This window comes from Pelobates fuscus, chromosome 13 (assembly GCF_036172605.1).
Source record: "Pelobates fuscus isolate aPelFus1 chromosome 13, aPelFus1.pri, whole genome shotgun sequence".
NCBI classification, from domain to species: domain Eukaryota; kingdom Metazoa; phylum Chordata; class Amphibia; order Anura; family Pelobatidae; genus Pelobates; species Pelobates fuscus.
The window spans coordinates 79,309,338-79,381,426 of record NC_086329.1 but is presented as its reverse complement, the minus strand read 5'-3'; the positions used below and the strand labels follow the sequence as shown (position 1 = coordinate 79,381,426).

Sequence of the window (72,089 nt, the reverse complement as noted above, 5' to 3'; positions counted from 1 at the left end):
CAGTAGGAGTGGGGGCACGTCTGTTACTCTTCCAAGAAGCATGGGAACAATCCACCACAGACAGATGGGTGTTGGATATCATAAGAAGAGGATATCGTTTAGAATTCTTCAGACCCCCTCCAGCTTACTCCTTTCAAGCAACCAAATGGCCAGGAGAAGCAGAAAAAAGACAAGTCTTGAAGGATTTTGTCTCTACACTCCAGGAAGAAAGGGTCATCAATCAGGTTCCTCGGAGCCTACAGGGTCAAGGTTTTTACTCTCATCTGTTCCTCACCAGAAAGGCTTCAGGTGGTTGGAGACCTATCCCAGACTTAAGCAGACTAAATCAGTTCCTACTCATCTGAAAGTTCAAAATGGAGTCAATTCAATCCATCATAAAGGTTGTTTTTGCACGCCAATGGATGATTTCTAAAGACTTGGAAGACGCTTATTTCCACATCTCTATTGCAGCAGAACATCAGAAGTTCCTTCGTTTTGCGGTGGAAAAAAGGGCATTTTCAATTCTGGGCCCTACCATTCGGTCTCAGCAATGCTCCAAGAACATTCTCCAAAGTCTTGGTTGCAGAGCTCAGGAAAAAGGACATAGCCATTTACCATTACCTCGACGACAAAGATACCCTTCAGAACCATGGGCACATCTGTATGCGTTTCCTACACCTCCATGGATGGAAGATAAATGAGAAGAGTCAAATACATCCAGCTCAGAAGATGAAATATTTGGGTGCCATATTCAACACACTAGCAGGCACAGTGCAACTGTCGTAAACCAAAAACAAAGAGGATTCGGGATATGGCTGTATGAATCTACAGGAGAAATATAAAACATAACAGTGTGATATTGTTATAAAACACAATATTTTTGCGCAGCAATCTTTTGCACTCACAAGATGTATACATTGCTATTGTTTTAACTGTAGTCCCTGAAGTTACAGAACGAAACGCATAGGACGAATTCTTTTTTATTACCCATATCCCATGCGAAAATAGTGACTACACTTTTTATTGAATAATAATAAAAAAAAGATTTTTTTACCGAACCCTGACCTGTGGATGTTGTTTGGTGGAATAAGGATCCTGAGGTGTTAAGAAATACCAGCTAGCCCCCCCATTACATCGGGAGAGGCACCCTAAGAGCGCATATACCATCTACATCTTGTGAGTGCAAAAGATTGCTGCGCAAAAATATTGTGTTTTATAACAATATCACACTATGTTATGTGTTATATTTCTCCTGTAGATTTATACAGCCATATCCCGAATCCTCTTTGTTTTTGGTCTACCATATATGATATAGGTCGCTTATTTGGGTAGCGACCTAGGGAGACTGTAACACTTCTTTATAAGCTAAGTATTATTGCTTTTAATATCTAATTTTCTGTATATTGTTTGAGATATACCTGTTGGCTATTGTTTGTAACCCATTTCTTTTGAGAAACACACATATCTGTTATTCTGATAATATGGCTACTAATATGAATTTCTTATCTGATTTACAATCCAATCGTAGAAGAAAATTTGAGGCTATGTTTCAGGAGTGGGATAAACCACAACCGTTTAAGGAATTGGATGAATTGTTTAGGGAAAAAGAAAAATTGCTCTCTGCTGAAACCAAAAAATGGTGGGAGGTAGCATATTTAGAAAATTATTTGAAGGAAGGCCTTATAATTGATAAAACACCTGCATTTGGGATGGAGGATGATTTTTTTTTTTTTAGAGGAATGGGATGCTATTCTCTCTAACTGTTCTTTACAGCTGATTCAATTAATTATTAGACACTCAAAGAAAATACAGAATTAATTGGAGACTGAATTAATTACTTTAGACACCAATCCCACTACTGATGTGAGTAGTAGGGAGTACAAAGAGAGAGAGGAATCTTTACAAAATAATATTAAAAATTTGGTTGAAAAAATTGCTGAAACCAAAAACAGGAAATACAGTAGGGATAAGGAAGATAAATTACTCAACACCTTTGCAACAAAAAATAGATTATCCCGTAGAAAAAGGCGCCCCTCTATTTATAGGAGAGACATACCTGGATCTCCAGGGGGGAGGGCTGAGATTAAGTCCTGTTCTAGAGATGCACGAAGAGGTCGACAATATCCTGTTAATAAACCTTATAAAATGTTCAATAGGGAAAATCCCCCTAGATCTCCAGATCCATGGGAGGCACGCAATAACTCTGGTGGGACTATACATAGAATACCCAATAATGGAAGATCCCCAAGGAGACACAGGGGTCCATTGCCTCTGAGAGGTGAAATAATGAGATCTGAGGTACAAATGGTTAGGAATAAAAACAACAGTTCATCACCTCTGAAAGGGGAAGTTAATAGACCCCATACACAAACATCTAGGGGCAGAGCTAATCCAGATGACCATGTATCCCAATACAATGATCCCACTGTAAATTTTCAAGGGAGACCGAGAGGTCCCAAAGCTATAACCAATTATTTTCGTCCCAGGGTGGAGACCTGGGAGCATCCCAACCAGTTTGTAACTCTATGCCAGGATTCCCCAGTGAAGAGAATCCAGACAGAGGATTAAAAACAATTTCATTGAATGTGGGTCGATTAAATGAGAAAGAACTGAGCAGGGGGATTTATAATTTAACTCCAACCTCACTTTCAGATGAGGAGATCAATTTGTTATCAAGGGGTTTGAAATTTGCTCCGAACAGAAAGGCCAATGACTTTGAATTATACATCGATCTTAAAAAATGTATCCGTTCTTTAACGATTAAAAGACATTTTTTATTACACCCACCTGAGACTAAAATTGTTGGTGAAGAAACAAATGTTGATTATAGATTTCACCCTAAGTCACATTTCTTTCCAACATATAGTAAAGGTCCTTTTTTAGAAACCTTTGAACACATGGTAGATCAACAATTCCGTAATAGTTAATAGTATTAATGACTACCACAAATCTCCAAGAAGCAGCCCATATCCTGGGGGACAGAGAGACTTATAGTTTTATATTTCTCCTGTAGATTTATACAGCCATATCCCGAATCCTCTTTGTTTTTTGTCTACCATATATGATATAGGTCGCTTATTTGGGTAGCGACCTAGGGAGACTGTAACACTTCTTTATAAGCTAAGTATTATTGCTTTTTATATCTAATTTTTTGTATATTGTTTGAGATATACCTGTTGGCTATTGTTTGTAACCCATTTCTTTTGACTAACTAATTTAACCCGACTAACCAATTTAACACAGAACTTCGAATAATCTTGGATAGAGCTAGAGAAAAAGGTACCATCTCACAAAAAATTATGATTTTCTATATCAGAAAAATCTGATTATCCCAATTTTTTATTTTCTTCCAAAAACGCACAAACGTCTCCCTAATCCTCCTGGGCGACCCATAATTAGTGGCATCAATTCACTGACGGCCAATCTGTCGGCTTATGTCGATTTTTGACTACAGAAATATGCCCAAGGGGCACCTTCATATGTGAAAGATACCAAATCTTTTCTCCAAGAAATGGAGAACATCGAATGGGACCCAGAATACAGTTGGGCCCCACTTGATGTGACCTCTCTGTAATCGGTGATTAGTCACAGATTGGGTCTGGAGGCAGTTAATTACTTCATGGAGCAAGATTTGGAACTACCAATGGATATGAGAGATTTTATATTTTCCTCTGTTAAGTTTATTTTGTATCACAATTATTTTTTCTTTAACGGTGATTATTTTTTACAAATCACAGGGAACGCCATGGGGACCAAGTTCGCCCCCAGCTATGCCAATACATACATGAGGAGATGGGAGGAGTTATTTGTGTGATCTGAACATGGCTGGAGGGCGAACTTGGTCCTATGGCGGCGTTACATTGAAGACGTTATCATTTGGAAGGGGTCTTCTGTTTTGTTTCAGGAATATGTCAATTTTTTGAATGACAACGAGTACAACTTGATATTTACCCCATCCTGGAACAAGGAGGAGATCAATTTTCTTGATCTCACTCTATCCCCTGATTTGGGACAGGTTAGAAGTAAATGCTTTTTTAAACCCACTGATGGCAATGGGTTTGTCCACCGTAGAAGTGGTCATCACGAACCATGGCTTAGGGGGATAGCAAAAAGCCAATTTACCAGTCTCAGACGGAATTGTTCAGACAAACAGGATTTTTTTACCCAATCACTACATGTCAAAAAGAAACTTACAGATAGAGGATATAATGGAAAGAGATTAGAAAAAGAGATCTGTCGAATTGGTGATATAGAGAGGAAGACTTTCTTGGAAAATAGACCATGTGCCCCAGGATCTGGGGATAAATTTCGTTCATCATTTATAACCCATTATAATATTGATCACAATAAAATTAAGAGGAGCCTTCAGAGTTCTTGGCCTATTCTGCTTCAGGACCCCATTTTGGGAGCACATCTATCAGATTACCCCACAGTAATTTACAAAAGAAATAAAAATCTAAAGGATATGTTGGCACCTAGTTATGCCATCAAACCACCATCAGTTTCCACCCCTGCTCGTTCAGGCTCCTTTCGAGGCTGTGGTACTTGCAAAGCTTGTGCCACAGTGTCTATTAAAGGTACACATTCATGTTCTAGTTCAATTACGGGGGAGACCTTTATGCTTAAAGACAACATTGGTTGCCACACGGACTTTGTGGTGTATTTATTACAATGTCCGTGTGGCATGCAATATGTGGGACGAACTAAAAGGATTCTAAAGGTCCGCCTATTGGAACATCTTAACATCAGAAAGAGATTGTTAACACACTCAGTTCCAGCCCATTGTATATCATGCCCTTCTTTCTCATTCAAAAATTTCAGATGTTGGGGAATCGAACGAGTTCCCCTTTTTTGGCGTGGGGGTGACAGTCCAAAGATTGGCCCAAAGGGAGACTTTTTGGATACATAAATTACAAACCCTTACACTTAAAGGTCTAAATATAGACATTGATTTAATTTGTTTCTTAGATTAATATGGCTTTAATAAGATTCAGAATTGATAACAAAAGATATGTGTGTCTGCCTTCATTTTGGGGCTTTTTCTACAGTTGAGATCTAAATTCCCATTTGAAAAGAGGATTTGTGCATACATTAAATATCAAATAGTTATTTTTTACTTTTAATGTCGTGATTTTTTTTTTTTGATGATTAAAATCACAATAATAGGTTATTCTAATATGAATGACAGTTTTGTTCCAATGAAATATAGGGAATATATATTTTTTAGTAGATTCATCAAATAGAGATTGTATGCTAAATAATTACTAATTACACTTTTTGAGATATAATTCACTATTTCTTTAATAACCATAACAATGGATTGCCTTAGGGTACTTAATCATTTTGTCCTACGGTTCTAAATAAAAAGTACAAATAGAATATAATACACTGAATAATGATTATAAATAATTTGTTAGAGTTTAAACATGGTATTCATTTCCATTAAGTTTCTATAAAGTTATAAATGAAAAAAAAATCGCTTTGTAACAATATATATAACGAATATGATCACTGGATAATATGAAATCTTCTTCTTTGATTTAGAATGTATTGAGATATTATGACCACTTGGCTATATGTGGGGATCAATACTAACCCTATATGATTGGATTAGTGATGATAACATAAGCTCATTATGCATGACTAACACTCTTTACTTCAGTAGAATGTGGGCTCCAATTAGCCCCCTGTTTTTTTCTATACGATATCTGAATAAGCCGATTATGTCCAGTTGCCATGGTGAAGTTTTTGGTGGAACACATATGAAACGCGGACGTTCCCGCGACGTCACTTCCGGTTCCGGTAGAAATGACCATTTCCGGTATCGGACGAAAAAGGGCGCGAAATACAAATGGCAGCAAATTGAAAAACGGAAGACAGCTGATATAGGGAGATTATTCCTCCAATCAAGAACACAGAAGATCTACACACCCACTGGATCCACCAATGGACTTTAGTGACTTTTAAGGACACAGGGAGGGGGGGATTTTTTAGGATATGTTTATCTTTGTATTGTATATTGATACATTGCTATTGTTTTAACTGTAGTCACTGAAGAAGTTCTTACAGAACGCGTAGGATGAATTCTTTTTTATTAACATATCCTATGCTAAAATAGTGACTACACTTTTTATTGAATAATAGTAAAAAAAATATTTTTTTACAGAACCCTGACCTGTGGATGTTGTTTGGTGGAATAAGGATCCTGAGGTGTTAAGAAATACCAGCTAGCCCCCCATTACATCGGGAGAGGCACCCTAAGAGCGCATATACCATCTACATCTTGTGAGTGCAAAAGATTGCTGCGCAAAAATATTGTGTTTTATAACAATATCACACTATGTTATGTGTTATATTTCTCCTGTAGATTTATACAGCCATATCACGAATCCTCTTTGTTTTTGGTCTACCATAAATGATATAGGTCGCTTATTTGGGTAGCGACCTAGGGAGGCTGTAACACTTCTTTATAAGCTAAGTATTATTGCTTTTTATATCTAATTTCTGTATATTGTTTGAGATATACCTGTTGGCTACAGTGCAACTGTCTCCAGAAAGAGGTACAAAGTTGATAAAAAAAAAGTCAAAGACATATTGGCATCCAATGGGACCTCAGCAGAGAAATGCATGAGTCTGTTAGGCTCAATGTCCTCCACCATTGGGCTTACAAGATGGGCCCAATGGAGGATGAGGAAATTCCAGAAGAACTTCATCCTCCAGTTCAGAACAGGAAATCCATGACAGCCTATCAAGATTCCTCCTCAGGTCCATCAATCACTGATGTGGTTGTTACAGAAGAAATTCCTGTTCAGAGGATTTCCCTTGGGGAACATCAAATGGACTGTTGTTACCACGGATGCAAGCCGATGGGGAGCTCACCTGCAAGATCAATTTATTCAAGGGAAATTGACTTTTCCAGCAACAGAGACTCCCTCCAACCTATTAGAACTGATGGCAGTACTAAGAGCTCTAAAAAATGTCCTCCCCCTCATACGCTTCAAGTGGGTCAAGATCAGATCGGACAATGCCACAGTAGTCGCCTACATAAATCATCAAGGAGGAACAAGGAGTCGGAAAATGATGTAGATTATGAAGCCTCTGATGTCCTTTTCGCAGAAACATCTAGCAGGCATATCAGCAGTTCATCTTCCGGGAATCCAGAATTCCATTGCAAATTTCCTGAGCAGAGTGGAATTAGACCTAGGGGAATGGAGTCTGTCAAGCAAAATATTCGAGGAAATTACACAAATATGGGGAATGCCACAAATAGACCTAATGGCAACAAACAAGAACAGGAAAGTGAGAAACGTCTTCTCAAAGAACATCGATCCTCTGGCCGTAGGAAGAGATGCTCTATCAAGAGATTGGCAATTCCACCTAGGTTACGCATTCCCTCCTACACCTCTCATCTTTCCACTTCTGAGACGGTTGAGACAAGAGAAGGTATCCATCATCCTCATAGCTCCCTTTTGGCCTTGCAGGCCATGGTTTCCCCTGCTATTGAGCCTTTGTGCAGACCCTTGGCAGCTTCCAAAGATTCCTTCGCTTCTATATCAAGGTCCTGTTCTCCACCCAGACCCTGCCTCCCTCAAGCTGATGGCAAGGAAATTGAAAAGGAATGGTTAAAAGGTAAAGGTTTTTCTCATTCTGTAATTGAGACTCTGCTGCAAGCAAGGAGACGCTCTACATCTACCACTTACTACAGAATCTGGGATGTTTTTTCCTCCTGGGCTACGTCTAATCAAATAAACATTCAGACTATTTCTACCAAAGATATCCTGGAATTCCTGCAATTAGGTCTCGACAAGGGGTTAAGTTACAATACCCTGAAAGTACATATTTCGGCTCTTTCAGCCCTTACAGATCAAAGATGGGCCTTGAACACGGATGTGATCAGATTTATGGCAGCAGTATTAAAGATAAAGCCTCCTATCAAGCCTTTCGCTCCACCATGGGATCTACCCCTGGTATTAAAAGCTCTAAGCAATCCTCCTTTTGAACCTCTAGAATCCATCTCTTCTCACGTTCTCACCATAAAGACAGTACTATTAGTGGCCTTAGCTTCAGGCAGAAGGGTGTCTGAACTCCATGCCTTATCAGCCAAAGAGCCTTTTACAGTATTCCATAAGGACAGAGTTATTTTGAGGACTGTTCCTGAATTTCGTCCTAAAGTAATATCAACTTTTCACATCAACGAGGAGAGTACTCCCAGCCCTTCATTTGGAGATTCCTGAAAAGGATGCAGAACCCAATCCTTCTCCGTTAGATTTTGTGAGATGTCTGTATGTCTATCTACAGAAATCATTGGCTTGGCGTAACTCTCAAAGACTGTTCATCATCCCCAACGGTCCCAGTAGAGGGCTTCAAGCTTCTAAAATAGCCATCAGTAGATGGGTAGTAGCCGCAATCATTCAGGCTTACAAGGCATCGAATGTGAAAATTCCTGAAGGACTCAAGGCTAACTCTATAAGGTCCCTTTACTCATCTTGGGCAGCAGTGGCTAATTTATCACCAGAACTCATCTGCAAAGCAGCCACATGGTCCTCTCCAAATACATTTATAAAACATTACCAGATTGACGTTAAAGCCAGCCAGTTAGACCTTTTTGGGAAATCTGTTTTGTCTGCAGTCAGCTCATCTTAGTTGATTTGTCTAAAATTTCAAGTGTGATTTTCTAATGCACAAGCATCTCTAAAATTACTGAGTCTGAGTTTTTTCTTTATTCCCTCCCTTGGTTATTGCTTGGGTATTACCCATTGTTGTGCTGCCATGGATATGGCCAGGAAAGATGAAAATGTATCCATACTTACCGTAATTTTCCTTTCCTGGTCATAGGCCATGGCAGCACAAAGATCCCGCCCTGGGATATTGCTGTTAACAAGACTGAGGGAGTAATAGTGGGAGGGGGTATTTATACCTCTATTTTAATTCTGTTCCTGTCTAATTAGGGATAGGGAGGAGCTAACCCATTGTTGTGCTGCCATGGCCTATGACCAGGAAAGGAAAATTACGGTAAGTATGGATACATTTTCATCTATTACCAGATATGCTATGCGTGTCTGGTAGCAAAGTAAATAAGTTATAAAGTAAATAAGTTACAGCAGTGGTTCCCAAACAAGTCCTCATGGCACCCCTGTCAGTCCAAGATGTAATGATTACCCAGTTGTATCTAAGATGCTTTTATTTTCTAAAAACACAGACACAACTGGGTAATCCCTAAATCCTGGACTGGTCAGGGTTCCTTGAGGACAGGGTAAACAAGTTGTTCCCAGTATAGTATTGTCCGGACCACTACTCAGAGAAGTGGCAGGGTGGGTGGTGGAGGAGACTTCCCTGCTACCCCAGGGATCAGCAACCGCAACAGGGTAGTATTTAGGAGAGTTTTTTTTAGAAAGGATTAAATATATGTGGGATGGGGTGGCTTGTGAAAAGATGGAACATTTTCGATTGAGTAGTGGATCACCACTGGTTCGTTACAAGGGTATGTTCCTTTTAAAGTTGAATTAGATATTATCAGAGTTCGGGGCCAGTACAAACTATTATCTGGAAATATATTCATAAACAGGGATATGCATAGGACACGAGGTCACACATTTAGTCTGGAAGAAAGGAGATTTCGTCTAAGGCAAAGAAAAGGGTTTTTTTTTACAGAAAGAGCAATAAGGATATGGAATTCTCTGCCTGAAGAGGTGGTTTTCTCGGAGTCCATACAGATGTTTATACTGCAATTGGATAAATGCTTTCAAAAACATAACATACAGGGTGTGATAAAGTGAAGGCAGAGAGGCCTATAACTTTTAACCCAGGGGGAGTATGTGTTGCATGTATGGTGTGCAACACAAACCTACGTTTAGTTATGGACCCCTTGGGTGGAGCATTTGGAGAGCAGGGTGGGCCAATGCTCCACTCCGCAGTTTACATACTACTGGGAGAAATAAGGCCCAGGCCAGAGTTTTAAACTGTCTCCAACCCACTGCTCAGCTGCAGATAATCAGCTGCAGCAGTGGGAATAAACCCCTCCCTGCTAGGCAGGTAAAGGGGGATTGCTGGCTTCCTCCCTGGAAGCAGATAGGAGAGACGCTGTTCTCTCCTGTGAGAGAGTCAATGAGACTGAGCACTGGGAGTGCAGAAAGGAAAGCAGTCAAGGCTGGCTTGGAGCACTGGGAGTGCAGAAGGAAACAGTCAAGGTTGGCTTGGAGCACTGGGAGTGCATCAGGAAGCAGTCAAGGCAGGCTTGGAGCGCTGGGAGTGCATCAGGAAGCAGTCAAGGCTGGCTTGGAGCGCTGGGAGTGCAGAAAGGAAAGCAATCAGGGTGACTGAGTGCTGGAGTGCAGAGTGTTATCTAATAAGGTTGGTGCAACCCAATGATACGTTTTGTTAGTTTAACCCATGATAGAGAGGGATATTAAAAGTCAGTCAGTGCTCAGACGAGCTAGGTTTTTGTTTAAAGGGAAACCTGTTTATATTATTATTTCTTTAGTTGTGTTACTGTTTCCTGTGTGGACTTGCCAATAAAGTGCCTGGATTGTGTGAAAATCAAAGGACTGTGCCTGTTGCTTACCCTAGAGGACCTTGCTAACTGCAAACAAGGATCACAAGGGATATAATTTCTAATTAGTGGGGTAATATCTGCTTGATCCAAGGAGACATCTGACAGATATGTTGGGGTCATGAAGGATTTTTTTCCTAGTTTGTTGCAAAATTGGAAACGCTTCAGACTAGTTTTTTTTGCCTTCTTTTGGATCAACAGCAAAAACATATGTGAGGAGGGCTGAACTTGATAAACACAAGTCTCTTTTCAGCTTTTCACAACAATGGTGAGGCAGTTTACTAGCTAAAGTAGTAAAACGAGGGTAAAGAGAGATAGGGAACCTATGAACCTATCAAATTAAATAGACATTAGATATACTCTTTCCCTGTATATATAATGTCTCATAGGTAACAAAATGGTTGGCATAAGTAATAATAAAAAATATAAGATTATAATAATATGAAAGTCTCTCTTTGTAGATGGTCTCTATTAGTGAAATCTTAGCTAAAATTATCTTTAAGTCCATCTCCAATCCAACCTTATGTTGTAACAGCTATAAAGCACACTTATTCACCAATATGCAAAATTTCGGAAGTTTTTCAAAAGTATGTAAACTGATAACTATAAAGAGCAGAATCCAGTAGTTAAAAATAAACATTTTATTTGGGTAAGAAATATGAAAAAAATGCATATAGTCTTTCAAATTACGATATACCGGAAAAGTACATAGTAACAGATTGTATCTAGTACGAAGTTGTTGCACGTGAAAATAGATACAGAAAATTCCTAGGACTCAGACCTGATACTGGTTTCTCGGCGTCCCGAGTACGTTTCAAGCTGTTAGATTGTTTGCAGGATGCTGTGAAATTTGATGTGCTGCTGTACAGAAATGTCCTGGATCGGAGTGATGTGAGTGTTGCGGTCACCGGCCCGCCGAGCCTCACGGCCGTGCCCAACCAGCACGACCGCACCGACTACACAAGCTTACCTGCTCGTCGGCGAGCCGGGAACCGCGCACTTGGTTCTTCCGGGCATCACGCCCGACTCCAATATGGCGCCGACCATGTGGTCGCGTCTATGGATAGCCCCGCCCCCGAGAGTTATACTAACGTGTGCGTGACGTCACGACGTCAACGCACACGCACGTTTTGGGGTCAGAGGTCGCCCTCTGACCAATCATAGCTTAGAGAGGGGTATTTAAACCCCTAATTCATCCCAGTACTTTGCCCTGTCGTGGTTTCCGTTTCCTGGTTTCCTGAGAGTGCTATTTTCGTGTTTCTGATCTCCTGGTATCCTGATCCTTGGCTTTTCCCTGGTTATTCTGATCTCTGGTTTCCCTGACTTGGCTTGTTTAAACGGTATTGAGTATTTTCTGGCTTCCTTGACCTCGGCTTTCCCTTTGACCATTCTCTGTCTCTAGCGTATTAGTCCGGCCATTCTAAGGTCCGGTTTACGCTCTATCCTGTTACTTTCCTTTTCTTACTTGGACCACATTACTAGCCGTGCTGGACCACATTACTAGCCGTGACATTACGACAGGGCCATGGATCCTGCAGAACTATGCAAACATATGATTGCCTGTGAAAATAGGGTGGAGGATATGGACCACAGGTTAGACCAATTTGCCCAGGCATTTCAGACCTTGCTCCAGAGGACTGCCTATTTAGAGATCCCTCCTGTACCACCTGTGGTTCCGCCACCTGTAGTGGTTCCCGTACCACATAAACCACCGTCCATAACCCTGTCACCCCCCCCTCGTTATGGAGGTGATTCTAAAGAATTCAGAGGTTTTTTAAACCAAATTGAATACCACTTTGAGGCCTCCCCAGGTTCATTCCCTACAGATAGATCAAAGATAGGCTATCTGATGAACCAATTAACTGGAAAAGCCTTAACCTGGGCTAACTCCTTATGGGAAAGTGGAGACGCAGTAGCCCGTGATTACAGTGCCTTTCTCACAGCTTTTAAGGCTACGTTTGAACCTAAAGGCAGGGAGAGGAACGCTGCCAAAGCCCTTATGAGAATAAAGCAAGGCAGTCGTTCTGTAGCCGATTACGCCATAGAGTTCAGGACATTGGCGTCTGAAGTTGATTGGACCAATAGTGGTCTGGTAGCTGCTTTCTCTGAAGGTCTAGCTGAGAGTATACAAGATGAGACCGCAGCTCGAGACCTTCGGGTTAATCTTAATGAGTTTATTGCCTACATGATAGACATTGATAACCGGCTCAGAGAAAGAGAGAAAAACAAACAACGTAACAGACATTCTAATTTGTCCATAGCTCCTCGTTTCTCTAACCCAGTGGTGAGTAGCCAAGCGCCTCTTCCCGAACTTGAACCCATGCAATTGGGTAGCGCTAAACTCACTGAGGCAGAGAGACAACACAGACGTAACGAAGGGCTATGTATGTATTGTGGCAAGAAGGGACATCAAAGATTGTCATGCCCGGTTCGGCCGGAAAACTTGCACACCTAAGGCACGTACGGGGACCGACCTTAGGTGTGATGTATATGTCCCCTAAATTGACTAAGAACCGTTTCCTTGTCAAAGTTACCTTGTCTTTTAAGAAGACCACTGTTCAGTGTGAAGCTATGATTGACTCTGGGGCAGCGGAGAATTTCCTAGACAAAGAGTTCTCTGCAAAATATCTCCTGCCCTTAAGACAAAAAGAGAAACCTATAGCAGTCGAGGCCATTGATGGAAGGCCTCTTACCCAGCCTTTCATCACACATGAAACTCTGCCAATCACTGTCTCAGTGGGTATTCTCCACTCTGAAGAGATGACCTTTCAAATCATATCTTCACCTACATGTCCGATAATACTCGGTTTCCCTTGGCTCCTGAAACACAATCCACGTTTGGATTGGATTGGAGAGATTGTGAGTTGGGGTGAGAGATGCAAAGGTGTTTGCTTTAAGCAAATCCCCCAACCTATTGGTACCATTAATGTTCCTATTGCACCTCCCTTGACCACACAAATACCGCCGCAGTATATGGATTTAAAACAGGTATTTAACAAGGTCCAGTCAGAAGGGTTACCTCCTCATAGACCTTATGACTGTACTATAAATTTATTACCAGGGACCATGCCTCCCAAGGGAGGAGTTTATGCCTTGTCCCCCCAGGAAAACCTTTGTTTGGAAGAATATATAAAGGATGCTCTCAGAAAGGATCATATCCGTAGATCCTCCTCACCAGCCGGGGCTGGGTTCTTCTTTGTCTCTAAAAAAGAAGGAGACCTACGCCCCTGTATCGATTATAGGGGTTTGAATAGGATTACCATAAAAAATGCCTACCCTATTCCCCTTATATCAGAGCTGTTTGACAGATTGAAGGGAGCTCGAGTCTTTACTAAGCTCGATCTCCGAAGTGCGTACAATCTAGTCAGGATTAAGGACGGTCACGAATGGATGACCGCATTTAACACAAGAATGGGACATTACGAGTACCTGGTTATGCCGTTTGGATTATGTAACGCTCCAGCGGTATTCTAGGATTTTATTAACGATGTCCTAAGAGAGTACCTTCACATGTTCGTTCTAGTGTACCTGGATGACATTCTCATCTATTCCCCAGACCTAGAGACACATCACGAACATGTGAGAATTGTACTGAAAACCCTGTTACAGAACGGTCTTTACTATAAACTGGAGAAATGCCAGTTTGACCAAACGGAGATACAATTCCTTGGATACGTTATATCTACGTCTGGTTTCCAGATTGATCCCCGCAAACTGGAGGCAGTCTTACAGTGGCCATTGCCCAAGGGCCTTAAAGCTACTCAACGCTTTATAGGTTTTGCGAATTACTACCGCAAATTCATAAAGGGATTTTCCTCTGTGATTTCCCCTATAACCAATTTAACCAAAAAAGGAGCAAATTGTATATCTTGGCCCAAAGAATCAAGAGAGGCATTTGAACGGTTAAAATCTTTATTTTCCTCAGCACCTGTCCTGACCCATCCTGATCCAAACAAACCATTTATTCTAGAAGTGGATGCGTCAGAAACCGGAGTTGGAGCCATTCTGTCTCAGAGAGAAAGTCCTGATACGCCTTTACATCCCTGTGGATTTTACTCTCGCAAACTCACACCTGCAGAGAAGAATTATGACATAGGGAATAGGGAACTTTTGGCCATTGTACTTGCCCTTAAGGAATGGAGGCATCTCTTGGAAGGTTCCAAAGAGCCACTTTTGATCTTTACTGATCATAAGAATTTGGCTTATATTGGGGACGCTAAGAGACTGTCCTCTCGTCAGGCTAGATGGTCATTGTTCCTCTCCCGATTCAATTTCGTAATTACGTATAGGCCTGGTACTAAAAACACCAAGGCAGTTGCACTTTCTAGGCAGTTTGAGACAGAGGAAGTTCCGGAACAGGAGATATATCCTATTATACCTCCTGAATGCCTCATTGCCACTACAGTTTCCGAAGTGTCTTCTCCACTCTTCTGTGCCATAATAGCAGACCAAACTCAGGCACCTGTGGGAAATCCTCCGGACAAACTGTATGTGTCACCTCCGTTCCGAAAAAAGGTACTAGATATGTTCCATGACAACCTCACAGCGGGCCATCCTGGAGTCCATAAAACTCTCTCTGCTATCTCCAGGAAGTTTTGGTGGCCTGCTCTTAGAAACGATATCAAAGATTATGTTGGGGCATGTCAAATATGTGCCGTTTCTAAAGTTCCTCCTAGATCGCCCCCTGGACTGTTACAACCACTGCCCATACCTAATGCTCCATGGACCCACTTAGCCATGGATTTCATTGTGGATCTACCCAGTTCAAACGGGTTTAATACAGTCCTTATGGTTATCGATAGATGGCACATTTTGTCCCACTTAAAAAATTACCATCTGCTCAAGATCTAGTTCAAATATTCTTGAGAGAGATCTTTCGGTTGCACGGTGTACCCAAAAGCATAGTATCTGACAGAGGTACCCAGTTTGTTTCTAGGTTTTGGCGCTCCTTTTGTAGACAATTGGGCATCGAATTCTCCTTTTCGTCAGCGTATCACCCTCAAACAAATGGAGCAGCAGAGAGGGCGAATCAGTCTTTAGAAGCCTATTTACGTTGCTTTATAAATGCCAATCAGTCTAACTGGTATGAGCTCTTACCCATGGCTGAGTTCGCCAGGAACAACGCCACTCATGAATCTTCTACTCATAGCCCGTTCTTTGTAAATCAGGGTTATCACCCCATTGTTTTCCCTTCTGAATTCTCAGACACTGACATCCCTGCTTTGAACACCCGTTTAGAATCAATTCATGATACTTGGGATTCCGTCCATTCGGCTCTGCAAAAGGCTTCGTTACGTGCAAAGGTCCAAGCTTACATGAAACGGGGTGCTAATCCTGTCTATCTTCCAGGTGACAGGGTGTGGCTCTCCACACGACATATCAAACTTAAGGTTCCATCCATGAAATTTGCCCCTCGATACATAGGTCCTTTTCGTGTCATCCGACGTATCAATCCAGTGACCTATTCCTTGGCGCTTCCGGCTCATATGAGAATTGCAAATACTTTTCATGTCTCTCTACTCAAGCCCCTTACTTGCAATCGATACACCAGGTTATCCACACCTCCTCCACCCTTGGTAGTGGGTGACCAAGAGGAGTACGAAGTTCGTTCTATCTTGGACTCCAAAATGTCCAGAGGTGTCTTGTCCTATCTTGTTGACTGGAAGGGCTATGGTCCCGAGGAACGTTGTTAGGTTCCTGCTGACCGGGTTCATGTGCCCCGTCTTGTCCGGTCGTTTCACAACCGCTTTCCTCTTAAGCCGGGTCCTTCCCGCCCGGTGCGCGGTCTTCGAGTGGGGGGTACTGTTGCGGTCACCGGCCCGCCAAGCCTCACGGCCGTGCCCGACCGGCACGACCGCACCGACTACACGAGCTTACCTGCTCGTCGGCGAGCCGGGAACCGCGCACTTGGTTCTTCCGGGCATCACGCCCGAGTCCAATATGGCGCCGACCAAGTGGTCGCGTCTATGGATAGCCCCGCCCCCGAGAGTTATACTAACGTGTGCGTGACGTCACGACGTCAACGCACACGCACGTTTTGGGGTCAGAGGTCGCCCTCTGACCAATCACAGCATAGAGAGGGGTATTTAAACCCCTAATTCATCCCAGTACTTTGCCCTGTCGTGGTTTCCGTTTCCTGGTTTCCTGAGAGTGCTATTTTCGTGTTTCTGATTTCCTGGTATCCTGATCCTTGGCTTTTCCCTGGTTATTCTGATCTCTGGTTTCCCTGACTTGGCTTGTTTAAACGGTATTGAGTATTTTCTGGCTTCCTTGACCTCGGCTTTCCCTTTGACCATTCTCTGTCTCTAGCGTATTAGTCCGGCCATTCTAAGGTCCGGTTTACGCTCTATCCTGTTACTTTTCTTTTCTTACTTATGTATATGTTTACATAGTTTCTGCGTGCTGGACCACATTACTAGCCGTGACAGTGAGACAGCTTCCAGACGCGTTTCTCGGCTACTGCGGCTTTTTCAGTGGATGCTTTGCTGTCCCGTAATTTGGTTCATTATAAAGGCTTTGCATTGTGATTAGCAGCTGTTGTTTCAACATGCTTAGTACTTTATAACTTACTTAACAGTATTTACAGTCTATGTTATTATTAAATGCAATCAAACATTCAGAATTAAAAAAACACAATGTTACAGAATATTAGTTTGTAAGGTACAGAATTTACTGCGGGTTGTCATGGTTACTCCCGCAAAAATTAATCAAATTTAAATTTATGCCGTCATTGAGGATTAACATAAAATCAGTTAAATAACATTGCAATAACATTGCAATAAGAATCATCACCTGACTGATTCATCTTCTGCTACTGTCACTAGTCTAATACTATCCTTACCTTTTTGTGTCATTTTACCCTACTTCCTCTAGCATGAAAGCTCATTGAGCAGGGCCCTCAACCCCTCTGTTCCTGTGTGTCCAACTTGTCTGGTTACAACTACATGTCTGTTCGTCCACCCATTGTAAAGCGCTGCGGAATTTGATGGCGCTATATAAATACCATAATAATAATAAGTAAAAGGGTATTATTTGTATTTAAATAATTATATATAGGTAGTACATTGCAGAAAATAAAATTACTATATATTATAAGATGATGCCAAATTTATACAGCTGATATTTTGTTGAAGGAAAATACAGATGGAGTGTATAGAAACACCACCTGTCTGTGTAATTCTTTTAACAATACGTACTGAGGTATTTAAGGAACATACATAAATTGTATTTGGAAGGACACAGAGGGGGACGTGGAAGTATTAGAAGTCTATAACATTAGGTATGAGATCATGTTTATAGAATTGTATAGTGGGTACGTTTACGGTATCACGGCCTAATAGCTGATGCTGATCATTTTAGATCAGTGGAGAAGATAGAAAATACTAAATATGAGGAAAAATAAAATACATGTGAATATTGCAAGTGTATTATCTATCTTAGTGCTATTGGAAAAAAAGATGGCATTAAAAAAGGCAGAATAGACCATACATTTATGTTGGTGTACCGTGTGGTATATTATGCGTCATATGCATAAATTGCGTTTTTATGTACATAGTTGTAATTTCTTAAAATTGCAGATACATAATGTTATGTGTCTACATAGACATGGAAGGGAATCGTATAAATCATGAAAGACGTCGGAGAAATTGGTAGCAGATCATGTTAATGCAATAACATAGTGGATACGTACAGGTGACTATTATAAGACAACACATAATGACACTGATATGAATTGAATACGAAGATAAACCCAATGAGATATATACAAATTAAAAATTAAAAAATGAATAAAAAATAGAAAAATGTAAAATAAATAAAAAAAAATAAGAATGGAGAATATAATATACATACAGATATTAAGATAAAAGGGCATAAGAAATATGGGATAATACATAAAAGTACTGAATGCAAAGCACATGTAATTAATGGAAGATAATGTGAAGATCCTAAGGTGGGGGGGCAAAAAAAAGATTGGTAATTAATAATGTTAGTTATAAGATAAGAGTGTGGAGACCCTAACACATAATAATAGTAATCAAAGTTTGGAGATAAACTGGATTAAAATAACTTCAATAATGGGTTAAGTTAGTTTAAACAGTGACAATTCGAATTCAGCGTTTAGTCCTTTTGAGTGCAGTGAATCTAAGTTATAAATCCATCTCATATTCTTCAATTCCCAATTGTTTAGTATTATCTCCTCCTCTTCTCTCTGAAAGCATTGAAATACTAGAAACAGACATCAAGAAAAAAATTCCTAAGAGATATGGAGGATAACAAAAACAACAGAGTATGAAACTTTCACACAAAAAAAAAAACAATAATCTGACAATACATCAACCAGAAAGAAGCAACACAAAGAACACAAGGCACACTCAAAGTCCGAAATACAACAAGGAAAGCAATCCAAACCTCACACCAGTGAGAAATACTAGAATGCAAATACTAGAATGCAAGACAGAAGATATACACTAACAAAAAAGAAGACATCCGCCACACAAGAGAACAAATGAGAACTAATACGCAGTCCAATGCACAAGCTCCAGCATTCAATTTCAGGAATAGAACCAACTATCACACACATGAAGAAAAGAGGAAGAATCACCAGACCACAACTCAAGAATCAAGAAGAAACATAATACCTTTTCACCCTCTTTGCATGAATCTGATTTACATATATTACTAATATGACTATGGGGGATAATGTATAATAAACACAGGTTACTGGCTATGGGGGGATAATGTATAATAAACACAGGTTACTGGCTATGGGGGGATAATGTATAATAAACACAGGTTACTGGCTATGGGGGGATAATGTATAATAAACACAGGTTACTGGCTATGGGAGGGATAATGTATAATAAACACAGGTTACTGGCTATGGGAGGATAATGTATAATAAACACAGGTTACTGGCTATGGGGGATAATGTATAATAAACACAGGTTACTGGCTATGGGAGGATAGTGTATAATAAACACATGGTACTGGCTATGGGGGATAATGTATAATAAACACAAGTTACTGGCTATGGGGGGGGGATAATGTATAATAAACACAGGTTACTGGCTATGGGGGGATAATGTATAATAAACACAGGTTACTGGCTATGGGAGGGATAATGTATAATAAACACAGGTTACTGGCTATGGGGGATAATGTATAATAAACACAGGTTACTGGCTATGGGAGGATAATGTATAATAAACACATGTTACTGGCTATGGGAGGATAATTTATAATAAACACAGGTTACTGGCTATGGGAGGATAATGTAAAATAAACACAGGTTACTGGCTATGGGAGGGATAATGTATAATAAACACAGGTTACTGGCTATGGGAGGATAATGTATAATAAACACAGGTTACTGGATATGGGGGAGATAATGTATAATAAGCACAGGTTACTGGCTATGGGGGGATAATGTATAATAAACACAAGTTACTGGATATGGAGGGATAATGTATAATAAACACAGGTTACTGGCTATAGGAGGATAATGTATAATAAACACAGGTTACTGGCTATGTTGGGATAATGTATAATAAACACAGGTTACTGGCTATGGGAGGATAGTGTATAATAAACACAGGTTACTGGTTGTGGGTGGATAATGTATAATAAACACAGGTTACTGGCTATGGGGGAGATAATGTATAATAAGCACAGGTTACTGGCTATGGGGGATAATGTATAATAAACACAGGTTACTGGCTAATTGGGGGATAATTTATAATAAACACAGGTTACTGGCTATGGGGGGGATAATGTATAATAAACACAGGCTACTGGCTATGGGGGATAATGTATAAAAAACACAGGTTACTGGCTATGGGGGAGATAATGTATAATAAACACAGGTTACTGGCTATGGAGGGATACTGTATAATAAACACAGGTTACTGGCTATGGGAGGATAATGTATAATAAACACAGGTTACTGGCTATGGGGAGGATAATGTATAATAAACACAGGTTACTGGCTATGGGGGAGATAATGTATAATAAGCACAGGTTACTGGCTATGGGGGGGATAATGTATAATAAACACAAGTTACTGGATATGGAGGGATAATGTATAATAAACCCAGGTTACTGGCTATGGGAGGATAATGTATAATAAACACAGGTTACTGGCTATGTTGGGATAATGTATAATAAACACAGGTTACTGGCTATGGGAGGATAGTGTATAATAAACACAGGTTACTGGCTATGGGGGGGGATAATGTATAATAAACACAGGTTACTGGCTATGGGGGGGGATAATGTATAATAAACACAGGTTACTGGCTATGGGGAGGATAATGTATAATAAACATTATCCTATGGCTATGGGGGAGATAATGTATAATAAGCACAGGTTACTGGCTATGGGGGAGATAATGTATAATAAGCACAGGTTACTGGCTATGGGGGGGTAATGTATAATAAACACGTTACTGGCTATGGAGGGATAATGTATAATAAACACAGGTTACTGGCTATGGAGGGATACTGTATAATAAACACAGGTTACTGGCTATGGGAGGATAATGTATAATAAACACAGGTTACTGGCTATGTTGGGATAATGTATAATAAACACAGGTTACTGGCTATGGGAGGATAGTGTATAATAAACACAGGTTACTGGTTGTGGGTGGATAATGTATAATAAACACAGGTTACTGGCTATGGGGGAGATAATGTATAATAAGCACAGGTTACTGGCTATGGGGGATAATGTATAATAAACACAGGTTACTGGCTAATTGGGGGATAATTTATAATAAACACAGGTTACTGGCTATGGGGGGGATAATGTATAATAAACACAGGCTACTGGCTATGGGGGATAATGTATAAAAAACACAGGTTACTGGCTATGGGGGAGATAATGTATAATAAACACAGGTTACTGGCTATGGAGGGATACTGTATAATAAACACAGGTTACTGGCTATGGGAGGATAATGTATAATAAACACAGGTTACTGGCTATGGGGAGGATAATGTATAATAAACACAGGTTACTGGCTATGGGGGAGATAATGTATAATAAGCACAGGTTACTGGCTATGGGGGGGATAATGTATAATAAACACAAGTTACTGGATATGGAGGGATAATGTATAATAAACCCAGGTTACTGGCTATGGGAGGATAATGTATAATAAACACAGGTTACTGGCTATGTTGGGATAATGTATAATAAACACAGGTTACTGGCTATGGGAGGATAGTGTATAATAAACACAGGTTACTGGTTGTGGGTGGATAATGTATAATAAACACAGGTTACTGGCTATGGGGGAGATAATGTATAATAAGCACAGGTTACTGGCTATGGGGGATAATGTATAATAAACACAGGTTACTGGCTAATTGGGGGATAATTTATAATAAACACAGGTTACTGGCTATGGGGGGGATAATGTATAATAAACACAGGCTACTGGCTATGGGGGATAATGTATAATAAACACAGGTTACTGGCTATGGGGGAGATAATGTATAATAAACACAGGTTACTGGTTGTGGGGGGATAATGTATAATAAACACAGGTTACTGGCTATGGGGAGGCTAATGTATAATAAACACAGGTTACTGGTTGGGGGGATAATGTATAATAAACACAGGTTACTGGCTATGGGGGAGATAATGTATAATAAGCACAGGTTACTGGCTATGGGGGGGGAGATAATGTATAATAAACACAGGTTACTGGCTATGGGGAGGATAATGTGTAATAAACACAGGTTACTGGCTATGGGAGGATAATGTAAAATAAACACAGGTTACTGGCTATGGGGGGATAATGTATAATAAACACAGGTTACTGGCTATGGGGAGGCTAATGTATAATAAACACAGGTTACTGGTTGGGGGGGATAATGTATAATAAACACAGGTTAGTGGCTATGGGGGAGATAATGTATAATAAGCACAGGTTACTGGCTATGGGGGGGATAATGTATAATAAACACAGGTTACTGGCTATGGGGGGATAATGTATAATAAACACAGGTTACTGGCTATGGGGAGGATAATGTATAATAAACACAGGTTACTGGCTATGGGGGAGATAATGTATAATAAGCACAGGTTACTGGCTATGGGGGGGGATAATGTATAATAAACACAGGTTACTGGCTATGGGGGGGATAATGTATAATAAACACAGGTTACTGGCTATGGGGAGGATAATGTATAATAAACACAGGTTACTGGCTATGGGGGAGATAATGTATAATAAGCACAGGTTACTGGCTATGGGGGAGATAATGTATAATAAGCACAGGTTACTGGCTATGGGGGGGTAATGTATAATAAACACGTTACTGGCTATGGAGGGATAATGTATAATAAACACAGGTTACTGGCTATGGAGGGATACTGTATAATAAACACAGGTTACTGGCTATGGGAGGATAATGTATAATAAACACAGGTTACTGGCTATGTTGGGATAATGTATAATAAACACAGGTTACTGGCTATGGGAGGATAGTGTATAATAAACACAGGTTACTGGTTGTGGGTGGATAATGTATAATAAACACAGGTTACTGGCTATGGGGGAGATAATGTATAATAAGCACAGGTTACTGGCTATGGGGGATAATGTATAATAAACACAGGTTACTGGCTAATTGGGGGATAATTTATAATAAACAGGTTACTGGCTATGGGGGGGATAATGTATAATAAACACAGGCTACTGGCTATGGGGGATAATGTATAAAAAACACAGGTTACTGGCTATGGGGGAGATAATGTATAATAAACACAGGTTACTGGCTATGGAGGGATACTGTATAATAAACACAGGTTACTGGCTATGGGAGGATAATGTATAATAAACACAGGTTACTGGCTATGGGGAGGATAATGTATAATAAACACAGGTTACTGGCTATGGGGGAGATAATGTATAATAAGCACAGGTTACTGGCTATGGGGGGGATAATGTATAATAAACACAAGTTACTGGATATGGAGGGATAATGTATAATAAACCCAGGTTACTGGCTATGGGAGGATAATGTATAATAAACACAGGTTACTGGCTATGTTGGGATAATGTATAATAAACACAGGTTACTGGCTATGGGAGGATAGTGTATAATAAACACAGGTTACTGGTTGTGGGTGGATAATGTATAATAAACACAGGTTACTGGCTATGGGGGAGATAATGTATAATAAGCACAGGTTACTGGCTATGGGGGATAATGTATAATAAACACAGGTTACTGGCTAATTGGGGGATAATTTATAATAAACACAGGTTACTGGCTATGGGGGGGATAATGTATAATAAACACAGGCTACTGGCTATGGGGGATAATGTATAATAAACACAGGTTACTGGCTATGGGGGAGATAATGTATAATAAACACAGGTTACTGGTTGTGGGGGGATAATGTATAATAAACACAGGTTACTGGCTATGGGGAGGCTAATGTATAATAAACACAGGTTACTGGTTGGGGGGATAATGTATAATAAACACAGGTTACTGGCTATGGGGGAGATAATGTATAATAAGCACAGGTTACTGGCTATGGGGGGGGAGATAATGTATAATAAACACAGGTTACTGGCTATGGGGAGGATAATGTGTAATAAACACAGGTTACTGGCTATGGGAGGATAATGTAAAATAAACACAGGTTACTGGCTATGGGGGGATAATGTATAATAAACACAGGTTACTGGCTATGGGGAGGCTAATGTATAATAAACACAGGTTACTGGTTGGGGGGGATAATGTATAATAAACACAGGTTAGTGGCTATGGGGGAGATAATGTATAATAAGCACAGGTTACTGGCTATGGGGGGGGATAATGTATAATAAACACAGGTTACTGGCTATGGGGGGATAATGTATAATAAACACAGGTTACTGGCTATGGGGAGGATAATGTATAATAAACACAGGTTACTGGCTATGGGGGAGATAATGTATAATAAGCACAGGTTACTGGCTATGGGGGGGGATAATGTATAATAAACACAGGTTACTGGCTATGGGGGGGATAATGTATAATAAACACAGGTTACTGGCTATGGGGAGGATAATGTATAATAAACACAGGTTACTGGCTATGGGGGAGATAATGTATAATAAGCACAGGTTACTGGCTATGGGGGAGATAATGTATAATAAGCACAGGTTACTGGCTATGGGGGGGTAATGTATAATAAACACGTTACTGGCTATGGAGGGATAATGTATAATAAACACAGGTTACTGGCTATGGGGATAATGTATAATAAACACAGGTTACTGGCTAATTGGGGGATAATTTATAATAAACACAGGTTACTGGCTATGGGGGGGATAATGTATAATAAACACAGGTTACTGGCTATGGAGGGATACTGTATAATAAACACAGGTTACTGGCTATGGGAGGATAATGTATAATAAACACAGGTTACTGGCTATGGGGAGGATAATGTATAATAAACACAGGTTACTGGATATGGGGGAGATAATGTATAATAAGCACAGGTTACTGGCTATGGGGGGGGATAATGTATAATAAACACAAGTTACTGGATATGGAGGGATAATGTATAATAAACACAGGTTACTGGCTATGGGAGGATAATGTATAATAAACACAGGTTACTGGCTATGTTGGGATAATGTATAATAAACACAGGTTACTGGCTATGGGAGGATAGTGTATAATAAACACAGGTTACAGGTTGTGGGTGGATAATGTATAATAAACACAGGTTACTGGCTATGGGGGAGATAATGTATAATAAGCACAGGTTACTGGCTATGGGGGATAATGTATAATAAACACAGGTTACTGGCTAATTGGGGGATAATTTATAATAAACACAGGTTACTGGCTATGGGGGGTATAATGTATAATAAACACAGGCTACTGGCTATGGGGGATAATGTATAAAAAACACAGGTTACTGGCTATGGGGGAGATAATGTATAATAAACACAGGTTACTGGCTATGTAGGGATACTGTATAATAAACACAGGTTACTGGCTATGGGAGGATAATGTATAATAAACACAGGTTACTGGCTATGGGGAGGATAATGTATAATAAACACAGGTTACTGGCTATGGGGGAGATAATGTATAATAAGCACAGGTTACTGGCTATGGGGGGGATAATGTATAATAAACACAAGTTACTGGATATGGAGGGATAATGTATAATAAACCCAGGTTACTGGCTATGGGAGGATAATGTATAATAAACACAGGTTACTGGCTATGTTGGGATAATGTATAATAAACACAGGTTACTGGCTATGGGAGGATAGTGTATAATAAACACAGGTTACTGGTTGTGGGTGGATAATGTATAATAAACACAGGTTACTGGCTATGGGGGAGATAATGTATAATAAGCACAGGTTACTGGCTATGGGGGATAATGTATAATAAACACAGGTTACTGGCTAATTGGGGGATAATTTATAATAAACACAGGTTACTGGCTATGGGGGGGATAATGTATAATAAACACAGGCTACTGGCTATGGGGGATAATGTATAATAAACACAGGTTACTGGCTATGGGGGAGATAATGTATAATAAACACAGGTTACTGGCTATGGGGGAGATAATGTATAATAAACACAGGTTACTGGTTGTGGGGGGATAATGTATAATAAACACGTTACTGGCTATGGGAGGATAGTGTATAATAAACACAGGTTACTGGCTATGGGAGGAAAATGTATAATAAACACAGGTTACTGGCAATGGGGGAGATAATGTATACTAAGCACAGGTTACTGGCTATGGGAGGGATGTATAACAAACACAGGTTACTGGCTATGGAGGGATAATGTGTAATAAACACAGGTTACTGGCTATGGGAGGATAATGTAAAATAAACACAGGTTACTGGTTGGGGGGGATAATGTATAATAAACACAGGTTACTGGCTATGGGGGAGATAATGTATAATAAGCACAGGTTACTGGCTATGGGGGGGATAATGTATAATAAACACAGGTTACTGGCTATGGGAGGATAATGTAAAATAAACACAGGTTACTGGCTATGGGGGGGATAATGTATAATAAACACAGGTTACTGGCTATGGGGAGGATAATGTATAATAAACACAGGTTACTGGTTGTGGGGGGATAATGTATAATAAACACAGGTTACTGGCTATGGGGGAGATAATGTATAATAAGCACAGGTTACTGGCTATGGGGGAGATAATGTATAATAAGCACAGGTTACTGGCTATGGGGGGGTAATGTATAATAAACACGTTACTGGCTATGGAGGGATAATGTTTAATAAACACAGGTTACTGGCTATGGAGGGATAATGTATAATAAACATAGGTTACTGGCTATGGGAGGATAATGTATAATAAACAGGTTACTGGCTATGGGGGATAATGTATAATAAACACAGGTTACTGGCTAATTGGGGATAATTTATAATAAACACAGGTTACTGGCTATGGGGGGGATAATGTATAATAAACACAGGTTACTGGCTATGGGGGGGATAATGTATAATAAACACAAGTTACTGGATATGGAGGGATAATGTATAATAAACACAGGTTACTGGCTATGGGAGGATAATGTATAATAAACACAGGTTACTGGCTATGTTGGGATAATGTATAATAAACACAGGTTACTGGCTATGGGAGGATAGTGTATAATAAACACAGGTTACTGGTTGTGGAGGGATAATGTATAATAAACACGTTACTGGCTATGGGAGGATAGTGTATAATAAACACAGGTTACTGGTTGTGGGGGGATAATGTATAATAAACACGTTACTGGCTATGGGAGGATAGTGTATAATAAACACAGGTTACTGGCTATGGGGGATAATGTATAATAAACACAGGTTACTGGCTAATTAGGGGATAATTTATAATAAACACAGGTTACTGGCTATGGGGGGGATAATGTATAATAAACACAGGCTACTGGCTATGGGGGATAATGTATAATAAACACAGGTTACTGGCTATGGGGGGGATAATGTATAAGTAACACACAAAAAAATAATAAAAAAAAAAGAAAGAATGCTGCTTCAGAATTAATCTAAATTGTATGCTGTCTAGGAGGTAGGAGGGTCTGGGAGGGAGGGTCTGCTGCTGATTGGCTGGAATGTGTCTGCTGACTGTGAGGTACAGGGTCAAAGTTTACTCAAGGATGACGAATAGGGGGCGGACCGAACATCGCATATGTTCGCTGTCCGTGGCGAACGTGAACATGCAATGTTCACCAGGAACTATTCGCTGGCGAACCGTTTGGGACATCACTAGTGCTGACGGACATACTTCCGCTACATATCCCATAAGCGGGAATTATACCGCTGTACGCTATTCACACCGGAGCTAGCCATAGCTCCCTCAAATGTGAGTTCTTTATCTTTCTCTACCTATTGCACATTGAACCACATCAAAATTGAGAGCACTATTGTTGCTTTCTACTTTCTTTTCCGAGTTTTGGACTACCAGACGGTGCTGATGGAGACCCCCTCCCTACATATCCCATAAGTGGGGATTATACCGCTTTACGCAATCTACACCAGAGCTGGCCATAGCTCTCCTGAATGTGAGTTTCTCTACTTCTTTTATTTATTACACTCTGAACCTTACATACTATACCATTGATCGCCTCCAAGTGAGGACATACCACCTAAACAAAAAATAAATTTCTGATAACCCTCCTCACAATGAATACTCCTCTGAACCATACAAATACGACAGATCTCATCACCAACAACTTGCCCCTAAACCCTCATACCGACCACCTCAACACCACTACCAAGGACACAGACCCCCTACCGGTCTCCTTTCAAACCACACACTTATAGAACCAACAATTACCTCCATCACACCTCCAAGCCATCCTACCCTCACCCTCCCCAACACCTACCAGCACCCCTAAGATATCGCAAAACTTCATACAAACCACCACGATCACCTAACTATTACAATGTACCAGAACACTCACCCAAACCCCAAAGACCCCAATACGCCAACAGTCACCAACAATATTCCAATTTCACCCAATCACCCACTATTCCTAACCACCCTAATGAAGACCATTTTTTAGAGATTTGTACCCACCCCAATTTAATAGCCAATACACCTTTACCCTCCACGACCAAAAAATATAATCTTAAGCCCAGAGGAAAACGTAGCGGCGGAAGAGCACAAAAGAGAAAGATTAGACAGACCGTAAATTCTTCCAATATTTCCGACAATGGTATTTTTAATCTATCCAACAAAATCTTATCTGCTACTTAAATATCCGTCCTTAATAAAGGTATGAAATTTGCACCCACTAACCCTTTTAAATCCTTTGAAGCTTTTTTAGACATTAACAAATTTGTTCGCAAAGCCACCCTAAAAAGATTTTTTTTTTCCAATGTATTTAATTTTTTCATTTGACATAAATAAGAATAACATGAAAAACCACATTGATGAAGGGTGTACAGAAAAGAAAAAAGGGAGGGGGAAGGAGAGGACAGCGGCATATATCACATCTGCTTTGAAGTCACAACAGTTGTATACATAGACGGTTTCAACCAGTTTGTACAGAGTGTAAAAAATTGGTACAGTTGACAGATTAACAAATTAGTTACGAAGCATATAACAAATCAGTTCAGGAATCCCTGATAACGATGTGTGAGATGGCCTATACGCATCTTGTCCTAACTGGGTAGTGGGGGAAGAGGGAGGGAGGCAGCAGCGCGCGCTAACCAGTGACCGCTATGCCACCTACGTTGCGCTAGATAGTCTCTGGCCCTATATTTAGTAATATTTGTCGTTTGGCTGTTGGGCATTTTTTTTTTTTTTTTTATTTACGTGTTTCTCCATGCCGGTATTCCACCCATCTGTGCCAGCGTGTCATGTGTTTGGCTTGATTACTGGTCAGTCGACTAGCAATGCATTCGTATGTGTAGGTGGAATCTAGTCTACTTAGGATCTCTGGCAGGGTAGGCGTCTGTGTGGACTTCCACTTATGGGCTATAGCAGTCTTAGTTGCCAGCAAGCAGTGGATCATCAAATAGTGTTCGTCTGCAGGGAGGGTGTTCGGGAGGATGTGTAACAAAAAGCCTACAGGCCTCATAGGCTCCCCGATCCCTAAGTGATTGCGTAGGAATGACGCCACGTCATACCATAGTGTGGTGATCTTTGGGCAAGTCCAGAATATATGGTAAAGGGTACCCACCTGGTTCTGACACCTCCAACACAAGTCATCTGACCCTGGGTAGATGTGAGCTAGTTTGGAGGGAACCAAATACCAGCGCATAGTCAATTTGCAATACGATTCCCAATGGGTGAGGCTACGGGAGGCCTGTTTCCTAAAAAAAATTTTTAATGACAAACCAACCACGCTACCCACCACAGCTAATTCTCCACCCCCACGACTACCACCAACACCAATATCATTAACACCCATTTGAAAGAAAAATCCAAATTTTATCCTTCTTACTGCAAATCCGCACCCCTTATCATGTTCGAAAAACTTGTGCTAAAAGATTTTGAAAAAATTAAATACAACAAATATGACTCACACAATCTCACCCATGCCGAGCGTAACACAATAAAACAAGTGCAAGAAGATAAAGATATTGTCATAAAGCCGGCAAATAAAGGAGATGGAATTGTCATCCTATCTAGCAAGATGTACATAGATGAGGCACATAGACAACTACACGATACCGAAACATATAACAAACTACCCTCTGACCCCACCCCTACCATCCAAATCACCCTATCCACTTTTTTCCAAAAAGGTTTAGACTCTGGCATCCTAACAAAACACGAATTCAATTATCTTAATATCAAATACCCTAAACTCCATTTTACCTAAAATACATAAAAACATCAATAATCCCCCTGGCAGACCTATTGTGTCAGGTATCAACTCCTTACTCTGTAATCGGTCAGAATACATCGACATACGTCTCCAACCATCCGTTAAATGAATGCGCTCTTACTTAAAAGACTCCATGTCATTACTACGCTTTTTAGACAATTTTAAATGGCAATTAATATCATTTTAACCAACAACTACTTTTGGTTTTTCGATTCTTTTTACCTACAAAAACAAGGCATTGCGATGGGTACAAGGTTCGCGCCAAGCTACGCCAACCTCTTTATGGCCGCCTGGGAATCCACGGCCATATGGGGAAGGCACGCCTGGTGTACGAACCTTGGAACATATTTTAGATATATCGACGATTTATTTTTTAACTGGGATGGCACAGAAGCTCTTTTTAACTCTTTTATCCACCACCTCAACATCAACAATAGAGGCATAACCCTAACCCATGAAACAAGTAAGGAATCCATCAACTTTTTAGACCTCAACATTTTCATCACAGACATTTCCATCCACACTAAAGCATTCTTTAAAAAAGTCTGCGTTAACACAGCCATTGAAAGATCAAGTTGTCATTACAAACCCTGGTTGGAAAGCGCCCCTCAAATCCAATTTCTACGACTCAGAAGGAACTGCTCACAACCCCATTCTATGAATAGGCGTTGGTGGTATGATCCCCACCTAGGATTTCTTGGAGTACTGGAACAGTAAAATTGCCAGTGGAAGTAAAAGTAACCAGGAAAGGTTAAAATGCCACGGTAATGTGAAGAATGTGAGTTCTTTATCTTTCTCTACCTATTGCACATTGAACCATATCAAAATTGAGAGCACTACAGGGAGTGCAGAATTATTAGGCAAGTTGTATTTTTGAGGATTAATTTTATTATTGAACAACAACCATGTTCTCAATGAACCCAAAAAACTCATTAATATCAAAGCTGAATATTTTTGGAAGTAGTTTTTAGTTTGTTTTTAGTTATAGCTATTTTAGGAGGATATGGCAATAGATGTGCAAATGATTGCTACTAAAAACTTGCAGAATAATTGTAATTGGTTAACTCAAGACAATGTGCTGCAGCAACTAAAGAAAGTTAATATAAACAAAGCTCCAGGGCCTGACGGTATCCATCCACGTGTACTTAAGGAACTAAGTGTAGAAATAAGTGAACCTCTGTTTTTAATCTTTCAAGATTCTTTCCTTTCAGGAAGTGTTCCGGAGGATTGGAGGAAGGCAGATGTGGTTCCTATATTCAAAAAGGGTTCAAAATCCTTGCCTGGAAATTATAGACCTGTGAGCTTAACTTCTGTGGCTGGTAAAATATTTGAAAGGTTATTAAGGGATAATATTCAAGAATTCCTTGAGAAGAATATGGTTATCAGCAAAAATCAGCACGGTTTTATGAAGCACAGGTCATGTCAAACTAACTTGATTGCGTTCTACGAAGAAGTAAGTAGAAGTATAGATCAGGGTGTTGCAGTGGATGTGATCTATTTGGATTTTGCCAAGGCATTTGATACAGTTCCACACAAAAGATTAGTGTTCAAACTCAAGGAAATCGGTCTCGATGAAAATGCTTGTTCTTGGGTAGAACATTGGCTTAAAAACAGAATACAAAGAGTTGTCGTTAATGGTAAATTTTCAAGCTGGACAGAGGTGGCAAGTGGTGTCCCTCAGGGGTCTGTTCTGGGACCCCTTCTATTTAACATTTTTATAAATGATCTTGAAGACAGCATTGAAAGTCATGTTTCAGTGTTTGCAGATGACACAAAACTTTGTAAAATAATACAATGTGAGCAAGATATTACTTTGCTGCAGAAGGATTTAGATAGACTGGAGGACTGGGCACTCAAATGGCAGATGAAATTTAATGTTGAAAAATGCAAAGTTATGCACTTCGGCGTAAAGAATACACAAGCAACGTATACCCTTAATGGAAGCGAATTAGGGATAACAACACACGAAAAGGACTTGGGAATTGTTATAGACAACAAACTATGCAACAATGTGCAATGTCAATCAGCAGTGGCCAAGGCCAGTAAGGTATTGTCATGCATGAAAAAGGGCATTCATTCTCGGGACGAGAATATCATTTTGCCTCTCTATAAATCACTGGTAAGACCACATATTGAATATGCTGTGCAATTTTGGGCACCTGTTCTAAAGAAGGATATCATGGCACTAGAAAAAGTGCAGAGGCGGGCTACAAAATTAATAAAAGGAATGGAACATATCAGCTATGAAGAAAGGTTAACAAATTTAAACCTATTTAGTTTAGAAAAACGTCGCCTGAGAGGGGATATGATAACATTATACAAATATATTCGGGGCCAATACAAACCATTGTGTGGAAATCTATTCACAAACCGGACTTTACATAGGACACGAGGCCATGCGTTTAGACTGGAAGAAAGAAGATTTCGTCTAAGGCAAAGGAAAGGTTTTTTTACTGTAAGAACAATCAGGATGTGGAATTCTCTGCCTGAAGAAGTGGTTTTATCAGAGTCCATACAGATGTTCAAACAGCTACTAGATGCATACTTGCAAAGACAGAATATTCAAGGATATAATCTTTCAATGTAGGGTAATAACTGCTTGATTCAAGGATAAATCTGACTGCCATTCTGGGGTCAATAAGGAATTTTTTGTCCTAGCTTGTTGCAAAATTGTGCTTCAAACTGGGGTTTTTTTTTTTTTTTTTTTTTTCTCTTTTGGATCAACAGCAAAAAACAGGTGTGAGGAAGGCTGAACTTGATGGACGCAAGTCTCTTTTCAGCTATCTAACTATGTAACTATATCTGTGTGTGCAGGTGACTATGACTGCATAATTATTAGGCAACTTAACAAAAAACAAATATATACCCATTTCAACTATTTATTTTTACCAGTGAAACCAATATAACATCTCAACATTCACAAATATACATTTCTGACATTCAAAAACAAAACAAAAACAAATCAGTGACCAATATAGCCACCTTTCTTTGCAAGGACACTCAAAAGCCTGCCATCCATGGATTCTGTCAGTGTTTTGATCTGTTCACCATCAACATTGCGTGCAGAAGCAAACACAGCCTCCCAGACACTGTTCAGAGAGGTGTACTGTTTTCCCTCCTTGTAAATCTCACATTTGATGATGGACCACAGGTTCTCAATGGGGTTCAGATCAGGTGAACAAGGAGGCCATGTCATTAGATTTTCTTCTTTTATACCCTTTCTTGCCAGCCACGCTGTGGAGTACTTGGACGCGTGTGATGGAGCATTGTCCTGCATGAAAATCATGTTTTTCTTGAAGGATGCAGACTTCTTCCTGTACCACTGCTTGAAGAAGGTGTCTTCCAGAAACTGGCAGTAGGACTGGGAGTTGAGCTTGACTCCATCCTCAACCCGAAAAGGCCCCACAAGCTCATCTTTGATGATACCAGCCCAAACCAGTACTCCACCTCCACCTTGCTGGCGTCTGAGTCGGACTGGAGCTCTCTGCCCTTTACCAATCCAGCCACGGGCCCATCCATCTGGCCCATCAAGACTCACTCTCATGTCATCAGTCCATAAAACCTTAGAAAAATCAGTCTTGAGATATTTCTTGGCCCAGTCTTGACGTTTCAGCTTGTGTGTCTTGTTCAGTGGTGGTCGTCTTTCAGCCTTTCTTACCTTGGCCATGTCTCTGAGTATTGCACACCTTGTGCTTTTGGGCACTCCAGTGATGTTGCAGCTCTGAAATATGGCCAAACTGGTGGCAAGTGGCATCTTGGCAGCTGCACGCTTGACTTTTCTCAGTTCATGGGCAGTTATTTTGCGCCTTGGTTTCTCCACACGCTTCTTGCGACCCTGTTGACTATTTTGAATGAAACGCTTGATTGTTCAATGATCACGCTTCAGAAGCTTTGCAATTTTAAGAGTGCTGCATCCCTCTGCAAGATATCTCACTATTTTTGACTTTTCTGAGCCTGTCAAGTCCTTCTTTTGACCCATTTTGCCAAAGGAAAGGAAGTTGCCTAATAATTATGCACACCTGATATAGGGTGTTGATGTCATTAGACCACACCCCTTCTCATTACAGAGATGCACATCACCTAATATGCTTAATTGGTAGTAGGCTTTCGAGCCTATACAGCTTGGAGTAAGACAACATGCATAAAGAGGATGATGTGGTCAAAATACTAATTTGCCTAATAATTCTGCACTCCCTGTATTGTTGCTTTCTACTTTCTTTTCCGAGTTTTGGACTACCAGACGGTGCTGACGGAGACCCCCTCCCTACATATCCCATAAGCGGGTTTATACCGCTGTACACAATCCACACCAGAGCTGGCCATAGCTCTCCTGAATGTGAGTTCTCTACTTCTGTTATTTATTACACTCTGAACCTTACATACTATACCATTGGTCGCCTCTACCTCTCTTGTATTTGCAAATACTGAACGATCAACACCAACAAAGAAACTCTATCAAGTATCCCAGACCATCTACTGGTACCATAGCAATATTTCACTGGACTGTCTACCCTTAGTTGGCACAGCCCTTTCATATCTTTCTCTTTATCTGGTATGCTTGTTGTATTTTTTCTATATATACTTATATTTGTGGGATTGTATTGTATTGATATCTCATCTAACTACCTATTGTTTAGATATTTTGCTATTCATACATTACGCATTTGGCGTTTGTATATACATCCAGAATTGTTCTGGCTGTTGCTTTGTAACATGATATATCTTGGTTTCTCATGTAATGAGATATTCCATTACTGTGTACCCACTGAATAAAGATATCTTTTTGTATATAAACATTTATGGTTGTGCTCCCTACTCAATTTGTATTTGCATTTATTTGGGTTTTTAGGGGATAGAGCCTTTTGTAAGTTAACACCCTACTTCTTATTTGTATAGAGCTCCATTTGGGGCTAGCTTGTATTTAATATTGGAGTGTCAAAGAGAGAAGGAAAATCCAAAGAGTAAAGGAGAAACTCCACACCCTTATGTAGGATAAACCTATCAAGGAAACCCCGTCCTAGATGTAATGCTAAAATGTAACCTTTAATAATGATAGTATAAAACAATGTGAGCACAAAAATGAAAAAATATTAAACAAAAAAATGTGTCCTAAAAGTAAATTTACGCCCAACATTCGGGACTACAAAAATGCCGACATGTTTATAGATTCTGTATGTAAAATGATACAAAAACTAAAAGTCGACTCCTTGGAGCCCCGGCCTCACAGTAACCTCTCTGGGGAGGAGTGGAGAGCCCTCCGTGCCCTGCGCGACAACGAGAACATCATCATCATCAAACCGGCAGACAATGGAGGGAATATTGTGGTTCTAAATAGAGCACACTATATCCAGCTAGCAACCAACATACTCAGGGACGATACGACTTATCGTACCATGAGCTCTGATCCCTCCACCAAATTTCTGTCTGATCTCAAGGTTATTCTGGACTCAGCTTTTGATGAAGGCATCTTGGGTAGAGACGAACATACATACATCTACACTAAAAATCCAGTGGTATCTACGTTCTACTGTCTACCCAAGGTGCACAAAAAGTCTACTCAGCTAGCAGCTAGACCGATTGTGTCAGGGGTTAACAATCTAACGAGCAGGGCCAGTCTATATGTAGACAAAATAATCAGACCCTTTGTTGAAAGGTTACCCTCCTATCTGAGAGACACAAAGGATACACTAAAATGCCTAGCTTCTCTCAGTCTACCAAGCAATGCACTCCTGTGTAGCCTGGATGTAGAGGCTCTGTACTCATCAATTCCCCACACTCTGGGCTTAACACACACTAAACACTATCTTGAAACACGTGGTGTGAGACATGAGGGTCATACACAATTCGTGATTGAGTGGTCAGTTCTACCACCAGGTTCTACCACCATCTTTGATGGTCAGTTCTACCACCAGGTGCAGGGTACAGCTATGGGTACGTCTTGTGCCCCATCATACGCTAACCTGCACCTGGGGTGGTGGGAGGAGCATGTGGTGTTTTCAGACTAATGCTGAGTTCACGAAGCATATTTTTCTGTGGAAAAGATTTATTGATGATGTCCTCGTTGTCTGGACGGGCACGGGGGACTCCTTTAGGTCGTTTGTAAATACTTTGAACACCAATGATCTTAATTTAAGATTCACTTTCGAGATTGGGGGTTCTACACTTAACTTCCTAGACTGTACTTTTAATATCTCTAAAGACTCAGAGATTGAGACTACCCTATTTAGGAAGCCCACCTCAACAAACACTATGTTGAAGTGGGACAGTCATCACCCTGTTCCCCTCAAAAAAGGGATCCCAATGGGACAATACCTTCGTCTGAGGAGAAATTGCTCTACTACGGAAGAATATATTAACCAAGCAAAACTCCTCAGAACAAGGTTCAAAGAGAGGGGATACCCCAATCGTTGCCTCAAGAGGGCGTATCAGAGGGCCCTTTTCAGTGACAGAGAGGACCTTCTTAAAGATAAAGTGATACCCACCAAACAGGAACCTATACGCTGCATAGCAACGTTTGATGCTGGCTGGGATCAGTCTAAACGAATACTAGGCAGGTTCTGGCCACTGATCTCCCAAGATCCACAACTTAAGGGAGTAGTGACTCCTTTTGTCTCTCTTACTGCAAGAAGAGGCAAAAACTTAAGAGGTTCTCGTTTCCAGCCACCTGTCCTCCAAATGTGCCACCACAAATTGGCTGTCAGTACAGGGCACCTACCAATGTGGCAGGTGTGTGGCCTGCCAATATATAATGAAAGACTTGAAAGTCCTCACAAACCTGATTGATAACTCAGTACGTCAGGTTACACACTTCTTTAACTGCAACACGAAGGGCATCATTTATTTGCTGACCTGTACCTGTGGACTTAGGTATGTGGGGAAAACTATTCGCCCCTTTAAAAGGCGAATCATGGAACACATACATTCAGTCAGAAACCTCAGAGATACCCCGGTCGCTAGACACATGAGAAACTACCACCAGGGGGATACGAGAGGTATAAAGTTTGCAGGGGTCGAAAAAGTACAATTGGGTCGCAGAGGAGGAGACTTGGACCGTACCCTCCTCAGAAGAGAATCCTTTTGGATTTACAATTTTAACACACTGGCCCCCAATGGATTAAATGAGGGGTTTACATTTACTCCCTTCATTGATAAATGAGTAACATTGGGAGCATTATCTTACATCATAAGTAATGCATTTTTTCTTAATTTGTACATAAAGTTTATGATTTTTTGTAAATACTTTTGTTATCATTATTTCATTTGATTATATGGATGTTTCAGTTCTACCCCCTTTTGGAATTAAGATAAAGATGTTGTCCCTTTAAGACTCATAAGCAAATAGGTTATGTTTATTTGGTTCTCTTTATTCACATCATAACTTTGTCAGCATGAGACATGATTTATGAATGGACCTTAATCCATTTAGCTACAGTCATTCCTTATGAGTTTATTGTTGTGCTAGGAGATCTTTTCCATCGATTTCCATGACACCTAGCTCATTTCCATTTGAGCGTTTAGGTGTTGTACCACTTGGGATGGATTTACATACCCTGTCAATCATTGTAGTGACTCATCCAGGGAGGCGGTACTAGTCAGAACGCCGTTTTTCGGCGCGCACGGGTCCGCCACTCCCACTTAATTCTGCCGGCTCGTCACATATAAAAGAGCCGGCTAGGGGTTAGACAAACAATTTACCTCTGACGAAGGCGCAATTTAGCGCTGAAACGCGCGTTAGGAAGTCTAGCTAGGTGCTGCTCCACTCGTGGAGATCTTAGTCAGTCTAGTTTCTTTTACTAGTTCTGGGACTCTGTTGGTTTACTAGGAGGGGATACTCTGATTCATTTAGCATTCTGGGCGAGGGTTTTAGCCGAAGTTGGTTCTATACAGATACATTTCTATGTGGGTGGTCTCCTCCATTTATTCTTCTGGGGGGGTTGCTTGATTTACTATCCCAGAATTGGAATGCATCCAGTTACAAGTGCAACTTTGTTACCCTATGCACCAGATACTCTGTAACCTCTACGCTGATAGCCTAGGATTTGGTTTTCAGGGACCTAGAGGATTACTCAGGCTGCTTCCTCTTTCCCCTCCCCATCTAATCACCAGATCTGACGTTTTTGATCTCTGTATATAGGTGGTTCTACTGGACAGTTTTTTGCATTTTTGTTATTATTTTCACTGTCCATATCCACACATATTTTGTGGTAGCACTCCTATTTTCCATTTTTTTGTTTAATAATTTTTTTTATTTTTTTTTGTTTAATTTTTTTGTTTAATATTTTTTCATTTTTGTGCTCACATTGTTTTATACTATCATTATTAAAGGTTAAGTTTTAGCATTACATCTAGGACGGGGTTTCCTTGATAGGTTTATCCTACATAAGGGTGTGGAGTTTCTCCTTTACTCTTTGGATTTTCCTTCTCTCTTTGTCTTTCTACACGTATGTAAGGGTTACCCCCTTTTAGGATTCCCCTGACACACTAACAAGCTGGTTGCCTTTGGCCACTGGCTTTTCTCTTTGTAATATTGGAGTGTGCCTACCTTGTTTCATTTTTTTCTTGCTTCAGCCTCATTGTCAGATCATTTGTTGCTCTTTGTGAAAACTTGCTGTACGTGTGACTCCTGGTTTGAATCTCTGCCTGTCCTGACTTTTGATTACGTCCTCGACTACTCTTTTGGATTATCCCTGCCGGTACTACATTCTGGAAGCACTGTGTCTTTACAGCCCCAGTGCACTCTCTCACAACCTTGAAGATTTCTACCTTGAGTCTCCTTGGTTTGTGTTAAATTGCAAAGGGTGCTTTAACTCTGCAAGTCAGACTCCTCATCAAGGTAAGATCCCTGACACTATTTCACTCATTAATGCTGATATAAAACTATACACCGCTATTATAGCTAACAGACTGAAATCTATAATCCCATCCTTAATCCATCCTTATCAAACAGTCTGTGTTATGGGAAGATATCCCTCTGATAATATTCGGAGAGTAGTAGAGTTGATAGATTTAACCAACAGAAGGACCAAACACACTATCCTACTTTCACTTGATGCGAATAAAGCCTTTGATCGTGTAAACTGGAGTTTTATTTTTCAATCAAGGCTTTAATGGCTGGATCCTTCAGGCAATATCTGCTCTCTATACCAACCCCTCAGCTAGGATCATAGGCACAGGTATTACTTCTTGGTTTAGGGTTAGAAATGGAACTAGGCAGGGTTGTCTTCTCTCTCCTATGCCATATATCCTTACTTTGGAACCACTCTCTCTCAATATATTAGAATGAATAGAAACATCAAGGGAATCCAATTCGATCAAAGACAAAATTAAGTCTGTATGCTGATGCCATAATGACACTACCAGATCCTGAAATCTCTATAAATTGTCTCCTTAAAGAGTTAGAAATATGGCAGCATGTCAAATTATAAGCTTAATACATCTAAAATCAATTATGAGTTGGAACTTAGATAAAGACATTAAAGAGATTCTTAAGAGATAATATACATTTAAATGGGTGTTGTATAATCCTTCTCTCACCACCAATACTTCCACAGATATATATATAATATTTTCCCCAACAATGGGAAACAGACAGCATTGAGTATTTAGGCATTATTCTTACTTTTCAGGTAAACTTATATAAGGCCAATTGGGAGGCATTGTTAAATCAGACTACCAGAATGCTTAACAAATGGAAGTCTTTGGAACTCTCATGGTTGGGACTAATGTCATAAAATCTTATGTGCTTCCAATATAGAACTATTTATTTGGGGCGATTCCCACATGCCTACATAGATCGAATTTATTTAAAATCCAAAGTAAACTTTCTGATTATATAAAGGGAAAAAGTCAAGAATAAAGAGGAAGATATTGGAAAAAAGCATAGATAAAGGTGGACTAGCCATCCCTAATATTTAGGAATAGCTGCATCATGATATTTTTTAACATATTGGTAAGTGGCTTAAAATAGAATCTAAACACTCCTGGTATGATTTTGAAAAATCTATGTTGGGAATATCAGATAGGACATCAAAGAACAAAGGTGGAAAACACTATGTTACTTATGAAATGCTAAAGTTATGGTCCAGATTTAAGATAGAATACAATTTGTCATGGAGCAATAGTATTAGAGCTAAGTCCAGTATAAGCCAGTTGGAATATAACATGAAAGAAATTAATGTATCTATATGTAAAAAAAATTGTATAAATGCCTTTATAGATCTAAACCTTTTCATGAATTACCTCTTGAATTTCACTTGCCCCCAAAGGAAGTTTTTTCCTATCTTAGAATTAAAAGCTACATGAGAAATTTGATATGTAAAAAGACAATGAAATTATAGGATTGGAGTCCCTATTAAAACATGGAGATAATATTAGAACTTGGATGAAAAGTCCCATTTTTGATGATAGAGACTCATATATATATATATATATATATATATATATATATATAAAACAGATCCATTTATTAGCATTATAAACAATTGGAAAAGTGATCTTGAAATAGAAATCCAAATTTTAGATTGGTATAAGATCATACCAAAAGTCAAGAAATCTATCCACTGTCTTAATCTCATAGCGCTACAATATAAGATATTAACCAAATGGCATCTGGTCCCAAAGAAAATAAACAAGATGTTCCCCACATACTCTGCTCTCTGTTGGCGTTGTCATTTAGAAGGTTCTTATATCCAAGTTTGGTGGAATTGTCAGGAATCAAAATCTTTTTAGGAATTAACATATAAAATATAAGTGAACCTCACAGATGTAAATTGCCCTATTGCATCTTGATTGACCTAAATTGTAAAAAAAAAAAAAAAAAAAAAAAAAAAAAAAAGGATGGATATATAGCCACTCATTCTGATAGCAGCAAAAAAATGTATTGTAAAATTTTGGAAGCAGAGAGAGCCCCCTACGTGGGCAATATTAAAAACACAAATCTCCTTCCAATTAAAGATGGTGTGAGGAACTGAGTCTGTTGGGTTTTGAACCCTGGATTGCATGCTGCTAAACCTCTTCCTTACCAGTACACCAGCCTGACTCTACAAGCAATGGTATCAGTGACAACTCTCTTCAGCTGTGTCTGGTCAGGTGTCTGGTTCTTGGCCTATAAAAGCCACTTCCTGTCTCTGTACCTTTGCCAGATTATTGTGGTTCCTGTATTCTCTAATCAAGCTTGTTCCCGTTTCTCCTACCTGTTGCTGAATTTGGACCGTTTTGACTTTGCTGCTTCTCCTTGCCACTGACCTCGGCTTGCCTCACTACGATTATCATCTTTCTGTTCCAGTCTCCCATCTCTGCTTAAGACCAGATGGCCACTCAAGGCTCAGGGGCTCAACCACCTGGGTAACGAGTGGCTACCTCTGGCAGAAAACATTGCTTATCTGGCTACTGAACTCCAAAACTTTGTAACATCAATATCATTACAGATGGAGAGAGAGCCCCAACCTATAACTAAATATGGATGGAATATATGGAACAACTTCATCCAAGAAGTTTAAGTATATATACACATTTTATAATGAGAAAATTCCCTGAATGGATCAATATCAGTTTTTGTTTTTCTTTTGACATCTTGAGATGTTCCCCACCCTCCTCCCCTCCCATAACTATCCACCCCTCCTACCTCTATGGGATTATTCGATGGGGGCTCGTGGCATAAACATTGTTATATATGAACGATATGTATTATGGAGACCTGAATTGTGAACCCCTTATTGCATTTATTTTCATTGCATTGTTAATGATTGAGACCGTTGTGTTTTGTTGTGTCCTTTATGTAATGAAGTATGTTAATGTTTTAGACTTATTGAATTTTTAAGCAGACTGACGAATATTTGACAAAATAAAAAAGAGGTGTTTGAGATTCCAAGTAATATTGGAAGATCGACTTTGTACTATTGATATGTGTTTGTCTTATTTGTAATATTTGGAAAAAAAATTATTTATAAAAAAATATTTCTTTATTGAAAAGTTTTATATTTTATAACAATATGTGCATTACATTATCATTATTACAAAGGATATTTAGATATATAAAACATTATATAGATAAAATGATCAAAAGTAAGGACAATAATAATATAATTACAGCATTATAATATTACTTTGTTTATATGTAACAATGAACTTTTTATGGGGGAGATAAAAAAATGTATTTATGAAACATTAGTACAAGAGAAAAGAGGAACAGGAAAGGAGGGGGATAGGGGGGATAGGGGGAATGTAGGGAGAGTTGGAACCCACATTGTGATATGAAAATGTTTTGATTAGTTGTGGTAATCTTTCTACGATAATACCTTTGGGTATCTCAAAGAACCAAGGCTCTTCAATAGGTGCAAGTAGTTCACCATTGAGTCTAGTGTAATTATGTGTTTGTCTACGGAGATTATTGGTTTGCAGTCCTGCGTGAGTCGAGAAAGAAGGTACAGAATACCCTCAATGCCATGTGCACTCTCAAAGGTGTAATAGGGTCAGTGCAAAAGGAATCTTTCTACAGGAAAGGTTGTGCAGCACCCCTGTGATTATCCTTCTATGTGTCTAATGTAAGAAGACTGAATTGTTACAGTTCCTTAAACAGAAAGAGTCAGACAGAAAAAAGTTTGGGTGCTGGCCACACAACCCCCGCATAGGAGGTGGTGGTAAAAGGATGGGGGGAAAGGGAGGAGGGAAGAAGATGGTACAAGAGTAGGACATAGTTTAATTCTGTGCAAATTATGTGTTTGGGGAGTCAAAAGAAGTGGCTAGATTGTTTCTACCATGGCAATGCGGTGTCTCCATTGATCCATGAGTCACAATTCATGCAAGGTGTTTTGAGTATCATGAACTTGTGCTATTAGTTTGTTTAAGTTTAGGCTATCTTGGATTTTGTTTTGTGGCAAATGTGCCTATGTCACCAGCTCCTGGAGGAGTCTGCTGGCTAGCCCCCTGCCCAAGGACTATGGGCCATGTAACCGACCCATAAAATACTTTATTCGTGTTTTTTCTCTTTTCTGTTCGGGAACCAAACAAGCAAACGCACGAATTGCAGACCACCTCTGGGTTTGTAAACCCCTATTAACCTCTCCTGATACCTCCATCATCGTTTTCCCACTATGTATCCACTAAGTGTCAGGAGAGAGCTGTTTGGTGGGATTGTTCGCATGAACAAGGCGAACAATCGCTACCTAGGAGCCAGAGGATCAGTTTGGGATTTCATTCGGTTTTGGACTCCCAAAAATGACCAACCGTTACCACTTTTCTTATGGAACTATTTTGGGCAGAAGCCACGTGTGCAGTTGGTCAAAAGTTTACCTTGATGGAAAATCGAAAATACATGGAAATAGAGGGGGTCCCATGTAGTTTGGGGGTACTTTTGGGGTGTTTAGACATTATTACACTTTTCTGTACCTGGGAGAAAATTGAGTTTCTACAGTTCCTGACTCAATTATCTCTCAGGCACAGGGGAGGAGTTTACTGTGTGTATAAATTGAGAGTGCTTGCCTGCATTAAGCAGATCTACTCCCAGCATGCAGTCTCGACTAATGTGTGGGGGGAATACTATAATCACTATACAGCTATACTCTCTGCAGGAAAGCTTTGATCACTGGAAGCTGGATCCAGGACCATGTTCCAGCTCAGGTTGGTGGGGAGTAAGTTCATGGCAGGTCAGGTACCACTTGAAAAACATTTTGTATGCCTGCTCCTGGTGGGTCATGCAGTTGGTGAGGGAGGCAATAGATTCCCAAATATCAGACCAGTCTGTGGAGTCTTATGGCGGACCCAGCTCCGCTTCCCAAGCTGCTATATACGTTAGTATGAGGTGGGTGGTGTGTGGTGAGTGGCAATGGAGATGTATAAGTCCAAGATTTGTCTATTTCAGGGTTGTTGAATGCAGTAAACTTCAAATGAAGTGACAGGGGTTGGGAAGAAGAGCTTCTTAGCTGAATGAAATCAGAAGAAATTGCAAGTGTTTAGGGTGGTGCGATCCGGTAAGTCTGTGTATTCAAGTAGTTTTCCACTCCCTGCTCTTGTTACACTGGAAAAAAGTCCATTGCCGATAACCGTTTACATAACATCCTTTTTGCACATCTACTTTACAACCCATGACTACAGACACTTGTAGAATGGCAAACATGATGTGACTTCTTGGGCACTCAATGAAAAGATACAATTAAACTGTAAAATGCAGAGAAATCCATAACAGATGGAATCCATAATTTAATACTTAACTCCCAAGAGCCTACAATCCAAGCATCTGTTTATTAACTATGTTTATAACATAGCTACATATCTGTCAAAACTTTGTTTACAGACAATTCAGTACTTATATTGTTTATTCCTTCCCTTGGGAGGTCACAGTATTTTCTACATGATGTTCTACCGCATTTCTAACCAGACAGCAAACAGAAATCAGAGGATCGAAGATTCAGTCTGGTAAGAAAATCTAATTTATTTCCTATTCCTTATAGCTAATCTGATGTTGATGCATATTTTGCCATCTGAACACATGAAACGCTTATTGGCATCTACATATATGTTCATGTTTTAGAACAATAGTAAATTACATCGTTTTATTTTGTCTGTATGCTTTCGCTACAACTCGGAATTTAGCCTTAAAGTATAGGCATTTTATGCACTAAAGTCTAAATTGCCCAGAATCTGGATTAGCAAAAAACATTCAAAATCATCTGGGGCATTCAGACTCTAAAAATCCAGGCATTGTTCCCAAGATTTACCAAAAACTGTATTTTGCAAAACTGCTTCCAAATGTGGACCAGGTTTCAGCCTGTCCAGATATAACCATGTAGCACAATCACGCAACCAACTGATGGAATGCACAGCTGAACGCTTAAATATATCGAAAATTAGACATGATTCCACAATTCAGTTGGATTAAATCTGCAGCCAGACATATGTCTTGCCTAAAAGACCTGTCTCTTGCTCTCTCCTCCAGCTCTGCTTCACTCCCACTTTATTTGATTGCGATTTCCTGTCCTAATGCGTTTTATACCTTTTTCTATAGAGTGTAAGCTCATTTTAGCAGGGACCTCTTCAACCTGTCGTTCCTGTAAGTTTTCCTGCAATTGTCCTATTTATAGTTAAATCCCCCCTCTCATAATATTGTAAAGCGCTACGGAATCTGTTGGCGCTATATAAATGGCGATAATAATAATAAAAGAGTCCATCATTACAAAAATATTTAATTAGCATAGTTTACATTTTTTTCAACTTTATGGGAGAAACTTGGTTCCACACAGGGGTCCAATATACTGTAATAATTACAATATTAAAATGTATATAACTCATATTTTTGAAATTGATATAATGTATTTAATTCATATTTGAGTATCCTATTTTTGCCATTTGCCCGCCAGTTAACTTTTATTGCAGGTTTCAATTGATTTGACTGCAAAAAGCAGGTTTAATTATTTGGGGAATCTGCCTTTTACTAGCTTTGTTTAGTGCTAGTCCAGGTAAAATGTAATGTGTGATGAATGTGTAATCTATTTTATCTAGAATTCACATGTTAGAATTGTAAAGCAGACACCAAATGGTATGAAATGAGATATTGCTTGATAAGTTGAAATAACCAAATTTAAATCAACCCCACACACACACACTTAGAAAATATAAGAATTGTGTTTTTTTGTTGTTTTTTTGTTTTTTGGTTTTTTTTGGCAATTTGTTTACTTTGACCAAATGTTACTGATCTGGACTTTAGTGAATAAATCCCTCTTAATTACCAAAGTATGACTTCAAAGTGAATTTCAAATTTAAGGTCAAAACAGCCAAATTGACAACATTGCTGACTTGGAGAATTTTTCAAATTCAATTATTTTGGACTAAAAATTCACTCTGAATTTCCAAAAATTCTCACTTAAAATAAGAAGCAAGTGTGTGTAGTTTTCACTTAAACTGTGTATTCTGCTTCAGATGAATAATGCACTAGTAATGCATATAATTAAACCGAATTTGGATGATGTAGACTGTTCCGCTTTGCTTTGTTGTTTTTTGCTATATGTACGAGGTCTAGGCTTCACCATATATTACAATGGAATTAGGTTTCTGGACATCAATTTAACAGAAGAATTTTAGTTTTAGAGTTTTAGAAGCCACCAATGTTAAATTACTTGCTGATGTGTGTATGCCTGTTGGTCTCTCTGCCTCTTTTAAAGAATTAAATCTCTGCACTGCAGCAAATTGAAATCTGAAACGCAAAATACAAACTTGACAAAGACCTTTGTTTAGGTTGAAACGTTGCTCTGTTCCATATTTTGATCCAATAAATCTGCTTTATCTCTGAACCCTGTTAGTGCCTGAAGCCCCTTCTCCCATATACCATATGTTAAGGACTGGCTAGTCCTATTTCAGTAAGTGGTTTTATGGTAAAGTAGCTAAGCTGTGACTAGAGCAGAGTTTGCACATTTTAAAGTTCTTTCTGCCTAAACTTTGCAATTTAGGTTTCAGTTTGAGACAGGTCAACGTTTAGCAAGTACACTCCTATATAATGTCCCTCATAAGGCTCTGGAATAATGCAAAGTAAGGTATGTTCAGAATACAAATATAACTTCTGTCTTTCAGCAAACTAATCACAAAGCAAAAGATTGTAAGCTCCCACTGTCAAACCAGAAAATGAGCACATGATTAGGTTTATATAGGCTTGTAACGAGCTGCAGCTGGGAAAATTAAACACCAATGTGATGCAGGAGGAATACACCCCTGTAAAAAAATCTGATAAATCAACAGCTCTAAATGGCTTGAAATTCAGCCAGTGGCACATAGAGAATTATTTAACCCCTTAAGGACCAAACTTCTGGAATAAAAGGGAATCATGACATGTCACACATGTCATGTGTCCTTAAGGGGTTAAAGGACCCAACTTAAAATAAATCTATGGAGTTAAACTAGTTTATAATTCATAGCTGTTACTTTAAATATGTTTTGTAGTATTCAATGACCATGTTTTTATGTGTACAATATTGACCTTGGGGCCTTTTACACAAGTCATGTGAGTGTGACTACATGCCTCACCCCCTTTATTCTATGTTTTATACAGTTTACACTATGCTAATTTTGTATTTATTTCAGATACAAAAAATATTCTTGAATATTCATTTGAATGCCAGCTTGGAAAATGTAAGTCTTTTTAGATATGTTATGTGTGTCTCACTATTTTGTGTACTGATATTTTTTTTTTTCTTGTTATACATATATACATTTTTATTAGAAAGCCACCTAGAATTTCATAAAACAGTCCCGACCCTGGCCATACCCCTAAAATTAGTGTCCCTTTTATCCATTTGAAATGTTGGGAGACATGTAAGGGAGATATTAGAGAAAATAGAGGGAATATTTTAAACAATTATACAATTTTATATATCTCACTTTTTTTTTTATGTAAAAAAAAAAAAGCTACCTACTTTACATTTAAAAAAAAATACAAAACAGATATTGGAATTAAAGGGACACTCCAGGCACCCAGACCACTTCTGCTCATTGGAGTGGTCTGGGTGCCAACTCCCACTACCTTTAACCCTGCAAGTGTAATTATTGCAGTTTTTCATAAACTGCAATAATGACATTGCAGGGTTAACTCCACCTCTAGTGGCTGTCTACTAGACAGCCACTAGAGGTCACTTCCTGGTCCGTAGCACAGGAAACCTGTGCTAGAGCGTCGCTGGACGTCCTCACGCTGTGTGAGGACCTCCAGCGTCGCTCAAAACCCCATAGGAAAGCATTGAAATTATTTTTCAATGCTTTCCTATGGGGAGACGGAATGCGCATGCACGGCATTTTCGCGCATGCGCATTAGGTCTCCTCGGCCGGTGGGTGGGATCAGTCTCGCCCACCGGCTGACGCAATCACAAGGAGGAGCGTCACGGAGGAGGAGACAGCGACGAGGGACATCGCCGCTGCCTCAGGTAAGTCACTGAAGGGGTTTTCACCCCTTCAGTACCTGGGGATTGGTGGGTGGGAGGGAGAGGGACCCTCCAGTGCCAGGAAAACGGATCGTTTTCCTGGCACTGGAGTTTCCCTTTAAACACTTTAAGGAAACTAAACTATTTGGGCAATACTCACCCTTCTTATTAAAAAAAAAACTATATATATATATGTATGTATGTATGTTGGTTGGGAAAAAAATCTAATATTCTCAATCAAAATGCCACAAATTTCGAATTATATATAAACACGTTACATGCCAATTTGCCTCCTACTTCTTTTTCTTTCATTTATAACGGGTAAACCTTTGTTCATCTTTTAGGAGCGATATGGTAACGTTGATCTTTCTGCTATTAGTGTTTTCAAAAATCCCAAGTGGAGAGTCTAAATTGTGCGGTAAGTAACATCTTGTTATTTAGCATATTCAAGCTTGAGAATTAAATAAAATCAATAGGGAAAATCCAAATGTATTTATATATACACATAGTGCGACATTACAAACAGTGGGGAAATGGTTTTTTTCTTTTTAACACAATTCTGTAAACCGATTTATTATTATTAGTAGTAGTAGTATTCATAAAGTGCCAAATTCTACAGCGCTGTACAATAGTTGATTTTTTTTAATTGATCTTTTGAAAGAACTAGTACAGAGGGACAGTGAGAGATCAAGAGAGAATATATTTGCATGTCATCTGCATAGAGTGATACTGGAAGAGTAAAGGAATATTAGTATACCAAGAGAGGCATTATTATTATTATTATTATTGTCATTTATATAGCGCCACAATATTTTGTTGCGCTTTACAATATTATAAGAGGGGGGGATTAAACTATAAATAGGACAATTGAAAAAAACTTACAGGAACAAAAGGTTGAAGCGAACCCTGCTTAAACAAGCTTACAGTCTATAGGAGATGGGGTATGTGACAAACGCCGTTTTCCACAGACGTTTGCCACGGACTCCTGGAGCAGTGTGGAAGCTGGCCTCCGGCCCACCGACTAAGGGCCATGTCAGCGACTGTAAAGACCCATATTTTGTTCCCCTTTGTTCCCCTGGTTCGGCACTTTCCATTTGTGCGCGTAGAACTGAGCAGTAGCTCACTGGCAGCCGTTCGCATGGACCAAGACTGCGAAAAGTCTCAGGGGGACTTAGTGGCGAATGCCCTGAAACTATTTTTGCGGTTCCCAGTCGGTCACCAGCGGCACTTAGCCGCGATTCTATGGAACGATTTTCGGCATGAAGACTTCACAGTTCCCGGTCAGTCCACAGCGGCACTAAGCCGCAATTCTATGGAACTATTTTGGGCATAGGACCATGCGTGCGGTCGGTCACATTATGACTTCCAGGAAAATCCTGTACCGACTTGGGTGATTTTTGGTAATGTTGGTCACCCAGATTGGGGCTATCAGGGGTTGTAACTTTTAAGGGGGTTTATGTATTTTTAAGATGTGTCCTTTTTCTGCCTGGAGATAATTGATTTTGTACAGTTCCTGACTCAATTATCTCACAGGCACTGTGGAGGTTTTATCTTGTTTTGTTTGGGATTGTCCGGGACCTGAGAGCCAATGTAATCGTGTGTATGTTTCTACTGTAGTCTAGTCTACTCTCAGGTCCAGAAGGGAGTGCCCCTTCATATAAGGCCAGTTGTGGCTGCCAATTAACGTATTCCAGCTTGTACTCCCAGAACTATGTGTCGTCTGATTACTGAGGGGAAAGGGCTATTCTTTAATCACTGTTCCAGTGTGGAGGATTCAGCGGGGAAAGTCCTTGTAAGGACTAGAGCTCCCAGGACTGAGTGTCGTCCAGTGCCTGGGGGTGTCTTAAGCGAATTCCCCATTCGGCTCCAGGATGGAGTGGTTCCAGGACCCCAGTCAAGCACCCAGTGCAAGGGCTTCTCTGTATGAACACAATACGAATCTATAATGGAGAAAGTCTGAATGGGTGCATGACTTCCTCCAGGAGGGTTCAGTACAACGGGAGAATCTTTGCAGGTAGCATGTTGATTTAATGTGCCATGGTTGGGGGCGTGTCCTCCTTGAGGTGCATGTATGGAGCGGGGCTGCAATGTTCATGGCAGAGGTGAGGGAAGTGTTATATGTGGAGATGGCCAGTGAGGGACAGGAGAGGGAAGGGATGGATAGGAGTTGTGAATCAATATCAGCTGACAGTGGCTGGAGATCAATAGAATTAAGGTTCCTCCTGAGTTGAGGGGAGTTAGGCTGAGATTGTTGGGTGTGGGGATTATCGAGAGCACACAAGAGGTGGTGATCAGAAAGGGGAAATGAAGGGATGCAGATATTAGATACTGTACATTCATAAGAAAAAATAAGCCCACTGTGATAGCCCAAGGGAGGAAGTAGTTTAGAGTAGGGAAGTGCATGGGCATAAAATTTGTTTGGGGTTGGCTTTTCCTACATTTGGGACTTAAGCTATTTGGCACTTCCGAAATCCGGAACTTCAGCAATTCGGCACTTCAGCACTTCAGAACGGTTCGGTTCGGCACTTCTGAAATTCGGGACTTCGGCACTTCCGAAATTCGTGACTTCAGCACTTTTGAAATTCCCTAACCCTACTATTATTCTGGGTAGGGTTAGGGGTAGGGTTAGATTCCTGTCATCATTCCCTTAATTTTCTTTCCCTCTCCTGTCTTGCCACTTTTCAGAAATCGAAGCACTTCGGCAATTCCGGACTTTGGAAATTCGGACATTCGAAAGCATCCGAATGTCCGAATTGCCAAATTCGCCCAAATTTAAATTCAGACCGAAACAAATTGCACATGTCTAGTTTAGAGGCTTCTAAGGTCAAGGCTGGGTTAATGGGAATATTGAAGAACCTGAGAATATATAGATCGAGAACCATAAGGCAGAATTTTGAAGAACACTGAAATAGAGTGGTTGAGGAGAAAAGGAAGAGCCAGAAAAAGAAACACTGAAAGCTAGCTGGGTAGGAGGAGAACCAGGACACATTAGAGTCTCATATCTCAAGATTTTGGAGGATGAGAAAAAGTTGTTGATGATCAACCTTGTCAAAAGCAGCAGAAAGGTCAAGAAGAATTAGGAGAGAATAGTAACCACCTTAGCAGGAATTGAATTGGTGGATACTTGAATCAGGGCAGTTTTGATGAGTGACAAGCCCAGAATCCAGACTGAAGCAGGTCGAGCAGAGAGTTGGATTTAATTTGGTCAATCAAACGTGCACAAGAGTCTCAAAGATCTTGGAAGCAAAAGCTAATAGCAAGACAGGGTGGTAGTTGGATGGAGTCAGGGTCAAGGTTGGGCTTTTTATAGAATTGAGGTATTTAATCCCATGCTTGAAGGGTGAAGGAAATATGCCAGAAGACAGGGAGAGATTTAATATTTTAGTGAGGGGAAGAGCAAGAGAAGGGGATAGAATTGAAGTGAGATGTGAAGGAATAGGATCGCGGGAACAAGTAGTGGGCCTGGAGGACTGAAGCAGAGCAGAAACTCTTCTGGCACTGAGGTGTGAGTGAGCATAGAACAGAGGGGTGAGTGGGGTTGGGGGAAAGTATTGGTAGGGGTAGGAGATGCACCTAATGTTGTGATATTTTACACATCTACACCTATGAATTTATACACTTAGAAAATAACACTCCAAACATTAATAAGTCTGCCTTAATATAGTGGATAGAAAAAATACAAAAGAATTTAAACAAATTATATAAAAATATCTCCCACATTTAAAATACAGTTCCAGAAATTGGATCTGATATGTCATTGATACAAGATATAGACACAGCAAAGCAACCACAAAATGACTATCATAGAGCTTGGGGGCAGAGCACAGGGTGACACTAGCCACCAGGAAGCCTGTGTAGATGACATTGGCTGGGAAATCATGGTGGCCTACAGATGCAGGGAATCATTTAAGGGTTCTTCTTTGCCACTGTGGCAGGGTGCTGTACATAGTAGCCAATCTTTAAAAATTGGTCACTGTCTGGGCTGCTGGGATGGACTTACCTCTTTGAGGCTGTTGAGACAGGCTGGACTACTCCAGGCTGCTGGAATGAGTAGGCTCGTCCAGGAATCATCTGGCTCCTGGATGCATGTTGCTGCCCAGCCCTTGTCCTTCTTTGGTGGGTGGTCACATGCTTTTCTTCTGTCATGGATCCCTCCCTGGCCATCCTCAGACCATGTGACCATGACATAACTCATATAGGATACAAGAGGAGGACCAGGCTACCAAGCTGATGCAGGTGGAGTTTCAAGGCCCTGTGTAATCTGGTATCGACAGGCATGTACCATTTGTCCAGCTGTTGTGGACTACGGAAGCCATAATTATCAGCCAGCCCAGTGCAATCTGCATAGCTGCAGAGTCATAGTTTATGTGTAAATGTTATATGTTTGTGTTAACCCCTTGCAGCGTCCGCTCCTTCCTGTTGAAGAAGCTTTTTGCCAAGAAATGTAATCTTGCACAAAATATTCTTTTATATCCAGTTAGGTCCATAAATATTTAGACACTGACACAATTTTCCTAATTCTGGCTCTGTACGCCACTACAATAGATTTGAAATGTAACAACTGAGAGCATTTGAAATGCAGATTTTATGCTTTAACAAAAATGTGGTAAGGAATTGCAACCATTTTCATACACAGTCCCCTTCTTTCAGGGGCTCAAATGTAATTGAGAATTAATTTTGAATTCTCATTTTGTTAAATAACCCTGACTGTTTATTTCCATTCACCTCCACATATTCCGAATATATATATATATATATATATATATATATGTTCAGTAGCAGAAAATGTATTAATTCATTTATAAAATATTTTATCAGAAGCGATACATAGAGATTTCTCTTGTTCCGGGTAAATGGCAAAGCTTATAACATTGGTTGACAGAGAGACAAGATGGCAACCAGATCCAGGATAATTGTGTGGATTTTTACATTTATTTTTTCGGATCTCGCAAACACATAGTTGACAGATATAAGAATTTAAATTGACATAATATTAAAAGTCCTAGAAAGAAAAAGTATCCCTTTCAGTGCTTGAAATTCCTTGCTAAAAAATTCATGTCAATTATGAATCATCTATTTAGAGCAAACTTCAGTGTCTGAGATAAAGAAGAACATTATCGACCAATTGTCTTGCTGGAAGGACCAAACGGACATGCAATATAAGAGGTATAACTCTGATCAGACCGGTGAAGGTAACGTCTACAGATTCAGAAGCTGTAATGAACTCCGAAATGTCAACAATGATATTAAAGGTGAGAGAGCCAATATATATATATTTATATATATATATATTATATTTACATAGTCTGAAAATATACGTGTCCATCAAGTTCAGCCTTGCCCATATCTGACAATGGCACGGATTTGAGGTTCCGTTTTAGCAATATATGATGATAGACAGCAGGACAAGGTATACACCCGAGGAAGACTGGTTGATCGAAACGAGTTGTGTGGATTACCTGCTGACTTATTTGAATGTATTATCTATTGCGGTATTTGTCCAAAAGAAAAATTAAAACCAAGTAGAAAAGGCGCTATATACACTTATATAAAGTGCAATATTACTTTTAAAGCAACACATTTCCCTGGGGCTAATTATTGCAGAATCTGGGGAGATATATAGACTTTATCCAGCACAGTTCCTTGCTTTCTGTCACACTACACAGATGAAATACCAGCTACTAGAAGTCATCAAAGTTTTCTATAATTCTAATCAGTGGCGGATCCAGGGGGGGGGCAACGGGGCAATCCCCGCCCCCCCGAGAAAACAGACGGTCTCCCTCTCCCCTGCCAGCACATGCAGGCGCCAGAGATCTCCCTGCCCTGTCCGCAGGCACCGTGCTGGCAGCCAGCAGGGGGAGGGAGTGAGAGAGGACCCGGGAGTTCAGCCCGCAGCTCCTCCGGGTACTACTCTCGCGAGCACGGAGCATTGCCGTGGTTACCACGGCAACGCTCCAAATCTCGCATGAGTGAACTCTAGCCCTGGAGCTGTGGGCTAGAGTTCACTCTCCCCACTGAGCCACCAGGGAATCCCACTGGGACCACCAGGGAATCCCCACCTGACCACTAGGGATCAAGAAATGTCCCCCCTCCTCCCAGTAAAGGTAAGAAGGGAGGGGGGACATAATGAATATTTATTTTAATTGAATTTCAAAAAATATTATAAAAAAAAAGCCCCCCTACCCTTCTTATCACACACACACACACACTCTACAAACATACACTGCCCCTAATACACACACATTGCCCCCCATACACACACACTGCCCCATACACACACACACTGCCCCCAATACACACACACTGACCCCAATACACACACACTGCCCCCCATACACACATACTGCCCCCCATACACACACTGCCGCAGCCAGAATGATTGCCTCATGGATCCGCGCCATTACAGGTACCCACTCCAAGCCTCCATGCGGCCAGGTGGATGACAAAAACCGCCACGGCGGGAAGCGACACCATACTACCCAAGCGCACACACTCACTCCCACACACGCTGGAGATGGGCCACCGAACATCCTCTACAGCCACACCACTCACTTAGTCGCAGAATTCAGAACCAGCAAGGCACAACTCTACGCCCCGAGGGTATGGCAGACCGCCATGTTGCTGAACAGAGGGAAGCTTGCCACAGGAATGCAGGAGCTGGATCCATGCCCGAGGCTCAACCGGCGGAACCTGCAACACCGGGAAACGAGAAATCCCTGTAAGGGGCATAGGCTGAGGCACCCACCACATTGCTGTGCAGCCGACATGCCCTGCTCTGAACTGTAGGATCAGGACTCTGGCTGCGATATGCAAGCCCAGTAAACCAGGGCACCCTGCACATGAATATCCCAAGGGTTTGCTGTTTCGCATACTACACCGGACTAACCGTAGACACTGCTATAGCTCACAATAAAATTGCCATAATGTCTATATACTTCACGCACACTATGAGTTAATGCAGGACACCTGTACACCTAACATAGGCTGACCCAGGCGAGGCAAAGGCTTATAGGCAGTTCACACGTTGCCTTGGTAGACAATTTTAGGCTCAGCAGCAGTTCTTGTATTTTATTTTGACGCCTTTTATCCTTTACTTTTACAAGTTTAAGTTCATTGTTTATCACGTGTTCCCTGTGGTATGACGCTTAGTTTGAGCTAAAGGCAGTATACCCATATAATGTCTTGTCGGTACAGCGATGAGAGTTGAAGCAAAAACGAGGACCAAATAGCAAGAAAACAGCATAGGTCACAGAGATAGCCAACAGGCTGTATATGTAACCATGTCGTTCTAAATAACTACAAAATGTACACTGTTTTTCATGCCACACAACTACTATTCAATGTTTCATGATACGAAGGTACCTGCTGTTGTGGCAGTGCATTCCCGCTTGTCTAAACTATGTACGAATAAAATAAAGCATTACAAAAAAAAGTTCTCTTGTCTTGAAGGTAAAAAATAATAAAATTAGGGGCATTATGGAATCCATTCCTAATGTTGTACAGTGATCATTTACCTGTCAAAGACTTCTTAATAAAAATAGAAGGACCAGAAAACCAAGACTTCTGTCAATCACAGGTTTATTGGAGAAATATTAACCAGGCAGTATTGGGTGACATAGATCAGTTAACCTCTATAGTGGTAATCTAGACACTAGAGAAAAAAAAAGCATGGCCCACTTAGGTTGCCAAAGACCCACAAAATTACACAATGTGGTGTACAGGAGCAATGCAGCAGCTTGTCCAAAGTTTAATCCTCTACTTAAATCTCAATCACAAAAGTTATTATTATCAAAATAAAATATTATAGGCCAATAAGTGTTGGTTAATCCATGTAAGGACTATAGGAGAGCAAAAAATGGGTCGCAAGAGAATACTGAGAACGGGCAGCAGCTGTAATAGCCTGCCCTTCGGTGGGTCCCCGCTTAGTTCTCAAGCTGGTTTTTGCTCATCTTGTGCCATCACAGAGAGAACATCTCTGAAACATATCAGACTGGTCCCACCCATACGGGCAGTCCAGATCCGAAATGCCAGCAAGTTACCTCTGCACGAGAAACACAGCAACCCCAGACGATCGTTTCAGCCTTGTTAGGCATCATCAGTGAAGCATAGCTGATGTCTCCCTAGGCAATGTAAGGACTATAATACATATTAATAAACTAATAGCAATTTGGAACTACGTTATTTTAAGAATTTACAGCTATTTAAAATTACACTGCTTTCCATTTACTTGTTGGTTTGAAAGATTTTATGTCCATGCAGTGTAAATTTAAGCTAAATCCAATTTAAACTCATCGTGGCACATCTGAGCCATTCATTGGCTTGTTATTAGTAAAATAGTTTTTGCATGAATTCTTCAGATGGGGTTTATACTCTGACCACTGAACATGGAATGACCTACCAGACTTTTTGTGACATGACCACTAATGGTGGAGGTTGGACTTTGGTGGCCAGTATTCATGAGAACAACATAAATGGCAAGTGCACATTTGGTGATCGATGGTCCAGTCAACAGGGGAATGATCCCAACAACCCAGAGGGTGAAGGAAACTGGGCAAACTATGCCACTTTTGGGACACCTGAAGGAGCCACAAGTGATGACTATAAGGTACAATATGATACAGATCAAAATTGTTTCAATATTTTTAAATACTTGGTTTAGTCATGATATATTAGTCTATGACAAATATTGATCAAAACTGATGTCAATTTAAGCATTCAAAATGGGGGGAGAATATTGTGGAATCCTGAAAATTCGAGTGCTATATGAACATTCTTGTCAGGTTTCTCAGCTTGCATGAATATAAATAAAAAGCTCAGATATGAACCGATGGAGGTATTTGTTTTTTTGCACCAGAACAGCACACTATGTTATTTAATTATGCATTCTAAAAACCTTTATGTATTCATTTTTTAGAATCCTGGATATTATGATATTAGTGCTAAAGATGTGAGTGTGTGGCATGTTCCCAACAACACACCACTGCCTTATTGGAGAAATGCATCAATCCAAAGATACAGGACAGACACTGGCTTTTTAGAACAAGAAGGAACGAACCTCTTTCATTTGTATAAGGTGTGGATTTTCAGATATATATGTAGAATCCGTTCATCTACACCGTATGTATGAAACAGCAGAAACATAAATGGCATATGTGCCAGTGTGTATGCATGTAGGAATGTGTGTCTGTGTATCTGTGTTTGGGGTATGTATCTGTGTATGTGTGCCAGTGTGTGCCACATGCTTACATCGCTGCAGAATATGTCGGCGTTATGGGGTCCAAAATGATTTCTTGCACTGGGGCCCTGTCTGCAATAGTTCAGCTTCTGCACAAAGGGGATAGAGGGAAAAGACACACAGAGGGGATAGGAAGAAGAGACACACACATAGGATGGGGAAGAAAGAATAACAAAACAGGTACTGGTGGGAAGACGTCAGTGGGCATGAGGAAGGGGAGAAAGAGACACAGAGGGAATTGGGGAGGGGAAAAGAGACACAGGCTGCGCAGGAGAATGTCACACAAAGGTGCTGGGGAAAGGAAATAAGAGACACAAAACAGGGCTTGGGAGAAGTGAGAGACGCACAAGTTTGTTGTAAGAACACAAATGGAGAAAATGGGGAATAAAATACATTTAAGAGTGGTGTAAGACACAAGAGGTTATAAGAAATACAAAAGAGGTAATAATTTCAAGAAGTGGGTTAAGACACACACAGGTAAAGGTGCATTATTTTGGTGGGGGGTGCAAAATGCATGTTTTCCTGTGTAGCACAAAGTGCTTGCACCAGCCCTGCTCATAGGTCAAAATGCCATCCAAACGTTTACTGGTGCATGCTTCTAAATTGGACATTCTTTAATCATTTGTTCCTTAGAAATACCCAGTGAAATACAATGCTGGAACCTGCCCTCAAAATAACGGTCCAGCTATACCTATTGTATATGACTTCGGAGATACTGAAAAGACAACCAACTTCTATTCACCAAGTGGAAGAGGTAAGAGGAGTTGACTTTGCTCAATTTAAAAATAACTTGCAACTTATCAGAACACAATAAAATATAATAAACACCTTTGGTTGGAATTCCCACTACTGGTTCCATACTGGTTGTACGTTCACGTGCTAGTAAAATTAAACATCCCACTGACTTCTGAAATCTTATCCTCGTTAACTAAAATATATAATCTAAGCACCATAACTACAACTATTTATGAGTGTCATATGCAAAGTTTCAGATGTGTACAGGTCCAAGGTTACATTCCATTCTCCGGTGTTAGGAGTCCCTGGATCCCCTCCCATGGTAAATAGTCAAACCATTTTTGAACAGTGTGACTTTTACCAAAGTCCTCTTTGTGCCTCATCTTCATATATAGCTAACATGGACATTCCTATTTCTTCATTAGTAACATGAATTCCACCTCTCTCTCATGAGCCGGTCAGCCAATGGATATAACCCAGATAGGGACGAATTTAATATAGCTATTGAGGAAGGGGAATGTATATTCTTTTACATTGTACTTTTTTTTTTCAGCAGGGCTTTCTTCACCTACTGTTCCAGTATGTCCATCATGTTTTGTAAGAATTTAGTGTGTGTCTCGTTTACTTATTTACAGCAATGCAGATTATGTTGGCGCTATAAACATAATTGTTATGGTAATTATCGATGAAGAGGGGTTGGACATGAGGAACCTAGATGATCCGGGCAACAGTCAAACAAAAATTTCTTAACTACTTGTTGTGGGACAGAGTCAATGGACCCTTCCACCAAAACCACTAGAGTAGGCTATATTAGTGGATATAGTGCCCAGACTGATCCTAGTTTGAGCCTATTACTGACAATGATCACTATGGAAAACAATAGTCCGTATTCATAAATGGCTGCATTATTTACTTTACAATAACATTTTCCATTTTTTGTATTATTCACAATTAACAGTTTGTGTGTTATATTCATGAAACTCCACAGGACAGTTTATTGCTGGTTTTATTCAATTTCGTGTCTTTAACCATGAAAGTTCAGTCCAAGCTCTTTGTCCTGGAATGAAAGTTATAGGATGTGATTCGGAACATGTGAGTATCTTGTAAAGTTATGTTGTTTCAATAGTGTGCAACAACACTTATCTAATTAAAACAGAAATATCACGGAGATGTATGCATATGCCACTAGTGAACTATAGATTGTGATTAATTAATGAATTCTTTTTTTTAACTGGGACTGGTTAAGATGTTTCAGATACTTTTGGCCTTATGCAAGTCTGAGTTAAAAAGTTCCCTGCTGGAAACCAGAACAGTTCTTAGCTTATGGAGGACACTATCAACCCTTAATGCTGGACACTATAATTTTATTGTATTTTAACTACTTGTATATATTTTTATCAATGTATCTTAAATCTCCATTTCTTTGTCACTTTAACATACCGTATATACTCGAGTATAAGCCGAGTTTTTCAGAACATTTTTTTGTGCTGAAAAACCCCAACTCGGCTTATACTCAAGTCAAGTGTCTGTATTATGGCAATTTATATTGCCATAATACAGATGGGGGCCTGTGGGGGCTGCAGAGCTCTTACTTACCTCTCCTGCAGCTCCTGTCAGCTCCCTCCGCCTCCGCGCCGGTCCGTTCAGCACCTCAGCTCCCAGTGTAAATCTCGCGAGAGCCGCGGACCCGCGCGGAGGAGGAGGGAGCTGACAGTAGCTGCAGGAGAGGTAAGTAAGAGCTCTGCCAGACCCCCTCCTACACAGTCCATCCACTGGACCACCGGGGAGTGAGAGCCCCCCTTCCTGCCATGTATCAAGCAGGGAGGGGGGACGGAAAAAAATGAAATAATAATAAAATTATATTAAAAAAATAATAATAAAATTTAAAAATAATAATTAAATAAAATAAAAAATAATAATAAAAAAAAATTATTAAAATAATTAAAAATAATAATAATAAAATTGCCCACCCCCCACCAAGGCTCTGCAACACTCATACACACACACTGCACTCATATACACACACACTGCATTCATACACACACTGCACTCATACACACACTGCACTCATACACACACACACTGCACTCATATACACACACACTGCACTCATACACACACTGCATTCATACACACACGTTGCACTCATACACACACACTGCATTCATTATATACACACACTGTAAATAAATATTCAATTAATATAATGTTTTTAGGATCTCATTTTATTTAGAAATTTACCAGTAGCTGCTGCATTTCCCACCCTAGTCTTATACTCGAGTCAATAAGTTTTCCCAGTTTTTGGGGGTAAAATTAGGGGCCTCGGCTTATATTCAGGTCGGCTTAAACTCGAGTATATACGGTACCTGGGCGTGCTTGTTTTTTTAATGTGTGTGTGCATATATATATATATATATATATATATATATATATATACACAGTTGTGGGTGTGAATGTGTACGTGTTTATTTAATCATATATTTTACTTTGTCTTGCCCTGCATGCTAAAACTAATTTTCCCAGCCCCACTCAACATTGTCGGCTTGTTAACTTAAATGTTATTCACCGATCTGCTTATCTCTAAATAATTTTTAAAGACCGTTTTCAGTTGCCTGCCCACCCCAAGCTCTTCATTCAATTTTTTAGATGGAATCTCACATACAATTTTAGTTACCGTATATACTCGAGTATAAGCCGACCCGAATATAAGCCGAGGCCCCTAATTTTACCCCAAAAAACTGGGAAGTCTTATCGAGTATAAGACTAGGGTGGGAAATGCAGCAGCTACTGGTAAATTTCTAAATAAAATTAGATACTAAAAAAACTATATTAATTGAATATTTATTTACATTGTGTGTATATAATGAATGCAGTGTGTGTGTATATGAGTGCAGTGTGTGTATGAGTGCAGTGTGTGTATATGAGTGCAGTGTGTGTGTGTATGAGTGCAGTGTGTGTGTATATGAGTGCAGTGTGTGTATGAATGCAGTGTGTGTATGAATGCAGTGTGTGTGTATATGAGTGCAGTGTGTGTATGAGTGCAGTGTGTGTATATGAGTGCAGTGTGTTTGTATGAGTGCAGTGTGTTTGTATGAGTGCAGTGTGTGTATGAGTGCAGTGTGTGTATGAGTGCAGTGTGTGTATGAGTGCAGTGTGTGTATATGAGTGCAATGTGTGTATGAATGCAGTGTGACTGTGTGATGCAGTGTGTGTTTGTGTATGTGTTGCAGAGCCTTGGTTGGGGTGGGCATTTTTATTATTATTTTTTAATTATTATTTGGATTTTTTTGTTATCATATTATTATTTTAATAATTGTTATGTTATTATTTTTTATTTTATTATTATTTTTAAAATATTATTATTTAATTTTTTTATTCATATTTTTTTCGTCCCCCCTCCCTGCTTGATACATGGCAGGGAGGGGTCTCTCACTCCCTGGTGGTCCAGTGGCATTGGCAGTTCAGTGGAGGGGGCTGGCAGAGCGTTGACTTACCTCTCCTGCAGCTCCTGTCAGCTCCCTTCTCCTCCGCGCCGGTCCGGTCAGCTGCCTCTGCAAGTCCCAGTGTAAGTCTCGCAAGAGCCGCGCTATGACCCCGCGGCTCTCGCGAGACTTACACTGGGAGCGGACAGGGGAGCTGACCGGACCGGCGCGGAGGAGAAGGGAGCTGACAGGAGCTGCAGGAGAGGTAAGTCAACGCTCTGCCAGCCCCCCTCCTACACAGCCCCATTGTCTGTATTATGGCAATGTAAATTGCCATAATATAGACATTGACTCGAGTATAAGTCGAGTTGGGGTTTTTCAGCACAAAGAATGTGCTGAAAAACTCGACTTATACTCCGTATATACGGTAATTAGATATTACAGCTGCAAACACTACCTGCAATCAGAACACTCCTACTCTCCTTTAACCCCTAACACTTAGTTCTCATTCTCCTTACTTCTGCCCATTCTGCTTTTCTCAAAGTACTTACTCATCTGAGCAATGCTCGGTCTTCTCCTCTTTTCCTTTTCTCTCATCTCCCTCAGCATCAAAATATCTCCTTAAATCCACTTTCATCAACAACACAATCACATCCACATTAATCCATCTCTGCTACACTCCCCCCTTCTCTCATCTCATGCCCTGCACTCCTTTTTCTATTCTTTCTCTCCTGCTCCCACCCAATCTCATCCTAGACCCTGCCCATATAAAACCTATTCACACATTCTGTCACTATCTCTCCTCCTACTTCTAGAAGCTGGTGATGTCTCTCCCAACCCAGGGCCCTTCACCTCGTCTGCTCACACTAAAACAACTAGAAACCATGCAAACCTCATCCAAATACTCTGCAGTTTATCCTCCTCTACCAACATTCAGTGTGCAATCTGGAATGCCCGTTCCATCTGTAGCAATATTAAATCAACAGCCTCTTCGTCTCTAATTCCCTCACACTATTAGCACTCACCGAGACCTGGCTTTGCCCCTCTGATACCGCTACTCCAGCTTCTTTATGTTTTGATGCACTACAATTCTCCCACACTTCCAGACACAACTGTAAAGGCGGTGTATGCATCCTTCTCTCCCCTCAATGTACCTTTCAGTCTATCCTCCCTGACCCTGCCCTATCCTTTACTTCATTTGAAGTTCACACTGTCCATCTATTTAAACCCACTACTTTAAGAATTGCCCTCATCTATCGCCCAACCTAGGCTATTAATTGAACACTTTTCTTCCTCGCTACCCCACTTTCTCTCCTCTAGCAATCCTTCCCTAATACTTGGGGAGTTTAACATCCCAGTCAATAACCTCAACTGCCCTGATGCCTCCTGTCTGCCCTCTGTAACTTCCTCCTTTTGCCGCACACAGTGGTCTACTTCAGCAACTCATACAGCAGGAAACACTATTGACCTCATCTTCACCAATCTGTACCACCTCTTATCTCTCCAATGTTCCTTTATCTGACCACCAGCTGCTGACCTTTGACATTGGCATACCCCGTACCCAAATGTCACCACCCTCAACTTTCCAATCTCGCAGAAACCTCCACTGCCTTGATCTCCAGCATTTCTCCACCAAACTTCAAACTCTCCTTTTACCCATCGCAAATCTCACTTGCCCTAACTCTGCAAACTCATTCTACAACTCCACTCTCTCCTCTCATCAAGACATCATGGCACCTCCTACATTTAAATGCAGCAAGCGTTCCCATTTACAACCCTGGCACACCAAGCTGACCCTATATCTCAAAAAATGTTCCAGAACTGCTGAACGCTGTTGGAGAAAGTCTAACTCTGCACCTGAGTTCCTCCACTATAAATTTATGCTGCGCTCCTACACTCTGGCTCTTTCCTCTGCAAAAGTAAATTACTTCAACACCCTCATAAGTACACTGTACCGCCAACCCAAATGCTTATTTCACACTTTTAATGCACTCCTTCGTCTTGTTGCTCCCTCTCCACCCTGTCCGCCTCAAACTTTGCAGCTCACTTCACTGAGAATATATCTACAATCAAGGAAGAGATCTCTCTCCCTCCCCTTCCAATACATATTCCAATACATCACCCAACCATATTCACTCCACTGGCTGCTCTATGCTCATTCTCACCTACTACAACGGAAGAGGTTTCTGCTCTGCTCCGGTCCTTCCGCCCCCACCACCTGTTGCTTCGATCCTATTCCCTCATATCTCATCCGCACTCTGTCTTCCTCTCTTGCACTTCCTCTCATTAAAATTTTCAATCTCTCCCTTTCCGCCGGCACATTTTATTCACCCTTCAAGCATGCAAACATAACGCCGATTCTGAAAAAGCCCAACCTTGACCCCAACCAACTACTGCCCTATATCACTACTGCCATTTGCCTTGAGAGAATTGTGTATGCGAGATTGACAGACTTCCTCAAATCCAACTCTCTGCTTGACCTGCTTCAGTCTGAATTCCGCGCTTGTCACTCTGTTGAAACAGCTGTGACCAAAGTATCCAACAATTTAATTGCTGCTTAATCTCGCGGCCATTACTCTATGGTCCCCTACTGTTCTCCATCTATACTGCCTCCCTTGGTAAACTCATCAGCTCCTTTGGCTTACATTATCATTTATTTGCAGATGACACACGAATCTACCTGTCCTGATCTCTCTCCGCCCATCTTGACTCGTGTCTTTGACTGCCTCGTGATTTCCAACTGGATGACTGCTCACTTCCTTAAACTCAACCTGTCCAACACAGAACTTCTGGTCTTTCCTCCCTCAAGTGTTGCTACTCCCATGTCTGTCTCACTCCAAGTCAACAGTGCCACCATCACCTCTACCTTGCAGGCTCACTGCCTAGGTGTTCTCTTTGAATCCGACTTCTCCTTCACTCCTCATGTCCTGTCGATCACCAAATCATGTCGCTTCCATCTCAAAAACATAGCTCGCATCCGCCACTATTTAACACCATACACAGCTAAGGGGCTGGTCCATGCCGTTGTTCTTTCTTGCCTTGATTACTGCAATCCCCTCCTCAGTGGTCTTATATGTTCCCAGATTGCGTCGCTGCAATCTGTAATGAATGCGGGGGCGAGGATCATTTTCCTGTCTGCCTGCACCTCCCACACCTCCCCTCTCTGTCAGTCCCTACACTGGCTTCCACGGGGCCGGACTGGCCCACCGGGATACCGGGAAATTTCCCGGTGGGCCGCGGCACCTGGGGGCTGCGCTGAGCATGTATGTGCCACCGGGTGGCCGGTCCAGTGGCACACACTCTGAGGGGGCCGGACGGCGGCCACATTCCACTCTGGAGCCGCCAGACCGGGTGGCAGCCTCACTAATGCTAGGGGCTGAAGGAGGAGGAAGGAGCATGTCTCTCTACCATGCTCCCTCGCGGTTCCTGTGGGAATCGCTAAGGGAGCATGGTAGATAGACATGCTCCTCCCTTCTCCTTCAGCCCTCAGCGAGTCAGCATTAGTGACAGTGACAGGAGTGCCGCCAGACCGGCGAGGCTGCCACCCGGTCTGGCGGCTCCAGCGTGGAATGCGGTCGGCCCCACTCACTACTCGCAGGTAAATGGGAGGGTGAAGACAGGAATAAAGAGACACAAGGGGAGAGGGGAAATAAAACAGAGGGGCACAGGGAAAGGATGGGGGAAAGAGACAGAGGGGGGAGAGTGAGACACAGAGGGGGAAAAAGGGGGAATAGAGAGATGGTGGAGGGAGGAAAAGGGGGGAGAGAGAGACAGAGGGGAAGAGAGATGTGGGGGAGAGAGAGAGAGACAGAGGGGAAGGGAGATGTGGGAGAGAGAGAGACAGAGGGGAAGAGAGATGTGGGAGAGAGAGACAGAGGGGAAGAGAGATGTGGGAAAGAGAGAGACAGAGGGGAAGAGAGATGTGGGGGAGAGAGGGACACAGGGAAAGGGGGGAGAAAGAGACAGAGGGGAAGAGAGAAACAGAGGGAGAAAGGAGAGAGGCACACACGGGGAGGGGAAGAGAGAAACATAGAGAGAAAGGAGAGAGACACACAAGGGGAGGGGAAGAAAGAGACAGAGGGGGAAGAGAGAGACTGGGAAAGAGAGGGGAGACCCCCCCATGAGGCTCTCCTCTGCCAGCCGATCTCCCTCCCCATTCCACAGGCACCGTGCGGGCAGCCGGCAGGGGAGGGAGGAAGAGAGGACCCGGGAGCTGAGCCTGCAGCTCCTCTGCGTCCTTCTCGCATAAGCACAGAGCTTTGCCGTGGTTACCACGGCAATGCTCCGGCTCTCACGAGAGTGAACTCTAGCCCTGGAGCTATGGGCTAGAGTTCACTCTCACCACTGCGACCACTATGAATTCCTGGTGGTCGCAGTGTTGAGAGTGAACTCTAGCCCCATAGACACACTGCCCCCACACACACACCATACACATTCACACACTGCCCCCCATACACACACTGCCCACACACACCCCATTCACATTCACACATTGCCCCAATGCACACATTGCCTGCCCCCACACACACACAGCCCCCCATACACACACACACACAGCCCCCCATACACACATTTCCCCACACACCCTACGCATTCACACACTACACACCCCCCACACACACATACACTGAACCTTTCACACACACTGCACCCCTGCTCCTATACCCTACTACAGCCCCATATCCCAGCAGACCCCAGGTAAGTTGTCAAACTGTTCTTAAACGGTTTGACTACTTACTCTGTGAGGGGGTCCCGGCACTCCTTGCACCATAACCACTACACAGAGCAGTAGTGGTTATTGTGCATGGATTTTTTCTTTAAATAATCTTCAAGTGCCCCTCCCGGGATCAGGCTCTGGATCCTCCACTGGTATATGACATGTATATTAATGTGTGTATTAGTTATATAAATATATATATATATATATATATATATATATATATATATATATATATATAATTATGCCTATTATATTTACACATATATTTTTTTTTTTGTCAATCTGTATTTTTATTGAGGCATATTAGATGGGATACAGAATATAAAGAGGGAAATGCGCATTTAGTATACAGTAAAGGGTTCAATAACAATGGTGTCTAACATTTCCATAGTACTCGTACCTCTTTTTTTTTTTTTTTTTTAAATATTATGAATTAACGTTGCTCTTGCAATCAGGTTTGGTCAATATGTAGTTCCAGTCGCTTAACATAGACTAGTTGTATGGGATTAAGTGCTTAAGCTTCGCATAAGATTAATGTGCAAGTTCAATATTGCCCTGTTATATGGATTTAACTTAAAGAGTAGGAACACGCTAAATCAGTGTGCGTTTAGCTGCGTGCAAAGTTACAAGTTCCAATTGCTTACTGGCACAATTTTTAGTTAGCAGGCTTAATAAACATATAAGTAGGTTATCGCTTAAAAGTAACATGCTAGAACTTTTGCACATATTTTTAAAGAGAAATAACATGTTGGTCGAATGAATAAGCAAACATGCGTCTGGATAATCGTACAAACAATATGCTAATAACATTGATAGAAAATAAACTATGCTAGGCCTATTGATTATTGCGCTAAAGGCATCAACATGGAGAATATGTATGCATGTATAAATACTGCATAATACGGCAGATTTTAAAACCCCTGGCAACGGTTATGAACAAAAAGGTAAACGTTACTAGTGTGTTTAGGAAAGTCCAGGTATGGTTTAAGCATTACAGCCCCACTGTGTGTGAGGCCTATTCAGCTGCATCTCTCCTACAGATCGATCATCCAATCCCTATACGCAGCTGGGTGTAGGAGCAGTTGAAGAGGCTTAGCTGGTCAGCCATGCAGCCCTTCGTAGGCCTGGCGCCTCCTCGGCCCTGGATCAGTTTGAGGGCTGGTATCTTCAGGCCACGAGCCTGGGGTCCACTTGGGTCCAGGGTCTTTCCCGACGGGCGGGTGCGGCGAGCCTTGCGGGTATCTGACGCGAGTCGTCGTGCGGGTTCTGTAGCCCTCCGTTTGTGTGGCCGGTACCTGCGGGTTGGTCCCCTCGTTGCCCTCTGTCCAGGCAGGCGTTTCAGTTTGGTTGCTGTGGGTTGGCGTTTTTTTGCGCCCCTCAGAGGTTTCCCGTTCCTCCCAGGGCTGCTGGTTTGCCTTTTAGGTGGGTCAGGGAGTGGTATGACTGTAGGTGGTCGTATATGGGCCATTAGCTGGGCCCAAAACTTATCAAAAATGATGTCCAGAGAGTCTCTCGCTTTAGGAGTGGGGTAATGTGTTGCATGCTGCTGCTGCATGTTACAAGTGCAGTCGTCGCTTTTGGCCGCCATTTTCAAGGCCTTCCCCTCTGGTCCGTCTGCTGGAACCGTCGTTTGCATTAGCAGGTCAGTGACCGGGTTGGGCCTGTGTGGCGGGGACCGGGATGTCCCCCACCGGTCCAAAGGGGGGGGGGATGTTCCGTGCGTGCTCGTGGCTCGGGGTGTTGAGCGGGAAGCGGCCGCCTTCCCAACTCCTCTTCTCTCACTTGCCTCGATCCGCCGTTTCGGGTCCCGGGCTCTCCGGGAGACGGGGCCGGTATCTGCGGGCGCCTACCGGGTTCCTCCATCTATTGAGCCCCCGTTCGTATATTTTCCCGGTATGTGCGCCCTGATTTCCGGCGTGAAATTCCCCGTTCAGCGGGAGCTCGAGCTGAGCACGTCTTGCTCGCTCGCTAGCCAGGCTCCGCCCCCCCCATATTTACACATACATTAATGTACATTTATATATGCATAATACACAGAGAAATGTAATTAATATGTACCATATGTAATGAGCAGATATTGGCCCAGTCTTCTTGCTAGGTGCATACTCCAGCACAATAACATATTTAAAGTGAAGAGCGCACCCACAGGACTTCAAAATAAACAAGATAACGTAATTTTTTTACAGTTGTGCCCTACATACATTCACCATTTCAGTCCCATTACCAAGCATCCTTAATATGTCAAGGTAGTTGGACTGAAACATTGATTACATGCAAAGGCACGTCTGCTTAAAATAAATCAGCACTTTTGTTTATTTTGAAGCCTATGGGTGCTTTTTTTTACGTTGGAGTAATAATTTTTAATTTTAAGTTCTCTTTTCTAACTCTGTATCTGCACACTATACTGGCGCGACGCATTATGGGGCTGGTAAATATTTTTTTCCAGGGCTGCTTTTAATTCCCAGTCCGGCCCTGGGCTTCCAGTTAAATATAGGGCTCAATTTAAGATTTTGGTGCTTGCTCACAAGTCCCTACATAAAGCTGCTCCAACCTACCTATCCTCACTAACACACAAGTAAGTCCCGTCGAGGCCCCTGAGCTCTTCCGAAGACCTGCGTCTATCCTCTGTCCGTACTCCCACATCTGATGCTTGCCTCCAAGACTTCTCCAGGGTGGCACCTTTTCTGTGGAACTTCCTTTCCTTCTCCATTAGACTTTCACCCAGTCTCCACTCCTTCAAAAAGTCTTTGAAAACACACTTCTTCAGGAAAGCATATCACTTAAACTGTTAGTGGGTTTTCATCCCCATCCTCACCCCATATGACTCCTCTCCTGCAACTGTCAAAAATAACCTAGGTTCTCAGTGAATGCTTCTCTAGCAACCTATTTCATTACCCCTACTTATACCCTTTGTGTCACTGTACCCCACTCCCTCTAGCAGGTAAGATTATTGAGCAGGGCCTTAACCCCTCTGTTTCTGTGCATCGATTTGTCCGGTTACAATCACGTATCTGTTAGTCCACCCATTGTACAGCGCAACGGAATCTGATGGCACTATATAAATAATATAATAATAATAATAACTACATAAGCTACAAATTCCTGGGATTTGCAGCCAGTGTAGGAACTTCATTTATCTTCTTGAATAGATGAAATTTTAGCTAATAGTTTGTTGCCATGTTTCTAATGGTGTGATTGGTTAATAAATCCTAACCTCAAGTTTACTTTGAGGCTGTGTTCTATAAACAAACTTACAGCCCTCACCACTACCAATGTATTATGCCAAAATGTATCACCGTCTGCTTTCTCTAACTATGGCATCCACCATTCATTTTAACTATATTTGTCCTTTGGTGTTTTTTCAGCATTGTGTTGGAGGAGGAGGATATATTGTACTGATTAGACAATGTGGAGACTTCAACTCATTGGATTGGGATGGTTATGGGACACACACAGGATGGAGCTCAAGCAAAGAAATTACAGACTCAGCTATACTGCTCTTTTACCGTTAATACAGAAAGAAAAAAAATGTGACTCAATGAATTAAACTGATCACATGTGAATAAATGAACAGTGAAGTCAACGCACTTGTATTTATTGGTCATTAAATATGAGTACTGGTACTCCTGTCTAGAAAATGCCAAAGTTACATTTCCCAGACATCCCCTAACCCCCTTGCGTAGACAGGCTGTCTCTTTCTCATCTGTCTCTATTTCACATTAATATTGTTTCTTCATATCTATTCCACATGATCACATTCTAGCTTCTCCTGAATATTTACTGGGGCTTTAAAAGGACACACCAGGCACTATTACCATATTATATAACTGAAGTGTTTAAAAAGCCTAGTGTACAATGGTGCCATCAGTGGCTGCCCACAGCACAGCCCTCACTAGAGATGTAGCTAAGAAGGACATTGCATACCACCTTAGCCTTACCAATGTATGCCAGTAATAGGCAGCTGTGATAGGCTGAGAGCGACCCAGTTCAGTGCTAAACTATGCAAAATAGTTTAACAATGAATGGAGGCATGGCCCCAGGGTCCTTTAGGCACCATAACTACTTCCACAAGATAAAATGGTTACACTGCCTGGAGAGTCCCTTTAAACCCTTCTACCGATTGGCACACCGGAGCATCCATTGCTATTATGATAACATGAAAGGGCCCCTAATCTGTGTTTATTCTGCAGACATAGACCATGCTTGCCACGGGCAATGGTAGGTTGTAATCACTAGATTAAGGCATCTATAATTAATACCCATTACAGTTTCTGGCTTTGCTGGATGAGCAAGCTGGAGACATAGAGAATGTGGAAAACAATTGAATTCCTTATTAAAGAAAAAAAAGCTAAATGGATAATTAATTGAACATTTTGTGAACAGAGCCACATTGTTCTGATGCCGACATGCAGTTGGATGAATTCCCCTGGTCTTCTCTGCTGCATGGTGTGTCCCTGAGATCCTACATGTTCACTCTCCTCCTCTCCTGTCGGATGGAAAATGCAGTGGACTGGTGGGCATTATAAAGAGTTCTCTAACATCTCTGCATGACTCCTAGAAAGAAAGAAAAAGGATATTTCTTGACGTAGCGAACATTTAGCTCTACTTGTTGATTTAAAAATGGATCCTACATAAGATGATAAGTAGGAAAATATTGTACATCAAAAGCCAATTGGACTTGCATGATAGTGTTACTGCCCCAACGGGTTGACCATTCATCCAGTGTATAGAAGCAATACTATAGCTCTAAAAATTCTACATGAACACAGGCACCTCAGTCTCTGCAAATAGTATCTTAAATGGTAACTCTAGCAACATTAAAACTATTAAATAGAGGACTTAGCATGTTGACAAAACTAAAAGCAAAATGCAGGGCGTTATAAAAATACGAAAGTAACAACGAACCACGCAAAAATCATATCAGTCATCAGGCAGCTTTATTAAAACAGTGTTTTGACTTTAAAGTAGTGTTTTTTCTTAGCCCAAACATTGCACAGTATGTTTCATATTCATTTTTGAATCCAGGCATCTACTTTTGGATTTCTTTGTAACAATCAAGACAAACATAGTCTGTGATCAACCCGTTAAGGAGTTGATTCAAGCCACTAAAAATTTTATTAAGGTTATTTACCATTAATAAAGATACATGATAAGTTATAAAGGAAGAAATGTGTATTTTTTTGAATTGCCCAAGCTAAGTAAATAAAAATGAGAGATGCCATTGAACATAATGAAACCATCCCTCTCAGTGCTGAAAGCTAAAACGATACCAGTTGGATCAGTAACTTACAACATATTCCAGAAGTGCACACTATGGCTCTCCTTCCCGTCTCAGATGGGAAAAAGTGGATTTTAATCCGGAGTAACTGAATGACAAGCCATAGAGAACATGACATCATCTGAAGACTTGACATGCATCATAGAACCAAGAAATGAATGGAAATTCCCATGGCACCTGTAAGAAGAAGAAAGGATATTTTAGTAAAGTAAGGAATTATCTACTACATATATTGTTCTAGAACCTGAGATGATAAAATACATGTAACCAAACTCAGTAAAATTATATCTGTACATATTCTGTATCCTGTAACATAGAAATGTTGTATCAGTTCGCTGTGAATCTGATGGTGTCATGAGTCAAGTAATAGTGTATGTGTGTGGATGGTATAATCCCGGCCTGTGGATATAC

The 72,089-nt window shown here is 40.8% G+C and overlaps 1 protein-coding gene across 1 annotated transcript; it reads left to right on the top strand.

Moving 5' to 3' along the window:
* The first annotated feature begins 44,747 nt into the window (after window positions 1-44,747).
* LOC134583386 (intelectin-1-like) lies at window positions 44,748-69,971 on the top strand. The gene is made up of 9 exons (XM_063440284.1): window positions 44,748-44,803; window positions 47,459-47,506; window positions 48,633-48,706; window positions 53,370-53,540; window positions 56,646-56,893; window positions 57,203-57,361; window positions 58,157-58,277; window positions 59,247-59,350; window positions 69,766-69,971. The coding sequence occupies exons 2-9, from the start codon at window positions 47,490-47,492 to the stop codon at window positions 69,910-69,912; spliced, it is 1,041 nt and encodes a 346-aa protein (XP_063296354.1). The 5' UTR covers window positions 44,748-44,803; window positions 47,459-47,489; the 3' UTR covers window positions 69,913-69,971.
* Window positions 69,972-72,089: the final 2,118 nt, after the last annotated feature.

Coding starts and splice junctions, on each gene's coding strand:
- LOC134583386 (XM_063440284.1), top strand. Junction 57,362..58,156: donor ACCTCTTTCATTTGTATAAG/GTGTGGATTTTC, acceptor TTTGTTCCTTAG/AAATACCCAGTGAAATACAA. Junction 59,351..69,765: donor TAGGATGTGATTCGGAACAT/GTGAGTATCTTG, acceptor GTGTTTTTTCAG/CATTGTGTTGGAGGAGGAGG.